The sequence below is a fragment of the Phragmites australis genome, chromosome 7, assembly GCF_958298935.1.
Source record: "Phragmites australis chromosome 7, lpPhrAust1.1, whole genome shotgun sequence".
Lineage (NCBI taxonomy): Eukaryota > Viridiplantae > Streptophyta > Magnoliopsida > Poales > Poaceae > Phragmites > Phragmites australis.
The window spans coordinates 1,306,719-1,362,635 of NC_084927.1; the positions used below are offsets into that span (position 1 = coordinate 1,306,719).

General features: G+C 44.4%; 2 protein-coding genes and 2 pseudogenes across 6 annotated transcripts; 2 read left to right on the forward strand and 2 right to left on the reverse strand.

Moving 5' to 3' along the window:
• Positions 1 to 11,588: 11,588 nt before the first annotated feature.
• On the reverse strand, positions 11,589 to 14,985 carry LOC133923838 (DNA damage-binding protein cmr1-like). 2 transcript variants are annotated; one of them, XM_062369111.1, is made up of 4 exons: positions 14,264 to 14,985; positions 13,294 to 13,700; positions 12,952 to 13,038; positions 11,589 to 12,269 (listed from the first exon to the last, which is right to left on the reverse strand). In XM_062369111.1, exons 1-4 carry the CDS (start codon positions 14,933 to 14,935, stop codon positions 12,005 to 12,007), a joined length of 1,431 nt encoding a protein of 476 aa, XP_062225095.1. In that variant the 5' UTR covers positions 14,936 to 14,985; the 3' UTR covers positions 11,589 to 12,004. The 2 variants fall into 2 exon arrangements, 1 of the variants encoding a protein (XP_062225095.1); XR_009910664.1 differs by having other exon boundaries at positions 12,131 to 12,269; positions 13,523 to 13,700.
• A 270-nt stretch (positions 14,986 to 15,255) lies between these two features.
• On the forward strand, positions 15,256 to 16,176 carry LOC133923747 (uncharacterized; annotated as a pseudogene).
• Positions 16,177 to 16,674: 498 nt separating this feature from the next.
• Positions 16,675 to 24,502, forward strand: LOC133923748 (uncharacterized; annotated as a pseudogene).
• Positions 24,503 to 24,931: 429 nt separating this feature from the next.
• LOC133923839 (uncharacterized) lies at positions 24,932 to 33,799 on the reverse strand. 4 transcript variants are annotated; one of them, XM_062369113.1, is made up of 9 exons: positions 33,667 to 33,799; positions 30,700 to 30,966; positions 30,540 to 30,614; positions 29,797 to 30,312; positions 28,950 to 29,309; positions 26,925 to 27,034; positions 26,772 to 26,821; positions 26,629 to 26,690; positions 24,932 to 25,531 (listed from the first exon to the last, which is right to left on the reverse strand). In XM_062369113.1, the coding sequence occupies exons 2-9, from the start codon at positions 30,853 to 30,855 to the stop codon at positions 25,235 to 25,237; spliced, it is 1,626 nt and encodes a 541-aa protein (XP_062225097.1). In that variant the 5' UTR covers positions 30,856 to 30,966; positions 33,667 to 33,799; the 3' UTR covers positions 24,932 to 25,234. The 4 variants fall into 4 exon arrangements, with proteins under 4 accessions (XP_062225097.1, XP_062225098.1, XP_062225099.1 ...); XM_062369114.1 differs by having other exon boundaries at positions 30,700 to 30,870; positions 33,667 to 33,793; XM_062369115.1 differs by lacking the exon at positions 33,667 to 33,799 and adding an exon at positions 31,400 to 31,645 and having other exon boundaries at positions 30,700 to 30,870.
• Positions 33,800 to 55,917: the final 22,118 nt, after the last annotated feature.

The following is a 55,917-nucleotide window of genomic DNA, read 5'->3' on the forward strand; positions in this document are numbered from 1 at the left end:
AATGGAGACCTCAGGGTGAGTGGGTCGACGAATCATGCGGCCTGATTCATGTGATGCTCTGCTCCACGCAGGCGATCCGACCAGAACCGCCGCCGATCGAGCACTCCCTGGTTGGAGTATGCTATGCCCATCAGGAAACATGGAAACTGACAGGAATAAGCCCTTTTCTGTGCCCATGCATGTTAGGTATTGATCAGCATCGAAAAGCAAAAGATAGCATTATTGTTATTTTGTTTCAAATTCGTGCTGCTGATGGATGCGTTCTTAGGCCAATCTCCAGCGGGTGCCGTATCCGGCCCCCCACCCACATCCACGTCGGATGCTGGTCGGCGTGAGGCTGGATGCGGTCTCCAGTAGATCCCGTATCAAGTGCAACAGGGTTGCGGAGCTAGTCTCGGCGACAATAATTTTGCGGAAGGATGCGGCATCCGCTTTCTTGTAGGTGATGGAAATCACTCACGGGTCGTGCCTCCCGTGGAGCCCATCAGGAAACATGGGAACTGACAGGAACCAGCCCTTTTCTGTGTCCATGCATGCTAGGTATTGATCAGCATCGAAAAGCAAAAGATAGCATTATTGTTATTTTGTTTCAAATTCGTGCTGCTGATGGATGCGTTCTTACTATTGATCTATGGGCTGGGCTATCCAGGATCTCGAGGAAGCAGAGCCATCTTTATCTAAGGTTCATTGAATCAATTGCCAGGCCACCAAGATATATCCTTGGTGAAAAGGTGCTGTCGTACTCAGTATACTTACTTTTTCCGTTCATGTGGTTTCTGAATTCCTGGGCTAAACTTAAGACTATTCCTGTGCAGATTCCAAACATGATCGTGGATCTAAGTTGCATAAGAATTACCTCGATTCTTCTCTGAGGAATGTAGTAGTGTGTTCTGTGAACCAAAATAACATGGATGATAGGACTCACATGAAGCCCTTCGATCGATACATTACAAAGCCAAAAAGTAAGAGATGTAGGAAAAATTGGCTTATTTAAACCTTGTCTGCTTCAGTGTACCAGCAAGAGATCTACATATGTTTAAATTTGAAAACTTAGCGTGCATAAATTCATGTTCACAAGAATTGTGTGAAGCTGCACCTGGCCAAAGCTAGAGAATCACTGTTTAGATCCATCAATGCTGAGCTCGGTACGTGCTTGATAATCTCCTTAGATGTAAACTAAACCTAGCTTTGTATTTATCGTGTGTACCTGTGAGCATTAAATTATTTGAGTCATTTTGTGTTCTTATTATGTATCTCGATTCATGTATCTTAGTACTTTCTTCGGTCAAAAATACATAATGTTTTTTTATTTGTTACGGTTTTCGATGTGCAAATTTGACCACTATTTTATATTAGAATATAATTATAACATCTAATAAAAATATAATATTATGAAAATATTTTTCAAGATAAATCTACATATATGATTTTTATGTTTCCAAACTAAATATTTTAGAAGTTATTAATGATCAAAGTTTTAAAAATTTGACCGGATCGTTAAATATTTACGACCGAATGGAGTATTTCTTTTGGCATGCTACACTTAAAAGGATGTAAAATCCCAGTTTTTCAAAAAAAAAAAATGAATCTCAAATTTGTTCAAAAGAATCAGTTCAAATCTATTTGCAAAACGTTTCCAAATCAAATGTTAAAATAATTTTCCTGTTCTCAGGCTAAATCCATCTCTCCCTCTCTCTCAGTCCATCATCTTTTCTTTTTAGCGGCCCATTTTCCTTTCTTTTATCCAGCCCGGCCTTTTTCCTTCTCTCAGGCCCGGCTCCCTCTCCCGACCCACTCTCCCTTCCTCTCTGTCTCTCCCGCACGTCGACCCAGAATAGCCCTGCAACACTGTCGTCTTCCTCCTCCTGTGCCCGTCGCTTGCACGTGCTCTCGCCCGAGCTCACCGGCCACTGGACCCTGCCGCCAAGCCAACCACTGCCGCCCACCTAACTTCGCCACTACCGCACCATACCGCCACTTAAGTCATCGTTCACACTGCCGTTCATCGCCCCTTTGCCAACTGGCATCGTGCACGACGACCGCGCCCGAGAGCACCGCCGGCATGAGCATGTGCACGAAGTAAAGTCGTTGCTGCCTCGACTGTCGAGCTTGACTTTCCCCACTGCATGCCGCACGAAGTCCAAACCTCTACACCGCCGACCCTATGTCACCGTTGACAATCGCACGCATCATACCGCATGTGAGTGTCACCAGACCTCACTACCGCTCTCCTCTGTCTGGTTATAAAAGCCCAGTCGACCACCCTCCGCACCTCACCGCTTTCCACCAAGCTCAGCGAGGCAAGCTTCGCCCTCCCTCTGCCCCTCTTTCTCTCTGTGTGTGTTTTCCCTCTCTGGCGACCGCCGTTGTCGATCCCCTCTCCAGAGGCCGCCAACGACCAATTAGGCCTCATGGTGAGCCTCATTGAGCTCCACTCTACCCCCTAGCCCCTCAGTCTAGTCTCCCTGTCTCCCGAGCTCCCACTGCGCAACCATGGCCGTCGTGCCCCTTTTCCGTTGCCAGTTGTCGTTGATGCATCACCGGCCAAGCCGAGCGACGATATGCATTCCCCACGCCACATACATACTCCCAGTGCTTAAAAACCCACCCCTAGCATTCTCCCGCGATTTCCCGTGTCGATCGCCGCCACCTCCAACTCTAGCGTGCGATTGGCCCTGTTCCGACCATCGCCGCCGAGGATATGCCCAACCACCACCTCCGTCATGCCTTGGGGATCACCCTAGACCGTTTCTCGGCCCAATGCGAGGCCGGGAGCCTCTGGTGGCGAGCTTTTTGGCGAACCCCACTGCGGACAGCCCCACGCCGCCATTCCAGCGTCGCCCGGTCGTGCTGCTGTCTCCCGCCGTCGCCCCTCCCTCGGGCCGGACTGGGCCACCTCGGCCCACATGCTGATGTAGAAACCATAGAGTCCGCCAAAGCCCAACACAATAGCCAAGCCCATATGCACAGTAGCTCTTCTCTTTTTCCCGAAAATCCGATTTTCTAGGAAATATTCCAGGAATATTCTCCCCTTTTCTTTTTCTTGATTTAATCTACCAGCCAACTTTCAAAGCTTATATCTCCTCCGTTTCAACTTCAATTTCGACGATTCTTCCACCAATATTAATCTAAATACAAACCCTATCTTTTCATATCAATTTCATATTTATTTAAACTTTATTCATAATTTATTTGTGTTGTTTGTGTACCGTGTTTTAGAAATCGGAGAGTTCGAGGAGGAGGAGCCAGGAATGCAAGACTTCGAGCAGGACTTCAGTGGAGGCAAGTCTCAATCCTTTTTCTTTTGCTGATCATATTGCACCCAGTTTTATCATCACAACTCGTAGCAGCTATTTTCCACCAAATATTTGCATGAAGTATTGTTTATCGGTATAGTTTGAAATATTGATCTAGTTATATCCTAATATAGATTAGCCAGGCCGATTGCTATCATCCGGTATAGAACCTTGATAACCCTAGAAGTACCATCCTGGTAATATCAAATATTCTAAGATGAATCCATTGATACTAGTATGCTTAGGGCAGTGTACTTTACTGTTATTTCATGCTTAATTATAATTAGCTTTGTGAAATGTGTGAAACTTGATGTTTTAGTGTTATGTGAGTTATTGGGATGAGAAGACTTACCAGATAATGATAACAATAGAGAACATGTTAGAGCTGGGGCAAATCAGAGTTCCCGTCGGGAATGTCTTGGGAGTTTAAGTGCTGCCTGTGTGGAGGCTTTGTGTGGAGATGTTTGACTTGGTTCGATTAAGGACCGAGTTGGTGTGACATCTTACCTAGTCTTTACCGTATAGCCACTCCATCTTGTATATGGCAGGGCTTAGTCTAAACCCCACAGCTAGTTTATTGGTCGTCCGAAGGCAGGAGTGCAGTGGGAGGCCATGGAGCAGGTGCAAGTAGGTGCAGGCTTATCGACCCGGTTGGAGGCCTATTAAAGGTCAGGAACCTCTGGTTGCTCCTGTAGGCGGCTAGCGGGATTAAGGATGGCAACGGGTTTGCCCTCGTCGGGTTTTGCTAGAACAGACCTGACCCGAAACACAATTCGTCAAACCCGACTCGACGTCGAACTCAATACCAGGTGCAAAACCACCACCGCCCCCCGACAGGGACTCGAAACCCAACAGGGTAACCCGAAACCCGACCAGCTCATCTTCCATGTGCGACCGCGTGATGGTGCAGCTCCCTCTTCGTCGGCCCATCACCCTCCCTCGTCGCGCCTTCCGCACTGTCGCCCTCCCTCGCCGCACCGTAGCCCTCCCACGCCGCACCCTCGCCTCGCCTCCCACTTTGACAGTCACGGCACAAAGGCCTGCTGGAGCACATCCGCTTCAACGGCCATGACACGAAGGAAACTCGACGGTGCGATGGCCGGAGACATCTCAACGTTGATGCAACAACTTGATGGCCGGCACTCACGGTAGAGCCCACAATCGCAGATCAATGGGGGGGGGGGGGACAACATACCTCGAGAGGGAGGGGGGGATATGGAGGATCTGAGGAGGATGATAGTGCCTCCTGATCCACCGTGGTGGCTATGCTGCCTCCAGATCCGCTGCCGTGGCTGCACCTCCTCCAGATCCCTTGTTGTGGCCACTGTGGCCGCCATGGCCACGCCGTGGAGGTGGAGGAGCCAAGGAGGTGGTCGCATCGTGGCAAGATCTGCCGCTTCATGGTGTCAATGGCGAGGAGTCGAGGAGGTGGAGGAGAAGGGGAGGAAGAGCCTAGGGATTGGGAGGAGAAGGAGGTGGAGGAGCCGTTGCTGCCTCGTGCTACCTTCCTTGTGCACGGCAAATCGTGAGGAGGTGGTTGGGGAGGGCGGTGGCGGCCGTCGGGGAGGGCTACATCGGCGGAGAAGAAGATGCAAAGGAGGAGGACAACAAAGCAAGTGGGGGTGTGGGGCTCGATGAGGAAGCGCAGTGGAGATGGAGACGGATGCCAGGATGCGGAGGTGTTGGATTTAGTAGTGTGGAGGGGGAGAATGGAAATGATGATGGGGACCTCAGGAGACGGAGACGGTCAGACGGACGATTGGCTTCTTGTTTCGGGCCTGCAGGTGCCCCCGTGGGGGAAAACGGAGACCCAACCCTAAACCCAATTCAGGTTGGGGCCCCGACCCGAGAACCCCACGATGCTATTTTTCTACCCAAACCTGCCCCCTGTCAGGTGTACCCAAATTTCCATCCTTAAGTGGGATGATGTTGTGGTGGGTAATAGCTTTGTTGAATCGCACTGCCACGACGGTGGTGTGTTTCCAAGCTCAACTTGTGGGTAAAGTGTACCACTCTGTAGAGGTAAAAATATTCAAATTGTCGTGTTCACAGTCATGGACGAACTATAGTTCGGTCACAAAAACTAGCATGGGTTGTGTGTATTTCCTTGGAGTGTGAGTGGGCAAGGTGTGCCATTTTTGGAAATAGGTTCGGCAGTTTGCCGTGGGTTGCTGTGGACAGAGTGTCCAGGCAACATTAAAACTTGGGCCCTACTGACTTTCCACCACGGCTGAACCTACTTTCATTTAATATTGATGATATGGTGTTTTCACAAAACCCACTTTATGAAAAGGAACCAGTGCATGTGAAAATTTGGCTCTTCGCAAAAGTTAAGCTTATAGTTTTAATCTTGTCAATATTGTATGCATGTATTTATACCCCTTGATGTAGGGCAAGGGTTGAGACTTGCTGAGTACGTTTGTACTCACCCGTGCTTATGATTACAAAGGAAGATCTGGACTTCACCGATGTTGACGGTGAGGCTGACGAATAGTCTTAGTCACGTCCGCACCCGAGTTGCTTGTGGAAGTGGCGTATCACCATGCTGTTTCTATTGTACTCTCTGATGATGTGGATCCTATTGATCGCATGAATCCTTTATGCATTATTGGGATGGTGGATCTATTTCACTACTCACTTCGTTGTATGGCTGTGGTATCATCTGTTGTAAGACTTGTATTTACCAGTGACTGATTTAGGAGCTGGTATAATAAAGTTTTAAGCATCGGGATGACCTGGGGCACTTCAAAGGAGCAGCAGGTGTAAGTAGCAACGAGGCACAGTGCAACAATTACGCGTACGTTTTGGGATTGGGATTTTATATAAAGTTGGTCAACAAATTATCATGATTGAATATCCCAAAGTATTTTATATATTGTAATCATTAGTCAATTACACACGGGTTGCAAGGGGCCCCGTCACCTACGCGTGGGCGTTGGGAAGCCTCCCAACACCATTTCTTCAATCTCGGTTGTCTGAACCCTTCTCCCATTGCCCCCGCCTCCGTCGCATGTGCCACCATCCATCGCAGGCGCCGGCGCCTCCTCCGGCACTGCGACTGCCCGCCGTCCTCCCTTCCCCACCGCCCACCACCCTCCTCCACCCACGGATCCAGCGGTGCCACTGCTGCCTCGCCGCACCGCCGGTCTGGCTACCGGCCCTAACCATCCCTTTAAGCCTGTCCCCTGCAACTCTAGCCCCGAACCCGAAAACCCCGAGCCCTAACCCCAGCCCCGAACTCGAAGCTCGGCGGCGTGCGACGCCGACGAGGAAGATGCGTTGCTCGGCTTCCTGCAGCGTACGTGCCAGCAAAGATTAGCGGGTTGCAACATGGGATGTGCGCTTTGAAAACCGTTGCAACGCACTAAGCACCTTACTAGTTTAGATACAATTAAGGGCAATTAATTAACTCCATGCAGATGTACTGCCTAGCATCATTGCAATTTCATAGTAACACCTATATTGGTTAAAGAAATATTTCTTCATTAAGCTAAGGGAAAGAGATACACACAGTAGTAACTGCATATCAAAAATTCATTAAGCAAGTTACCAAATGTACTGTCAGAATATCAGTTCATCAAGCTATCTGACTAGAACATTTGCATGAAACAAGTTTAGCACCATCAAATTTACAGAAACATCTCACTGGAATATTTCTACATCTCTCAAATAACATCTGTTTGTTATCTCTGAACCAAAGAGGCATTCCGTTAAACACCTTGTTGATTATTTTGGATAGGCATCGATGCATTACGAACGTATCAGGTTAGTCCGCTTCTTCAAGAGAAATGCTAAACTATACATAAACTGAAGAAAAATGTTACCTCGTGAGCTGATGTTATTACCACAGCTAGTGCTGCTGTCTCCAATCATGCCACACCATCATGTCTGTTCCGGTTGATCGGGTCAGTCGCTCTCAGTTTCCCATGTAAATAGAGATCAGGTAATCTATACTTAACTTGAGTTCAGTGTTTTTTGAGAGCCGAGAACACTCTTAAACTCTTAATTTGTTGTCATTCTTCATATAAAATACTACCTCGCTCGGACCTTTTTTTTTTACCTTTTATACATAGCTGGCTTATGGAATCCACGTCCAATATAAACTCCGCCATAGACGATCTTTATCCCCAATCGAAGACATGAGCTCGACTAAAGGATACAAGTATGATAGCCATTCACCGTGCAGCTATTGCATGAGGTTATGCTAAATCGAAGAGGCATTATCACTATTGCATACGACTCCATCAACTCTAACCAAAAGATTAAGCTAAACTCACAGATATAGAACAAGTAGGTACACTCTTCTAAATTAGTAAGTATAATCATGTGTATAATCATGTGTGCTGCATTATTATGAGTGGAGGTAGTAAAAATAATAAGTTAAAGTTATGTAATAACCGCCACGCCCATTTGCCTTTACTGATGATGAAGATAAGACATACACGTATCGACGCAACACCACCTGCTCAAGCACACATAATGAAGACAAGACATACACGCATCAACGCAACACCACCTGCTCAAGCGTCCATATATTAGCACCACAACATACCACATGAAATACGAATAGAAAATAACATAATCCTACACCCCGCAACCCATCCAACGAACAAACCGACACTCATTACATTTGTTTAACTGCAGCAATGCTGCTTCACTTTTTCGTATCTTTTTATTTACAACAGCAATGATAGGAAACAAATATATTTTTGAAAACTACAGAACAAGACCTACAATTTTTGTGTAAATACTATATTTTTATACTGCCATTAAGGTGGCCTAAACTGCAACTAAAAACAGACATCATAATCTGTCTGAAATTTCAGGCAGCAAGCTTCACTTTTTTTATATCTGCCACACCATAGATCCAAAAAATCTAAAACTTTGTGGACATGTGTATCACAACACAAGATTAAACTTTGGTATAACTTTGATCTACAGAAAACATTATTATCATAGCTTAATCAAGCTTTGAACATTCTGACACTGAAATCTATCAACAATCGATAGCAGACATTCAGAACAGCATAACCGGAACTATATCCAACAAAAAATTGCATACTTTACCACTATGGAAAACTTATGAAAAGTACTACAACTTTGGTGTTTATAGGAAAAACTAATTTGTCTTCTAAGGTGGTCCAAAACTGAATTGATAGTACTATCAGAACATCATTATTGCAAGAACAGTCAAACTGTGAAGGTGATATCTCTCAAACCATATGGCCAAAAATTGTCATCCATACGGCAAAAGAAATCTATAAGAATCCTCTACAACTTTCTAATCTATTGAAAAATTTAATTCAGCCACTAAGGCACTCTAATTGCGCGACAAGCAGAGACAACATAATCTGCAATTTAAGAACGTGCAGAAATCAATCGATTCAACAAATTCCACCGAATGCTTGCCTCTACTCGATAACCACAACATGCTACAACGCCTAAAATATGGTAGAAACTCGTTCTATAGCAAGGGAAAACCTTACCTAGGATTTTCCTTAAAAAACATCAAGGGCAACAAGCTCGACGACGATCCCCAGGACGGTTCCTCATCTCTTCCCTTCTCCTTCTCTTCCTCCTCTTCTCTCCGTGTTTGGTACTTGTAGCGCCACTACTGTAGCACGCCACTAGCGCCACTACTGTAGCACGCCACCATGAGGGGCGGCTGCAGGGGCCCTTCAGGGTTAGGGAAAATTGGGGAGTGGCTGGGTCTTAGATGGACCGGCCCAGTTGGCCTTCCAACTTGAGTTTTTTTTATTAATATTATTTATTCATTCCATTCATTTAATCTTTTATTTATTTTTCTTATTCCTTTCCTCTCCGCAACGGTGACTCGAAAGACCACAATTGAAATCAAAACGGTATATATATATTTTTGGTGTTACAGGGTACTAGCACTCATCAATACCATCTTGTACCAGGAAGGATACTCCGGTTGCTCTGCTTGCACATAATTGGCTTACTAACTTATATTATCGCTTGCACGAATAATATATGCACTTAGGAGTTATAAAATCCCAAAGCCACACATTAAGTACACATGTGTAGTGATTCTGAACTGTATGATTAACTTCTTGTACTGACCGGAAACTAATGATTACAAGTGAAAGCAAAGTGTAACATAATATCTGATACCAAAAATGTAAACATGCAGCTCATAACTGAACATTAACCGAATGTGCAAGAACTCTAAAAAATTGTGTGTCAAATGTGCAGGAGAATATGCCATAACAATGCCTGTTTGCTGCACTAGGAAACCAATCTAGATTCTAGAGCTGTGAAGATCTTCTATGGACAAGAGGAACGCCTTAATGCTCCACCAAAGCCCTCTTCTCCTCCAACAACAAAGCTGACATCCAAGAAATAGTCATATTAAAGGAATATTGCCCGCGAACAAAAAGAGGAGCCTAGTGGCTAGTGTTCTAGCAAATCAAATGCAATGAATAACTGTTCAGATTCAGGCTGTAGAACAGCTTGTATTGCAAATATTTGCATGCTTGTTGCGCATGACCATGTCTGTGCTTTCTTGTTATCGATTGCCTCGGTGCTGTGGAAATGCAATGAGCAGTAGCTGCACCCTGGGACTAGAGCACAGTGATCATCTTGATGTAATGTTTTTCTTTTCTGACTTGCGGTCAAATTAATTAGTGAACAAAGCATATACCTGTAAAAACAATTAGAGAGAGACGAATCTATGAGATTAGTTCATAGATGTGGTCGGACATAATGTTTTTGTTTAAGGATTGAAGGTGCTTAGTTTGTGACTGACACACAGGACACCAACCAACGCATATCTTAAGTAAGAAGAGGATCATCTGCTCCTATCTCCGACTGTTTCGAAACAACATAGCAAGTGCATATGCACATGTCTCTGGTGAATCTTCATCGATAAGTAATGACATTATATCAACATACAACAGTTCACTTCATCAGCTCTGATAAATGATAGCACGCTTCCTGGCTCATTTCCCCGTTTGTAAAGCCAAGAGCAGTTGTTGGTGAGGGGGATAAGGATGAGAGTAATTGTGAGTTGTAACAAGTGATAATTTAATGGATATGATCGTTCTTTTGTTTTTGTTCTCATGCTTCGGTGTATAACCAGGAATTCATTGTGAATCTTTGTTTTACTTGCAGATTTACAGCTGTGCTCGTGGTGGTCAAATTTGTCTCATGGACATGGAGGAAGAGACTTTCAGTATGATCCACTGTGTGACCATCATATGCCATCCCTTTGCCAAGCACCAGATGATGCCACTTGTTTGTATTTTGGTGAGGGGAGTGGTGATCTGAAGGCTTTTGATGAGAGAGCAGGTAAAATCTCAGGCATTTGGCAACTGCATCATGACTGCATTATCTCGATAGATTTTAATCCAGAGAATCGATCTATGTTGGCAACAAGTTCATTGGGTAGAACAGCTCGCATATGGGATATAAGAAACACGAAGATGCAGGAGTCAGAGAGGTAAGGTTCCTTAGCTTCCTTGGACACCGGACAAGGAAGCGTGCAGCAGCAGACCTCTCTAATCTTTGGATAGTATCTTGTTAAGCTCGAATGACATTTGATAGAGGTAAGGTTCCTTAGCTAAGGATCTGTTTCCAAGATTCTTAGGGTCAGGAGCCGGCCTTTGAAACGAGTTGGCAGGAGCCTGCCTTTGCCATTAGGTATAAAGAGTAGAACAGTTGAGTTCAAAACAGGACACTTAGGCTAAAGATTTGGTAAAGGATCCAGTTAAGCAGTTCCATTTCTGTCATGATAAAGAGTACAAAGTAGATGTTTATAAAGATGTTCTATTACGAGCTACATAATGGCGAATTCTCTTTCAAAGGTCGCTTGGTCTTCCATATTTATGGGAAAACCTGAGCTTCGCTACCAGAAAACTGCAGCATAAACGGGATACGACAGGGAAGTTTTCTGTTAGCCAATATTCTGTATTCTGTTAGGGGCCAGTTGATTGCTCCCTGATAACCTGTCCAGAGATTTGACCAGCATGCACAGCCAAGATTCGAGATAAAAAATGATACTTAGATTGAACATCACCTTCACCTGTTACTTGAATGACTACCCATTTTCTACATTAAACATGGGAGATTGGTCACACAAGGCCCCTAACAGAATACAGAATAAAACTAACAAAGTGGAGATAATATTGGCTAACAACTAAACTAGAGAACGTGCAGCAGCTCCCATCCTTTTGAGCGCAGGGCTATTAGAGCCATACGCCGGCAGTAATCCTTTTGTGCAAGCTAATGTGAAGATAACAGCATAGTGCATTTGATTTGATAGCCAGCACATAAGTAAAGCATGAGATGTTACAACCATTAAATCAAGGATCGTCTGGTTCTAGTCTGTCTACTGCCTAGTGCCAACCATCCTAGAGTACAATTGATAGGTGGCACGGCAAAAATAATGAGAAGTTACAATCATTAATCGAACCAAGGATCCTCTGATTCTCATATGCCTAGTGGCAACCATTGTAGAGCATTTTTTGAGAGCCAGAGCATCAAAAAATAAGAAGGTGCTATAACCATTACGGGCGTGTTTGGCAGAGGAGACGAATTAGAGTACCCTTGATTTAGGCCTTGTTTGGCCCGTGGATTTCCACCCTGGCAAGTTCTAGTCTGCCTAGTGCTAACCATTGTACAACAATTTTGATAGCTAGCACATCAAAAGATCATAAACAGCTGAACTGAAATATCAGCAAGTTTCACTAGTTAGTCAGACGGGGCACATTCCTCTGCTCAGCGTCTTGTTCCGGTGTCCAGAGGAACACCCTGTTGCTTCCCACGCAGGCAAGATAGCCAACTCGATATTGGTGCACAGCAAACTGGCGGGGGGCCTCTGTCATGTGTTCACTCTCAATACGTGCTTTGCAAGAAGTGGAGATATTGTTATCTTTGAGATCAACTGAGATGATAGCTACGTCCCTTTGGGTTCCAAGTAAAAGGTCAGAGTCATTCCATCCCCAGCTCGCCCTGAAACCATGGAATTAAACATAGCATTGCCGCTATCAAACTGGCAACATAAACTGTGCATTAGAAAAGTGAAAAGGCGAGACTGAACAGCTCTAGATTCCATTTTATTCACTTGTTTCTCAAATAGATGTTTCAGAATGTGTTCAATCAAACTTTAAGAACCTTGAACATAAGTATAAAAATGCTAGTAATACATTTTCATGAAAAAAAATACAGTTCAATCATTATAGTTTTAATAGCTTTTACACTATCTCCGTGCTCTTTTGCTTGTTGTTTTGGGCGTCAACACGGTCTTGAACACATTTATTTGACCATTAATTTTTCTAAGCATTTCTTATTGAAAGCTACTGAAAATATATTTGCTTGAAAACATTTTTCAAGGCAAATATACTAATACCATTTTCGTGTGACAAATCTTAATATCTTTGTGTATTGTAGTGATCAAAGTTTCTAAAGATTGACTGCAGGCACCCTAAATGACATCTATTTGAGAACGAAGGCAATATTTACAAAAAGAAATGATCAAATTTGGGTATTGGAGATTGTGATGCCAAAACGGCAAGTAAAACGAAGGAGGAAATATGAATTAATAAAAAGTGTGCTCTACATAAGTAAATGACAGTTCAGGACTAAGAAACAAAGTGAGAAGGATTAAGAAACAAAGTGAGAAGAGAGGACATACTTGAATGTCCTTGAAGGAGAAGTATGCTGTAGGAAGCATGAATTGTCAAAGTCACAGACACTCAAAATTCCAACAGCATTATCACGACTGCACAGATAAGTGTTAGATCAGCATATCCGTACATCTTAAAACACTTCAATTATGCAAGGGCAAGAGGAAAACCATAATTCTACCAAAGGAAGCACGCAGATAATGAATCACATACCACATGACTATTTGAACGACATTATAGCAGTAATACGTTGAACAAGTACGTACGTCTAACCAGAAAAAAATAGATACACAAATCATAGCCCACAGATGCAACATATGGAGATTGCATAATGTCTAGCAAAGTAAGACCTTGTTGTCGCAAGAAAGCTTCCGCTTGGTGAGAAATAAGCTGAATGAACTTGCATTTTATGTTTGACAACCTTCAAGCTCTCTGGCTTCAGCATATTCATGTTTCTTAAATCCCATAAGCAAGCCGTGCTGTCCAATGAACTTGTTGCCAGCATATTTGGGTTCTCTGTATTAAAATCTATTGAGCTAATGCAATCACAATGCAGTTTCCACTTGCTTAAGACTTTACCCGCTCTCTCATCGAAAGCCTTGAGCTCACCATTCCCTTCACCGAAATACAAACAAGTAGCATGTTCCGGTGCTTGGCAAAGGGAGAATGCAGGATAGTCACACAAATAGATCATATTGAAAATCTCCTTCTCCACGTCCATGAGACAAATTTCACCTTCACGGGTACAGCTGTAAATCTGCAAGTCAAAAGAATAAAAATACAAACACTCACAATACTGAATTCCTGGTTGTACACAGAAACATGAGAACGAAACAAAAGAAGTGATCCACTTCCAATAAATTATCACTTGTTATAATTTATATTTCTATCAAGTTGTTTCCAGATCCACCTTGTACAAAACCTTCCCCCCCCCCCCCCTATCTTTACCATTAAAGACTAATATCCCAACTTAGGCAGATCAAAAGTGGGATAGCAATCCCCCAACTCAATTCATTTGTATACGCTACTACATAGAGCATCATATGGATTTCAATTGTAACCACAAATATTAACATTTCAGTACCACAGCATCACTTTCAGATATTAAAAATCACATAAGCTCAACTTGTGTTCATCTTATCATTCCGAAGTATCAGGATTATTTAATGCGGAACTATGTTGAAGCTCCACGGGTAGCACTACGCGTCTACGCTACTACATTTCAGGCTATAGCCTGACTGTCATACAATCCAAGAACACATGGACAGAACAAGCGTTACACATAAGAATCGGTGCTAGTGCAAAAAAAGTCGACATCACCTTCCTTGGAGCAGAGGGGTGAGCCGTGATCCCCGCCACGGATCCTGTGTGCGGAAGGTACTTGAACACACCATCGGCAGCACCGCGCAGACTGCCCGCCCCCCGCAGCGGCCGAGCCGGCGCTGGGCGGTCCGCGTCCCAGAACACGAGATGCCCGAAACAGGTCCCCGCGGCCACAACCGTGCGGTCCGCCAGCGGCAACACCCGCGCCACCGCAATCACTGTCGGCGCCAACTTTCTGACATTCCCCGGTTTCAGCACCAGTTCCTTGCAGCAAGGATCGAAACCCTCGTCCGCACGAACCTTGCACTCCGGCGGAGGCCAGGACGCGGCGAGGATAGCGGAGGTGAGGGGCGCCGAGACATCCGTCACCTTCTCAATGACGAACGCGTCGGAGATGGGGAAGTGGGAAGGCCTGGGCTTGAGGTGCGCGGAAGGGAGCGACGCGGCGGCGGAGGACGGCGGCTGGAGGCGCGCGCGACCGGAGCGGCGCGGGGAGCCGGCGGGGGCGGTCGGGGTCGCGCGGGTCTGCTTCTTTGGGCGGCCGGCCGCGAAAGCGGCGGAGAGGTTGGCGGCGTCACGGCGGAGCTGGGCAAGGATGGCTTGGTTGCGCTGGATGTTCTCCTGCCGCCGGCGCTCGTACTCCGTCAGGGCGTCGAGGGTTTCCGCCATTTCGGGTTTTGGGGGACGAGCCAAAAGGCAGTGGCGGACATTTGAATGGGGGAAGGGGAGGCCGTCCGTGGTTTCGGCCAGTTTTCACTAAAATTTCCCTGAAATTTAGCTGAAATACACTAAAACAGTTCAAACTTTAAGCAAATTTCATATGGTTTTAGAGGTTCCGGATGTTTTGAGAAAATTTTATCGTGTTGAATCACATTTCAAATACAAGTTCCGATACAATAAATTGTTTCACAAGTTTTAGGGAAATTTCACCAACCCTGGGGAAAAAATATGGAAGATTTTGCTAATTCAAGGCAAAAAAACAGAAGCCAATGAAAATCTCAATGTATGTATTGTCAGACTCCACATAATTGCCACATAAATCTATTTTTCACTCTACTCTTACCCGCTTTTCGCTTCTCTAAAGTGGGGTCACCAGACCAAATAGAAAGGAAGAAATTGAATAGGAGTTATTTCTTTAGGAGAATAGGGATTACATAACAGAAGTTTCACAATTTGTTGCTTGAAAGATTTTTGATTGCAAGATTCCCTCATCGCGAACCATGCACCTCGCTGAGCCTTCCACGTTACCGCCGAGTCCGAGGCAACCAGGTGGTGATCTTTCGAGCTCTGCATGCCATCGTCCAAGGTGAGCTTTCGAGCTCTGCTCCGCCACCCTCCTCCCCGCGCCACAAGGCCACCGAGCTCTCCGCCTCCTTTCGGCCACTCCCTCCTCCCCTTCCCCGAAGCGGGCCAAGAAGCAGCCGCAGCCGCGTGCGACCCCCGCCAGCCCGTCGTCCTCCGCCGTTCAGTCCGCACCCGCGGCCTTCCCCACAATGACTCCGCCGACACTGTCGGGGCGACGTTCCTAGCCACGCCGCCGTCCCCTGCAAAGCCCCGCACCACCCGGTTCTCCTCCCAGCTCACCTCCTTCCCGGGCACTGCCGCCGAGACCCGCCGCTGCTGGAGGACAAGATCTGCGCGGATGGGTTCGACGCCAGAGGGAGCTGGTGCTGCGGCCCTCGGACGTAAGGAGGGTGGTTCCGGAGAGGATACTCTCGGTGCGGGTCTTGCCGCTGGCCGACCAGACTGTTGTGGCCGCCGGGAACAAGCTTGGGCATATCGGCTTTTGGGACATGGACGACGTCGCGGAGGATGGGGACAGTGCGGTGTTCGAGTATTTTTCCTACGGGAAAACTCTAAATTACCCCCTAAACTTTGTTTCGATCTTTAAATTTTACCGTAAACTATGAAACTAAATATTTTTTACCTAAATTTTACAGTACCATTCAAATAACACCTCAATCAGTTTTTATTCAAATAACACTTAATCAGTTTTGTAAGGTGGTTTTGTCTACGTGACAAATATACATATACGGTTTTGCCATGTGGGCATGCTAATATGGCTGATTTGATTCAACTCACCATCTACCTCTGCAGACGTGACAGAGTAGACCCTAACCCCACCTATCATTCTCTCTCCGGAGGATGGGGAAGCAACATGACCAAGTTAACGCATAGCAAAACTAATTGACAAAAAAGAAGAATAAAATAAGATTAAGTAACATGTTAGTCGACGTGGTAAAAATCACCCATGACGATCTACCACGTAGGTAAAATCGTCCTTCAAAACTGGTATGTGTGTTATTTGAATGGTATTGTAAAGTTTAGGTAAAAAATATCTGATTTTTCAGGGTGAAATTTGAAGATTAAGGTAAAGTTCAGAGGTGATTTAGAGTTATCCCTTTCCCATGGGGGAGATTGTGGCGCACCCAGCAGCGCCGTTGAAGGTGATGGTTTCCTATTCTCGTGCTCTTGTGATCCTTCGGTGAACATTTATTTAAAATTTAAAACTCTTCTATAAATCTGAAGTGTTTGATTGGGTAGGTTGGTGGTTTAACTGAAGGGATAAGGATTTTGTGATACTAAATTGCATAGAAGTTTCATCGAGCTCTCTCAAATATCCTTATTGGTTTGGCTTATCTAAGGTTTACCCTGTCAGTCAAATTTGCTTCTGTTGATAAAAAGTTGAAGATGTGGATAATACTGGAAGTGACTTTTATGACTTCAATTTTTGTTCGTGGGGATGATAATGTTTAGTAATAAGTATTGTTTACGTCAATATTAGATTTCTTAGGTTTACAGGATGATACTTGTCGGGTAAATGAAGGAAAATACTGCTACTGTTTTACTATTGAGCACCGTGCATCACAATAATCTTGTTTGCCTCATATATATATATACATATGTATATATATATATATATATATATGTGTATATGTGTATATATGTGTATATATATGTATATATATGTATATATATGTGTATATATATATGTGTGTGTATATATATATATGTATATATATATATGTGTATATATATATATGTATATGTATGTATGTACATGTACATGTACATGTATGTGTATATACATGTACATGTACATGTACATGTATATATATATATATATATATATATATATATATATATATATATATATATATATATATGTGTGTGTGTGTGTGTGTGCGTGTGCGTGTGCGTGTGGGTGTGCGTGTGCGTGTGCGTGTGCGTTGTGTGTGTGTGTGTGAAAGGACGGCAAAAGAGATGCCGAAATATATTATAGGAGAGAAAAAAAAAAGATAAGGAGTTCGACTTGTCCATACAAGGGAGCACGCCAACCGAAGCTAAAACGACATGAGCTCCTAACACCACTAAAAGGTCAAAACCTTAAGACCAGAGAAACCAAAAAACTAGAAAATACCTGCACTGCAAGCAAAAGCACACACGCATTGACCTTTGCTACACAGACAAATCCCCTATTGGACACTTCTAGGAAAACAGAGTCTTTAGATTATCCAATACAGAGGATGATTGGCTAGTAACAGTTATTCGCCCGCCCCAAGTCCATGTTGTACGGTCAACACCAATGCTGAAGCATGTACACCATCATATTCGCCTGCCCAAGCACCCCTTTCAGAACATGATATAGCTTGAGGCGATGAAACCCTTATTATCCACTAGCTATATCAGGCAAACAATTGCAGGGCACAATTGCAAGGAAAATAAAACAGGATATTGATCAAAGGAACCGGACATGACTAAGGACCTCAATGGAATCACCAATTTCTGGCTTGTGTAATGTTGACCATCATAGGTGGCTTCTCACAAAGCAGATGACAGGTTGGGCAAATAATATTGGCATGATTGTAGGACATTATTGTTTTGCTGGATGGTATTTTTTTAATGTCTAATATTTCCTTATTCAATTGGGGTTCTGACTCTCTGTTATGTTGATATATTGGACTTGCAGATTTATAGCTGTAGTTATCAGGGCGAAATTTGTCATACGGATGTTGAGAACGAGAACTTTAATATGATCCAGTTGTGTGACTATCCTGTTTTCTCACTTTGTCAAGCACCAAATAGTCCCAGCTGCCTTTATTTCGGCGAGTGTTAGGGTCATTATTAAGGACCCCGATGTCCTTAGTCTCATCAGTCTACGACTGTAGATCACGGATCTCCGAAAACTCTTCAGGTCTCCAGGCCTCCGGGTGTCCTCCGAGCTTAGGCAGGTTCTCTGGAGCCCCTGTCCTCCGAAGTTTGGGCAGGCTCTTCGGAGCCCTAGTCCTCCGAAGGATAGGGTAGCCTCTCCGAAGCCCGAAGGGTAAGCCATCAGGTCTTGGCAAAAGATCAGCTAGAAGGGGCCCGTCGGACGTTCTCCGCCTGCAAGGAAGTGACCGGTATTTAATGCTGGTGCAAGTGGTGGCTATCCTGATATCCTAGTGCAAGTGGAGGTTATCCTGACATTCGGGATAGTGCGGCGCCGTGCTGCAATTGACGACCGGCCAAGTATCGCACCCTCTGGGTTATCTATGCCACTGTATTTGCCATAGTAGATAATATCTTCTAGTTAGAGGTAAATTTATTCTGCCTGAACCCAGGCTATGTAATTCAACTAGCCCCAAGTCCCTGTAGCACAGCAGTAACTTGCGTCGCTATCTCTGTAAGGACATATTTGTATACTTACACTCCGAATGGTATTATAAATACAGACCTATGGTCATCAGGCCAGAGACCAATCTTTTTTACCATTAAGATATTTGGTATTCTTCCCTCTCCACTTCTTCTCCAAGCTTGAGTCTCCTCTCTAGAAGAGGCTCTCGCCGTACTTGTTCGTGGAAAACATTTTCTTCCTCCAACAGCGTGCTGTTCGTGGGATACGAACGTAGAAGTACTAGAGAGGTAGGATGCCACCCAAAAAGAAGAACACCAAGGCCGCAACACAGGTGGCCGACTCCTCGGCCACGCTTGTGCAAAGGTCCACACGACCATTGCAACCGAGCTTGCGATACGCCAACAACAGCCCCAAACTAGGGGGAATGGGCGCCCTGTGGCCACCATAGGCCCAGCATCGACCTTGGTCGTGCCTGACACTAAGGGGGCCACCGTCTCAGAGTCCCTCCAAGAGCAGCACAACGAGACCCCTGTTGTGTCCCTAGGGGCTGCAACCAGAACTGTCGCCACGAACGCCGCCATGGCCGGCCAACAATCGCACGTGATGGCCATTCAGGCTCAGTTGGAGGAGCTGTAGGCAGCCCTATGGGCCTTACAGCAACCCGCGGGCTTGACCGCGGCTGCCCCCGTAACAGCCAGCATTATGTTGGCCAGGGCTCCAGGGGCTGGTGGGAACTTCGGCATCCCAGCCCCTCATCACCACCAGCACCACTGGCAGCTGGTACATAGGATTCGTAGCCTCGGGCCCATCGGCGCGAGACTCCGTTACTAGACCATGATTCTCCCCTGCAACCAAACCTGCAAGCCATACCCTTTTTGGAGGGGTTCCGAACCCCCCAAGCTACCCAAGTCTAGGGGTGATTTAGATTCAGAGGAATTTGTTCGCTCATATGCCCTCGCCATAAAGGCCAACGGAGGTGGGCAGGTCACCATGGCCAAATGCTTCCCTCTAGCCTTGGAGGGAGTAGCCCTCCGATGGTTCTGGGCGCTGGATCCGGGGACCATTGACGCCTGGGCTCAGCTCTAAGATGCCTTCTACAACAATTATTAGGGCGCGTTTGTTGAACCAATGACCTCCGAGAGCCTGTTCACCATCAGGCAACAGCCAGGTGAGACCCTCCGTGATTACTTCCGGAGGTTTTCCCAAACCAAGGCCCAGATCAGAGGCATATCGGAGTCGTCGGTCATCGATGCAGCAACTCAGGGGCTTGGCCAAAGGGCCCCTCTACAATCGATTGAACCAATGCCCTATGCGCTTGGTGGAGGCCCTCATGTGCAAATTCAAGGAATACGCATGGGGGGGGGGGGGAGGAAGAAAAGCTCCGCCAGAGGCTCGCGCAGGCTATCTTAGGATTTAAAATATTTAATTCAATTATTATTTTTAAGTCTTAATCGTGTTGTTATCAATAAAAAAAGGGAGATTGAAAGTGCATCTAGGCCCACTATGTGAGTTTTGGATAATTGATGACAAGCGATCAAGTGACTAATGAAGCTTAATGAGTATATGGACAGGTATTAGTCTCATAGAGAAGTTAAAAGATGCTATGGACCCTTAAAAAGGAAAAGAGAAGTGGCATGTGGTTACTCAATAGTTTTAAATTTATTTTATTTTTGAAATTAAGTATAGGTATGTCGTACTATCAAGAGATATGCGTATAGATTAACTTGAAGATGTCTTAGTACTCAAAGTACCCATTTTATCTAAAGATGAGAGACGCAAAACACCCTATGAATACTGGGAAGTTCTAAGTTGCTAGCTGATCCGGAAGTTCCAGGTTGATCCAAAAGTTTCGGGTAGCCGGAACCTCAGGATTAATTCCGGTCTAGGGGTTCTCGGGTGCTTTTCTTGTTTGGACCCGAAAGTTTCGGATGGGTTCAGAACTTTCAGATTATGGCATTTTTATCTGGACCCGCCGGATAGAGTTTCAGGTTGGGGTCCTCTGTTGCTTAGGTCTCGTGCTAATCGGAAGTTCTGGGTTTAGCCAGATTGGACTGTAAGTTTTGGGGGGTTGGGTATAAATAACCCCTCACCCCCTCCACTCTTTGGCTGTTGACCTACCACGAGACAAAAAAAAAAAAAACTCTTAGCCATTTGATAGCTCTCTCCCACTCTCTTTGGCTTCAATTCTTGTAAGGATTGAGAGTTGGGTTAAGAGATTAAGATTGAGTGCTAGTGAGCTTCATTCCCACCTTTGAGCACTTGAGTTCATCGTCAAGCCGCATCGATATCGCATTATTACTCTTGGAGCTTGGAGCTCCTAGACGGCTATGCGTCGCCCAGCGAGTACCCAATCTTGTGGAGTGTCGCGGCACGTTTGTGAAGATTCCTCCTTGTCTCTGCAAGGAAAAAGGACATTGAGTAAGCCTCGAGCTCGATCTTCGTGGTCGCTCAGTGAGGGAAACGATTGAAAGAGGCCCGACTCTTTGTGAGCTCTTCAACGAAGATGTAGGATCCTTGGATTCGAACTTCGGAAAACAAATCACTTATCTCCTTTGCTTACTTGTGTCATTCTTGTGATCGTCTTGTACCTATTGCCTTTTGGACAATTTACCCTGATCTACTTGTTGGTAAGTTTGTAGCTGCATGTGTTTTGTTAAAAGGCTTGGAAACATCATTGGTGATCTGTGGTAACACTTGAATTCAAATAGAATTGCAAAAGCATAGTTTAATCTTAGTTTCGTGCTATGTGACCAGAATATTCGGGTTGAGCCCGGAACTTCCGGATAAGGCCAGAAGTTCCAGATTCTGTTTAATCTGTTGCGATGTTTTAAGTTTTCAAGAATGCCTATTCACCTCTTCAGGTGACATCTTGATCCTTCACCTCCCCTCAGAAATTCTAGTACACCAAACTGCTTATATCCAGAAAATATTAAAAAAATTTATTAAACAAATAATATCTATCTAAAACATCTATGATTGTTCGATCTTTAGATATAAAAAAAGATCTATTTAGACCACGAGATAATGAAAAAAAGATACTAGAATCCGAAGTTCCATATCTCAATACTATTAGAACATTCATATATGTTGCAAATTGCACCCGCTGCTGCCGGTGGTTATTCTTCACGTCCGTTCTATCCCGCGCCCTACCGCTGCCCGTGGCTGCCGCCCCATCCATGCATTGCTGCAATCAACACGGCCGCTGTTCTCGTCGGTGCGTGCTAGTCTGTATTTTGGCGCTGTGTGCTGCGGTTACGGTTGGGGCTGTCTGCCCGCCTATAGCCCAAAGGTTGCCTGCAACTGCAACCTGTAGGCACTGGCATATCCTCTTCGAGCTCCACTTCTTGCTGCACCATCTTATTGGCCACTAATCTTGATATTAGAGAGGTAAATGTCCCACGTTAGCTTCATCTTTGCCTTACGTTGCTTAATCGGGTTATGCAACTCCTCGCGGCGAGTTCCTTTGTTCTCAGTTTAGCACACTGATTAGTTTACTCTGCACTCAGTGTGTGATCCTGTTTAGTGTTGAGAAAGAGTTGCTAGATGCGCAGATGAATAGCAAAATCTAATCCATTATGTAGCTCTGATATTTCAGAACGTGCTAATTTTAAACAGAGTGCTCCATTGAGATATGTTAATACTTTCAAAAGTGCCAAAACATGTATATGATTATGGTTGATGCTACTCATATCACTGATGGTTCTATATTTATTCCTCTCTTCTATGAAATTTTTAAAAAGTTCTGTATGATTTCAGAATATATTATCGCATCCACCTCCTCGTGCACCCACCTCCTGTTAAAGGCTCCAAGGAAGCCTCCGGGTAAAAGGGGGGCCTGATAGTAAAAAAATAAAAATAAAAGAATATATTATCGCCTTTTGAGTTCCATTTGTACCTGCCTAGAGTTCGGTCTTCCAGTGTTATATTCCAACTATGTGCCATGCTTTTCATTCAAGTGGCTAAAGTACAGCCTACCGGCTACCGAACAAAATTAATAGGGTATTGCTTCTGCGCAGCTTAAGTGAGCAGCTCATTGCTTAAATTTCGAGTTCTCCTTCCATTCATATAATATGTTCAGCAAAAATGGCTGAATCATTTCAGTGGTCACATTCCATTTCAGTATTGAAACAATAGGAACATCCATTAATATCTGCCTGCATGACAAAGTTTTCATGTTAGTGGAGACAGTTCAATAAAGAAAACTTAAATTGGATTGTAGTAATGTCGTTCTCTTATAACGTTATGTGTTCCTCTCATCAAGAAACTCATTGTTGGTGCAACAAAAAGGATGATTTTTTTTCCCATTGCTTGCCATTTGTTTTACATTAAGTTCAACCCTAAGTTATATGATAAGCTAAATGTACAGATTGCTGAAGTGCTGCCTGGATCACAGTGGTAAACTCTTTCTGCAGTACATATCTAAGACTGCCTGGGTCTGGTCGTCGTCGGCATCACCTCCAGGTGCAGCGCAGCTCCATCCTCACCTGTAGCAGCCAGAGTTCATCTCTTTTCTTCGTATTCTTCTTATTTCTCTCCCATATTTTCTGATCTGTCAGAATTTTGATATGAAAATTTCATTATCTTGTTCAATTGGTCTAATCAATTCCTTGTTCTCTCTGTTTTTATATGGTGGTACTTCTTTATGGCTGATTAATGTTCTTGGGGATCATTCTACAAATTGCATGGCATTTGTTTCACTGATTTCATGGCATTGTATTTCACTGCTTATAGGCATAGCCATGGCTAGGAAAAACCATCCCAATCTTATCTAAACGGCCTCGTCATTTGCCCCGTCCTCCAGATCATTCATTGTCTGGTGAATCAGTCGAGGAATCCTGAAATCAAGCAGCAGCGGCAGTGTAACCCATATGTTGCTGGAAGATCAACCTCTGCCGAGAGCAAATTTTGGGATAACTCTCAGGAAAAGCTATTCAATCAGGTCTACCGTTCCATGGGTGTGTTCGAGCATAAATTTGTGGACTGGTCTGACATAGCTAATCCAGAAATTTGTGCTTTTGATGTGTCCATCAAGTACAAGAATCTTGGGCTGAAAGGTCTAGCTAGCTTGAACGCGACTTGGGTTTGGAACGAAGAATTTGTTAAGCAATTATATGCCACTGTTTTTATCAACCCTGATCGCACTCATGGTTTGGTGTCTCAACGGAATTCATGATAGGCTGTAGCTGTCATGCTGCCACCAAGGAGGATTGAAAAGGCTCTATCTACTAATTAAACCTAGAGCTAGCAGCATTGTTTTGCAGACACCAGGTCGTTTGAATTCTACTGATGCTTTGTCTCTGTGTTGTGCCAAGAAAGTTCGGCAAAACCTTAAACCTGAGGTTGACCTTACTGTCAAGATAAACGAACATACCATTTTTCCTAGATCAGGGAATCGCGGTGACTGCACGACTGTTCCTCTCAAGCTTGCTCATGCCATTTACCATCAAAAGCATTTCGATATTGCCCATTTCCTCAGCGAGATGTGTGCAGTCATTGAGACACCAAACCATGCGTTACCTTATGCACCTCATATCATTCGTCTTCTGCGTCATCTTAAAGTTATCCCCGAGAACAATTATCTCCCATGTGTTCCCAAGAAGTACTCCCATTTGCCGCTCTGAACCTGGTAGGTAGAGCTACATGGAGAAAAGTAGCAACATGCTCTTGTACGGAGCAGTGGATGCTATCTCGCAGCAAGTTCCTTTCTCTAAAAAAATTCGCTGGGAATGCAGCAAGTCTGTGAGCATCACAGTTGAAAATATTATATTAATTAGGTTGGGAATGCCTAAGCTTAGAATTCGGCACATGCCCGTTGCTAATCCTTTCTTCAGTAGTACTAACATTGACCTCCATCCTCTCCTCCCTGGATGCTTCGCGGTCGCCATCTTTCCTCTCCCTCACTTGACTCGCACCAACTGGTTAACATTCGACCAGCGTTTGCATTCCATAATAAAATAAAATGCGATTCCGGTGACACTGCAAGGCCAAGCTCTTTCCAGTTCCCTTCTAAGTTTAATCTCTATGCAATATCTGTTAGCCAAATTGACAACTTACATCCAGGAAATGATTATCAGATATTCCTACGGTTCTAGGTATTCTGTCCAAGTGAACATTAGTTGATTTTACACAAAGGCATCTGCGTATTTGCCTCAAAATGCAGTGAGCAAAGGAACTAGGAAGAATGAGATACAATATAATTTCTCTCTAACAGCTTTATAAACCTTAATAAATCCAAGTGACAGAAGTTTCTAAAAGTTCTTAAGCGCGTCAGCAAGTTACTGTCCCTCCATGCTATTTTTGTTGGTAATAAATAAGCTTGGACAAGAAAACATAACTTATGGCGTACCTCCAGCTCATGCATTCCTCAACACCTTCAACAGTGGAAATGCAGCACTACAAAACGTCCTTTTGTGCTGATTACTTAACTGCTTAAACCTTTCGACCAGACCAAGATTGAGATCTGGAATTGGGGAAGATCCTTGGCCCGCTGATTTATTCCTTGAGTTTTCGAGCTCTTCAAGACTAGGCATATCCCATCCTGGGATCACCTTCACAGGCAACTTGGATTTTAGCACTGATCTCCAATATGGGAAAAAACTTCTCCGTGCATATTTGAGTTTCCATGCTCTAGGTGTTGCGTTTCTCACAACCTGCCTCAGTTAAAAAAAAGATCTAAATGTTAGAAATCCCAAAACATCAGATATTTCAGCATGATCTGCCCGGCAGCATTTACATGATATACTACATGTTATCTGCATTGTTATGGAAAATGCACTATCACTAAAGCAACTCAAAATATTTTTCTGCAGTAGGATATTCTGTGACTAAAGTAACTCTCGCCAGTGCTTTGACCAGTCACAAAGGTTAAGGAAGTTTCAAGTGGAAAGATAGAAGCTGGTCAAGAGAATATAGAAGATAGGGGCAAAGAAAGACTAGCATTAAATCTACAAGCATGCCTCTTACCAAACCAAGGCATTTTGGCAGTGAAAGAGCCACAAGTTTTATGTAGTTATAGATTGACATGCGTATCAATTTTTCCCTTTCAGTTTTCACCTAGATGAGTTGGCGGTCCAACAAGGGTTGGTGCAGTGGGTTATGTCTAGATAAGCTTGGGGTCAGCCCCTTCCAAGCAAAAGAAATAAAATCTATCTTGCGAGACATAGAACAAACTACACCGACCCCCACTGGACTGCCAAACTCAGTGCCAGCAACATGTTTAAGCAATACGTTAAGCAGAGCTCAACCAGTTATCATCTGGAGGCATGATCTTGAGACTGCCGCTATGAATAGCATGTGAGACATGATTTGCCATTAGCTCTAGAGATTAGTTTATGGCACAATTTCCTTTGTTTCACAAATATTTCCTCAATGCAGAGAGTTATTTCACCAGAAACCCCAAAGGATGGCGGTGCAATATGGTAAAATTACAAAAGATCATACAAGTTGTTAAATAGCAATAGTATCAGTAACAAAGACCTCGCCCTAGTTTTAGGATGGTACCCCGCTGTAGAAAATTTGGACACCACCCATTTAAACAAATGTTTTCAAGCAGGTAAAGAAAATCACTCAATTGAGGGCATTTGGCAGAATGTCATGGCAGATTCCAGTTCCCCAACACAAACTTTTTTTTGACCGAATTCCCCAACACAAACTTGAAAGCGGAAAGCAGTGGAAAATTGGGGATATCAACTTTGTCATGCATATGGACCAACATAGAAATACAACAGCACCAAATGGATATCTTTACCTTTTCTGCTTTAGAATGCTGACAAGGCATTCCTGTAACTGCCTCGATTGCAAAAATACCCCCTGTTTTCCATCACAAAAAACTGGGGCTTATTTTCTCAAATCTTGAAAGAGAAATATCAAACAACACAAGTACTAACATACCATGTTTGTTAGGTAACTCTTCTTCGGACAATACACGCTCATAGCGGCAGCTTCACGAACAAGTAGAAGAAATAAATGAACGAACATACTGATCATGTAGTTGTATGTCAAATTATAGTAATTAAAGCTACTAAAAAGGTGTAAAAATAGTACAGGTTTCCAATGTCGATGTCTTCTCCAGTAGGACAGAAACCTTTATCTTTGAGAATCGATGAGACATGATCAAGTACCTCGTTATGGGGCATCTGCATGTTATAGGGCACCTGCATGCCATGTTCAACTTTTTTGAGACACGATTTTTTTAGGGGGGGCGGGGGATGGGAAGTGATGTTGGTGATGAACAAACAATTGATGGAGCTGTAATAAAACACCAAACAATTGATGGAGCTGTAATAAAACACCACCACCACATAACAAATGACAACTGAGAGATGACAGAATTAATATGTAAAAGAAAAGCTTGCAGAAGCTTTCAAATAAAGGAAGTCACATTGTCAACAAAACAGTTCAGCTAAAACCTATCCTTGTACCATGTCAGGACAAGTCCCAAAAATATATTGGGCACTTAAGGTTATTGTAAATTAATGAGAACATATATTTGTGGTACAAGTACTGGAAATCATGTAAAATTGAATTGTATTACATGTTTGAAATTTTCAAGTTCTAACACAAACTTTAACATGGCTAGTAATCGTCCGACAGATTCAACAGTTTTTCATATATTGACATGTTCGTTAATAAACAAATATTCTGTAATGAAGCTGTAGCATAGAGGCTGTCAGTGCTACAGAGAATGTTTTCATCTTTATGGTATGCACATCTACTAATAAATTACCAAACATACATATTTAGAATTGCAATAGTTCTATAACACAGATCTCAAGATCCCTAGTAACTACCAACATAGTTATGTACTAAAGTATTTCATAAATTGACACGTTCATTTATATAACAAATATTGCCGACAAAGGCTATCAATGCACATGTAATCAATTACCAAATATAATAAAAAAATTAACCAGATGGACCCCATGTTAATGCTTTTGTTGTGCGGACTTACAATAGCAATTATAGAGGTATACTGTCTCTCTCATACATATGACTTGATAAAAGCAAATTCAGAATTTCAGTAAAGCTACTGACTACTGTAGATAATCAATACAGACGAAGTGTCAGTTAAAACAAAAAAAAATTGATCACACTATCAAATACGATGTTGAATGAACTATTAACCATTCAGTACTCCGCCACGTGTAGATATCCGCCACATTCTTATAAAAAGGGTGGTGCAGTTTATTTTGGTAGGGATAAAATACCCAACTCCAAGAATGCGCTTCTAGCGCAGCAGTAGTGCGTCCAGTTGAGACGCCGTCGGCCAGGGCTCGAACCCCGACTCTCGCAAAAAATTCCCCCCTCGCATGTGCACCTGGTTGTGCGCGCTCCCCATCGTGGTTGAGCGCGTAGGTAGAGGTGCCGCGTTCGGGGAGTTTCTCAACTTAAAAAGAAATGCCTCGGGGACGTCTCTCCCCGCAGGGTCAAGTTTTTTTTTTAAAAAATACTCAACTCCGTGTAATTAAAATGTAACATAACACATCAACATGCCATGGAAAAGGAATGCACATCCAACAACTGTTTGTTAAACTTTAATTTAGTATGCCAAACATGACACTAGATTACCAACACTTTCCCATAGCAGCTTTTCAAATAAGCGTGCAGCAACCAGAATCTGGCCCTATGTACTCAGGTAGCTTAAGCAGATAAGTTTAATCAAGAAGCCAGAGAATCAGTGTCCCTTTTGGCAGAACTCAATATTCTGGTGGCATTGACCTGAATCTGAAATTCCTCAAACAAGGCCTAAATAAACAAGTTTATGCAAGTTATGGCTATCCCATTGAAATCAGTTTTATACTAGCTGCCAAACAAATCTTAAATCTCTGGCTCAAACTATAACAAGAGTCTCTAGATTAGATATTTTGTTCTTTCTCTCAACTGATTCGAGAAGTTTCAGCATTTATATTGATCAGGTTAATGCAGGAACCCCAGAGTAGAAGGGGGAAGACGTTCTTGAACCCAGGGAAGGATGTCTGAGCTATGTTTTTCTAAGAAGTCACTTCTTGCAAGGGACACATTTAGCAAACAGACTATAATTGTAACAGCAACTAATCAACAATTCAGTACCTCTGGATGTGATCGGATATATGCATCAAGAGTTTCACCAGCTTGGGAAATTGCATGAACAAGAAGTAATGCAGCTCTAGTAAGCTTTTTCTCCACCTCCAGTTGTTTATTTTCCTTTCCATTTTGACCTCTCTCCAAGCTAACAGTGTGGTCCAGAATACGATTTATGATAACAGAAAACCCATCTGGCTTGCTTTTGCCGTTTTTGTTGCAGGATGACCCCCCACGGATGTGCTTTTGAGTTGCCAGGAGCAAAATTGCACTCTGGACAAGTTTTCCATCCTTTATGTAATTCCAGAGTTCATCGATAAGATTATTTGTGCGTTCCCCAAGCACTCTAGTCGTATCCAAGAAGATCTTCTGCAAAGACAACCAATAAGGAACAAAACCCAAGAGCTTTTAGATTTATACACAAGCACATAGAACTGATTAACTTCCAACAGTGCTGCCACATCCAAGCAAAACAAAATATTCAAAATTTGCTGACATCAATGATCTTCTGCAAAGATAACCAATAGGGAACAAAACTCAAGAGCTTTTAGAATTTATACACAAGCACATAGAACTGATTAACTTCCAATAATGTTGCCACATCCAAGCAAAACATAATTGAATATTCAAAATTTGCTGACATCAACTTGAAATTGCTAACTCCTCAACTAGTAACTAAAAACATGTCTCAACACGTGAACACATACAAAAAATGACATATTCTGCATTCAACAAATGGGTGTGTAAGAATATTCAATCCTTAAGTTACGGCATTAGTGGTTTGAGATAAGAGCTTGATAACTTTTGTCTATTATGCAGCAAAAGTATCTATTCGAGGAGGATGGATGTGACAAACCATTTCGGGCAGGCACAGAAGATGGATGAGCTTGCAGACATAGTTTACATTTGCCTGGTTGTTATCCACATCCTCCTGGTTAAGAAATGCATTGTCCTCCAGATACTTATGCAGGCAAGTGTTCTCAACTGCAACATGGAGTGGGAGTAGGCCCTCAATGACCTCAGCACCAGCCGTGCGTACATTTGCAGACGCACCATAGCGGAGGAGCAACTTGATCATGTCAACAGAGAACATTTCAGCAGCTTCGTGGAGGGGGAAATATCCATATCGGTTCATGCAGTTGGGATTGGCACGTAACCCAGAAAGCTCAGGTGCCTTGCCCTCCAAGGCAACTTTAGCGCATCGCAGCGCATTTTGCTTGACCATCTGGGTGAAGGTTAGTGGGGTGATTATGAAACCCCATGCCAAGCCACAATCTTGATGATCGAATAAGTCAAGGAAGCGCCGCACGCTATCCTGTTCCAGTATGGGCACCAACCGGGGAAGTAGATCCCATAAGGCGTCATCCACCGACTAGATTGATCCGTTCACAATTGAAAAGGGTGAAACACAATCAGTAATCAATTTGAAAAGGCATAACAAAATAAACAAGGCCATGCTCCGATGCATCATAGGGCAACAAAACACAAAAGCCAAAATAGACAAGTTAAATACTAAAAAATGCTGCAGGATAAAGTATCCATATAATATAGCCAAAAGATTTATCCACCAAATTCTATAAATAAAGAATAACAAGGAACCTCAGGAGTACGATCTGGAGTGATTATGTTGGTCCTTCTTGAGGTAGCGATCACTTCATTTACTTCATCATACCACTGGGATAGAAAATGTGTCAGCAGCCGAAGCTAAGGAAAGAAAACAGAAAAGGAGGAATATCATATGGGTGGTTAGTTACTGTACCTCACTGATCAATTTGGCATGGGACTTCAAGTCAAGATCTGGAGGAGCAGGACGGCATGGAGGACGGGGAGGATTCCACGGATCCCATTCATCCATGGTTGGTCCATGAACTTCATGAGAAGCGGATTTCACTTCCTCATCGTGTGTTGTCTCCATTTCTGCAGAAGTGCTCTGGAAAACGCTCCAAGCCAATTTCACCTCTTTTCGATTTTACATATGCTTAGAGCATTTGTGCTAGGCAATATGAAACTGGAATGCTGGATTTCTCTGAAGTACATAAAAAACATTACAAGATAACCAACCCATCTATATTTCAGGTACCATAACATGAACTCTGACCAATAATTACAAAGTGACCCCTCCATTTCAAACTACCAAGGTCCATAAATACAGTCAATATCACAAAACTTTAACAATAATTGCATAACCTTTATGTTGCCCTTGTTCCAATAAATATAATACCACCAGATTCACTTTGAAAATAATTTTGACAAAGGAACAATATTTGCAATAATTTTGACAAAGGAACATTGACTCATGGTTATTAGATTCGAATGTCTAATTATAATAGATGTCCGTAAAATTCAAAAACGGTATTTTGCTTCCAAAGAAAATGGTTGTATATTTACACGTATATGTCACACATGCACTATTACTTGTCACTACCAATAAATGATTAGTAGGGTAGAGAACTGTCTACCTTATAAAATGGAAACGGGTGGAAAATATCTTCCCTTGTTTCCTCTCCTCCGCTCAACCGCAACGGGCTGGGAATACTGCTAGAAAACTACAATACTAGCTAAGTAGAAGTAGATATGTACAAGGGAGGGTCCCTCACCCTAATCCACACCACCAGCAAGCCGGAGACGGCAGGGGAGGGGCCAGATCCGATTGGAATTGGCGGCCTTACTTTTTTGAGGCGGACGGTTGAGCGGAGGAGAGGAAACAAGGGAAGATATTTTCCACCCGTTTCCATTTTATAAGGTAGACCGTTCTCTACCCTACTAATCATTTATTGGTAGTGACCAATAATAGTGCACATGTGACATATACGCGTAAATATACAACCATTTTCTTTGGAAGCAAACTACCGTTTTCGAATTTTACGGATACCTATTATAATTAGACATAACTCAAATCTAGTAACCATGAGTCGATGTATATCGTAACAGGAGCCGAAATTTGATACAAGATAAAACAGCAGATACATCATTGTTAGTTCAACCAAAATTCGCTTCCTTCATAGCCATCCATTATGTGCATTACATATCAGTATATGCTAACTAGAGCAACTATTGTGCGATGGAGAAAACTTACTCTAGAAATTACCAGTTCTAGTCTTCTACCATTTCAAACGCACATGACCTGGAGAATGAACTTACTTCCATGGCAAGCCGAAAGTTTCCGGCAATATTTTAAAATTTAAACATACAGTTCATAACTAGAGAAGCTTTGAACCGTGCCGGTGCAAAAACAGAATGTATCTATCAAGGAGAGCATGTGTGAATAGAATCTACAAAAATTAGCAAAGTGTAAACCACGACTCTGATGCACAAGGGAAGTTTATATCAAAAGATTTTGCCAACCTTCCAACATCAAGCCTTCCATAAAGCGATAACATATGCATTTATATCAATGTCGTAATATAATATAGAGCCACTCAACTACAAGCTCCTGTATATCGATATCATACTATAGTGCACTTTATTGCCAGCTTCTATTTGCAAACACTATCCAACATTCCGGCTCTCTAAAAACCAACCATGGAAAAAACGCAAGAAGCATCATCTCCTCTCCACGTTGTGGTGTTCCATGGCAATGGTTTGATCATATGATGCCATTCCTCGACCTCTCCAAGCGGTGCGCCACGCCGCCACCTGCCTACCACCTAGTTGCTAGCCGCTTTATCGTTAATCATCACCACGATGGCTAGAGAGACGTCATCGGCTACTCGGTCTCCATCAACTGCGGCGACCAGGGTGCCAAGATCCTCCATGTTGTCATAGACGAGGTTGCCATCGCCGACGTGATACCTCCTGACGCTAATGTCCCAAGTGTCGTCCACTCTGTCTTCCCGCTCAACAACAGTGTCAACTACGACGGCCATGAGCTTCCGCTCTTCAAAGTCCAGGTCGCTTCTAGATGGCATCTTCCTCGGGTTCATGTGCAACCTAGCACCGCCTTTTGGGAATTCCTCAACGTGTGGGCAGGGATTGTGCATGCGCCTAGGGATGGCAATTGGGCACGGGTAGTGCTCCCCCATACCCGTACCTACCAATTTTTTCTCGCCCGCGGGCATACCCGTGAGCACCCACGGGCGAAGAGCCGAGAACAGACCCATCACCCACAGGTACCCGTCACCCGCGGGCGTACCCGTTTACCCGCCAGATCATTATAGTAACCCCTAGCATTTTACACTTCTTCGGTCTTCTGTAGCAAGCGAAACCCGCAGCACATGCTGAAAGAATATCCATCCATTTTTCACATGTAGCAAACCACTGCAGCAAATTCACTCACAGCTAAACAAATCCTGCACCATTCATTTCAAATAACACAAAATCACATAAAAGAAAGAGAGATCAAAGAAGCGTAGACAAAAAAAAAACCTTAAAATTTAGACTAGATCCACTCGGTAGAAGGCGCTGGGGTCAACACTAGAATCTAAATTATCTACTTGGAACAAGGTCCTCTCAAGATCGCAAGTTTGAGCTGGAAATGCTAGAAGCCTGGAACAGAACAATTTCCACCAGAAATGATCCAAATCTACGAAACAAACTGCTTCTGAATCGCATTTGTCCTATAGACACGCAATACATGCAAAGCAAAGCTCCCAAATTTCAAGATTTTGCAGCAACGGAGCACCCTCCCACCCCGCAGATCCAAAACTCCACCCCAACAGATGGCAGTCAGCCGAGGCCCGCCCACCCAACAGCCCAAGGGGGACGAGCACGCGCGGGGGCAACACACCTTCTGCTTGATCTCGACGACGGTGCTCTCGGCGTCCTCGACGTTGGGCACAAAGTCCGGTCGGCGGGGCTCTTAGGCCATCGGGCGGCTGGGCGCTGGGCGGGTCGGCCGGTAGGGGCTGGGGGCTTGGGGGTTTTATATTTTTATAAAAATATAAAAAAATAGATAAAAAATAGCTACAAAATTAAATATATATATAAAAAATAGAAAATAACCGGACATTTACGTGCAGGCCGGATCGTGCCGGGCGCTCGGCCCAGGTATGACCCGTAGCCTCGTGCCGTGCCTACAGTGCCGTGCCTCGGGCCAGCCCAATAGACACGGTCAATTTGTATATCTTTATATATATATATATATACACTGATAAACAGTGCTACAGATATGAGTATGTCTTACCTGTATTTGTATTTGTATATTTGTCTAACACTTTTTGCTCACAAATGTAGCCGTGAGCAGTAAATATGAAACTTATATAATCCTATTAGAGTATTTACCCGTAAGTAAACGGATAAAACTGCCATCCCTATATGTGTCAAGCTCGCTCCTCTGGATCCAGAAGCTCTAGGCGCGTATATATAGTGCCCGCACTTGTTCAGGCATTTGTTGTCCAACCAATTATGAATCTCTTCTTTAATTTGGATAAAATTTATTGTTAATTAGTAATGTCATATTTTACACGAGATCTATCGAGAAACAGGCATGTGTGGTCCTTGATAATTTTTTAAGACATGTGTTACATGTGTACACTTATTTTTTTTGTCTTATTCTAAATATTACTGATTTTGCGTGTTTGTAACACATTTGCAATGGTTAGTTTTCATATACATAGCCAAAGATTAAAGTTGTACTTGCTTACATTCCTGTAGAACGCCATTTATGTTTTTACCGAGCCTTACCAACGACCGTGCATGTGTTCCAATAGACCTTTGTGACACCTCTCGCAACGCATAATGCATGAATTGGTATAGATTTCTCCAAAGCTTACTGGAGCTTTCAACAACACGTATATGCATCCACAATACTTTGGCTTTTAAGCTGTAATTGTTCGATTGGTTTGGTGAATTAGCAACAGTCAGTCTGATAAGTATAGTTCTTTTTTTTTCTAAATTTTATGTGTTCTATGAAGCTTGCTAGCAAATTGGCAAGCACTTCTCCATCTCCGTACGACATAATGCAAACATTTTCCTTGCATATGCAATCTAGCCTCTTCTCTGTAATAGTGTAATGGCGTATCTACAGCTTAAGCTATATGTTGCATCCCATCAGTTTTTGAATTGATATGTATACTACTACATGCAGGTTTCACAAAATTTGGTGTCTATCACTGCAAAATCAAGCAGCAGATCAGCGGAGGTGAAATTCAAACTTATTAATGATGGTATTTAGTGCTAATAACATAGGAGTTGTGCGTTCGCTCTGTACAATTAATCAACTTCAACGTTTGGCAAACCAAACTTTGGAGTTATGACCGCACATAATGTGCATCTGATAATCTAGATATGTCCAGTTCTTGTTACTCATATATCCAACATTGCCATCCAGAATGTCTCTCATGCTTGCCTGATCTTTGTCGAGGAAGGCTGTTCATTTGGGCCTTTTCAGTTGTTGAGATGATCAAATACTGGTGTGCAGAGTGCTCTCACAAAGAGAAAAACTAAAAAAGATTAGCCGGAGCGTATGCTGAAATTTTGAGTGGCACTTTCCTATTTCATAAACACTAGCTCCCTCCGGATATATGTTCTTACAGGAGTGAACAACTAATGTGTGTGGGAGTGCCAGGCATGAACTCGGTATGCAAATCACTGTCCAGACGAGGATTGAAATTCCTTCTTCTAGTTGTCTATGTGGCGACTCAGGGGCGACAAAACGGCACGGCACCCGCACCCCGTCAAGCTTCACGGCGGCGGCGCCAAGTGGCAGTTGTCACGTATCCCGTCCCCTCCCTCTCCTCCTCTGCGCTTCCTCCACTCTGGCATTTGCTTCAGCAGGTCGGCGGGTTCCTGGGCTACGCGCGAGGTCGGCCAGCTTGGTGGTGGCCGGATATGCTCGTCCCCGCCGGGATCGGGCCGGATCTACTCGTCTCCATAAGGATCCGCAGGGCTAGGTGCGCTCGTGGGTGGCCGATTCTGTCGGTGTAATAAGTAAGGGGTGCCCCACCAGACGGGCCTCACGCTGCCAAATGTCAGCCAACGGTTGATATCCTCGAGACCACGGCTTCACCACACGACCAGGGTGGGGCTCAGTCGATCAACCCCCCTAGTCAAAGGAGAAGACCATACAGTGGCTGAGTAGGTACTCACATAACCAGTCAAATCGTATTAAATATTGTCCACTCAAGTTTTTTCCTTTCACAGGCATCTCCTTTCCGCAGGCATGGTCATGGGCAGACGTAAAGTTAGAGTGTCCCGTCCCATAGTATTTAATGCTACGGGACAAACTCGCATGCGAATGTGACAGCGCTCGGCGGACATGATAGGGATCTGCGAGGTGATCAGAGCAGGATGGACATGCATGCCCCCCCGTAATGATGACCTAGGAGTAGTTGGCTTCGTCAGGAGTAGATCTATTGCAGGGCTTGACTCGGTCCGTTTGTTTGTTCTCTTTTCCCCCTGTTATATAAAGGGGGAGGACCCGGCTTGTAAGGGGAGAGAACGAGTTCATCCATTCCATAAGAAAATACACATGACATAGGGCTATTATCCCACGGGAGGTCTGAACCTAGATAAAATCCCTGTGTTCTTGAGTCCATTCGATCCAACTACAAGAAACGTAGATCAACACGCCCACCGTTCGGAGCACCCTGGATTCATTGTCAGGGATCATCCCCCGACAGTTGGCGCGCCAGGTAGGGGCACATTTTTCGTGTTTCTTCAGGTTTTGAGACTATGGTTGGGCTACCCATGTCCGGATCTGTGACGGCCGCGGAGTCCCATTTCGAGGACTCCGATCATCGCGAGGTTTTCATCATGGAGTACGACCCAGACGAGCTCGGTGTGCTCCGAGCATGGGACACTGTGACAGAGTTCGAAGATTCGGAGGCCGAACATGAAGTTTGTATGGTGGGGCAGCAGAGATGCTCGTGTCTCAGGAACCGGAGGTGAGCCCCAGACCATTGGTCAAGAGGGAAACCAGCCCAGCGCCAGGCATGGAGGCGGTCCTATACTTCCCTAGCAACTGCAACGCCACTCGAAGGAGCGCCCACCTGAGGTTGAGCCCTTGGTGGTGGCATCTTCAAGGCCGTCACGCCGCACCACGGACTCGTGTCGTACGCGGAACATGAGCACCGGGGGCTCCCCCCTCACGATGTCTCACCTCTCTGCGGTCAACGGCTCGACTACAAGACCATGACCCTCGCACAGAACCTACAGAGTGTGCGAGTGCTTCTTAGCCACCCGCTGGTGACGGTACCAGAGAGTTCACCACTAGCGTCATGGATGCACAACCTCACCCTCTTGGTAGAAACCGCATGGCGCCAGACCGTGGCGGCAACCATCTCGTCCATCCCAAGGATTGATCGAGATCGTGGTTGCCAGGGTTCGCAGCGGACCCCGTGGCAGGAGAATCCACGCTCCCTTAGTAACAGGGAGTACACAGAGACCCCCACCAAGCTAGGACAATCAACCCACTAACCTGTGCGACTCTCTTCGTCACCATGACCTCTGCGACGTAATCCGAGGCCAGAGGGCCACCCGAAAATAGGAAGGCCATGCTCGGCGAGAGCAGTAAAAAGGTAAGAGGATCTGCCACTCACCTTCTCCTCACAGGGGCATGTCGGACTCCTCCACCCCATCGCCAGGGCCGCGAGACTGTCGGCTCTCTCCCTGGTCGCGTGAAGCTGTCCATCAGTGAGCGGCTCCCCGTTACGAGACAGGGTGCAACGCTTTCTCTGCTTAACTGCGGGAGGTGCGCTGGCCAGACAAGTTTTGACCGGTCTTAGCTGAAAAGTATGACGGTCCGACCAACCCGGAGGAGTTCCTGCAAATCTACACTACCATGGTGCAAGCTATGGGTGGTGATGGGAATGTCATGATGAACTACTCCCCGACCGCCCTGATCGGTTCGCCTCGGTCCTAGCTCATGAACCTCCCCCACAGGCCAGGTCATTCTTGGGAAGACTTATACGACCGGTTCGTCGCTAACTTCCAGAGAATCTACGCTCGACCGGGCGTCGAGGATGACCTATACCAGGTCAGGTAGCGACATGAAAAGTCACTGCGAGATTACATCAGGCGTTTCACTAAATGCCGGAATACCATTCTGAAGATCACAGGCGAGTCTGTGGTCATCGCGTTCCGGAGGGGGTCAGAAACTAGAAGATGGTAGAACAGCTGACCACCAAAGAGGTCTGGAGCACCACCGAGCTCTTCGTGCTCGTGGACAAGTGTGCATAGGCCACTGAGTCCCGAGAGCAGCAGATCGGTGCGAAGCAGTAGCTGACCTCCGACCAACCCGTTCCTTCCAAAGCCATCGACCAGATGAGGTCCCTGACCAGGTTGAAGGAAGTCCATAAGCTGGCGGGGTGCGTGACAGCATTGAGCAGGTTCATCTCGAGGATGAGAGAGAAGGGGCTGGCACTTTTCAAGCTCCTGAAGAAAAGTGACAGCTTCCTGTGGATGCCAGAAGCGGAGGCGGATTTTCGAGATCTCAAAAGGTACCTCTCTTCCTCCTATACTGACTGCTCCTCGACCAGACAATGAGCTCTTGCTCTATATTGCAGCTAGCTCGTAGGTCACGAGTGCGGTCCTAGTCGTCGAGCATGAAGGTATTCAGTGACCAGTCTACTACGTCAGCGAGGTCCTACACGACACGAAGGCTCAATACCCACATGCACATAAGCTGCTGTACGCCGTGCTGATGGCCTCTCGTAAGCTCAGGCACTACTTCCAGGCCCACAAAATAAAGGTAGTCTCCTCGCTCCTGATTAGGGAGATCCTCCATAACAGGGATGTAGTAGGGAGAACAACGAAGTTGGCAGTGGAGCTCGGGGAGTTCGATGTTTAGTTCGTCCCCTGGACGGCTATCCAGCCCTAGGCGTTGTTCAATTTTTTAGCCGAGTGGTCATCCTTTGAGCAAGAGCAGGAACAACAACCAGAGGTGGAAGAGTACTAGACCATGCACTCCGACGGGTTGTTCACCCTGAAGGGAGCGGGGGCTGGAGTGGTCTTAACCTCACCAACCGGCGACACCCTCAGGTACGTAGTTCAATTATGTTTTTCTGGTACTAACAATGTTGTAGAATATGATGGTCTCTTGTCCGAAAGTAGAGCAGCCTCCGCACTTGGTATAAAATGCCTGCTAGTGAAAGGGGACTCGCTACTAGTCATAAACCAAGTACAAAAGAATTTTCAGTGCTCGGACTGGACAATGGTGGTGTACCTCACCGAAGTGAGAAAGTTGGAGTGACGTTTTATCAGTTTTGAGGTTAAGCATGTCCTACGCAAGGAGAACTTTCTCACCGATGAGCTGGCCCGTCTAGCTTCTTCTCGCGCACCTATCCTGGATGGAGTCTTTTAATAAAGACTCACACAACCATCCACCGCGGCCTCAGGCCAAGGTGAAGGGGATGCTCTACTCAGAAACAGAGCACCTGAGGTAACACCTTTGGAGGCAACGCCTCCTTTGGTGAATTCCTCGGGTGACCACGATGTGGTCGCCCAGCTTGATTCGAGTACGACCTGGATGGATAAGATCTTGACATACATTTAGAATCGAGTGATCCCTGACGATGATGCGTCAGCAGAAAAGGTCACACGACAAGCCCACAGATACTCCTTTGTAGAGGGACGCCTCTATCGTTAGGGGAGCAACGGTCTTTTACTGAAATGCATCACTCAGGAAGAGGGGAGCACCCTGCTCTCTGATATCCACGGAGGCATATGTTGCAGCCACGCTTCATACCGCATTCTGGTCAGAAATGCGTTCTAGCAAGGACTCTATTAGCCCACGGTTCTCCAGGTTTCTTGCGAGTTGGTGAAACGATGTGAGACGCGTTATTACCATGGCTGACAGACCAACCTACCAGCCTAAGCACTGCAAACCACTCTCTTGGCCTTTCGCTATTTGAGGGCTCGATATTGTGGGACCATTCCCTAAGGCCCCTGGTGGTTTCGAATTCTTGTTCGTGGTAGTCGACAAATTCACTAAGTGGATTGAGGTCGAGCCGGTTAGGAGGATCATCATCACAGCAGCAATCAAGTTCATATGGGGGGCTGGTAGTACGGTTTGACATTCCAAACCACATAATTATGGACAATGGGACTCAGCTTGTCAGCAGCGCTTTTAAAGACTATTGCGAAGAGATCGGGACCAAAGTATACTATGTTTCGATGGCACACCCCCAGAGTAATTGTCAGGTAGAAAGGGCAAATGACATGATACTACAGGGGTCAAAACCCAGGTCTTTGATCGACTTTAGAGATATTCGAGATGTTGGGTGGATGAACTCGCCACAATACTAGTCGCTGCGAACAACCCCAGCAAGGCCATAGCCAAAACTCCATTCTTCCTGGTCTTTGGCGCTAAAGCAATGCCCCCCTCTGAGATCGCCCTCCAGTCTCCTCGAGTAACCAGCTACTCGGACGATGACCAGGTGGCTCGACGAGAGGATGACATAAACTTGATCGAAGAGTTCCGCGATCACGCTCTAATTTGAGCAGCCCGATACCAGCAAAGCCCCAGGCATTATCATGACCGTAGGGTGCGGGAGTGAGGCGACCTTGTACTAAGGAAAATCTAGAATAAGATAGGCCGAAACAAGCTGTTGTCTAGGTGGGAAGGGCCCTACGTAGTGGTCGAGGTTACCCGACCTGGTGCGGTCAAGGTAGCCATGGGGGGCGGTTGTGTATTACACAACTCATGGAGCATAGACCAGTTGCGTAAGTTCTATGTGTAGGGCTGCTCAAGCACGAGCCCATTTTCTCTGTTTTGCAGGATCTTCCGGACAAGAGCGAACTACCTTTGGCTTGTAAGTTTTTTTCCGATTCAAAGGTTAGACCGCCTGATCAACAACTGTTCTGTTGATCAGGCGGTTGGTGGCTAGAGTAATATTAATTTGTGTTTTTTTTTCATGCTCCTAGATTACCTTTTTTGTGCTCCTAGATTATTTTGGCCCCCTTTGGATCGGCTTTTTTCTGGCTTTTACCTGAAAAAACCAGAAGCTATCCAAGGGGCTGGCTTTTGGCCCTGGCTTCTAGTGGTTTTTGGCTGGTTGAGGAAGCGGTTGTAACTAAAATGAACTAGAAGCTGAGAAGCAGGTTGAGAGAAGATTTTCTAGCTTTTGGTGTGTTGAGATGCTAAAAATTTATTCTAAAACACAACAACCAAAATTCAACAGTTACAGTCGCTTCCTTAGCCAGCCAGAAGATATAAAGCCACAGGCTATCCAAACGAGGGGGTTTGCCTGTTCACCCATATTGCGAGTACCAAATTACTTGGGGGGGGGGGTAAGAAAATTGCCACTCGCGCAATGTCAGGGAGTTGGGTGGCTAAAGGAAAACAACAAAGGTGCCGCACTTCCCATTTTGGGTCAGACGCTGGTCGCCACTGAAGGGCTTGCTGTGCTAAAAGCTGTCCTAGGCACCACAAACCTAACTAGTGAGCGGTACAGAAAATCTTAGCTCCCTCTAGGTATAACGGGCAATCAGATCCTACTCACCACATGGGCGCAGGCAAAATCTATTAAGGAGCAAGTCCTTAGATTACAAAATGACCTCCCAGGCAGTGCCCGGGGGCCAGTTCTAAAAATCTGTTCAGTGTCCCCAAGACCCGAAGACGCTTCTCAACGGTCTGAACCAGACAGTCCAAAGAAGGGAGTGAGCGGCAAAAAGAAATGAGTTTGCAAGGTCGTGAATCTCCTTCGCGGTCTTTTGGGCACCAGCGAAGCCTTCAGAGACTGTTGGAGCAAGGTCGAGGTCGGGGAAGTGCTCGCTGATGCAGACAAGGACAAGGCAGGCGCCGTAGACTCTGACCTCAAACAGGTGGTCACCAACAGCCTCGCGAAGCCCCTACTCGAGTACTCCTTCCTCCTAGGAGGCCGCTAAGAGCCAGTCGATATGACCAGTCACATGCCCCCAGGAGTTGGCGAACTTGAACACCGGTGAACCGAAGCAGTGAGTCGAAGGGGGAAAACATCCGATTAAGGTAATCATAGAAATATGCCCGCTGCTGGTCGTTTTCCCTCGTCATCTGCTCCAAGTCCCTTCGCACCACTCGCAACTCCTCCTGACAAGCTAGTCGAAGAAACATGTCGCAAATCACGCAGGATTCAGCTGGTCGAGTCTTACTCAGCTAGCCTAAACTACATGTGGCTTAGTCTGTGATAAGGCCGGCGCATCTCAAAGATCGCTCTGCAGGGTCTCTTGCTCGACTGCAAACCTAAGTTCACACTCAGCCACTGCTCCCCGGCTACGCTAGTTGATGGAGTCATCAATGAAGGTGGTCGGGGGCATAGAGTGAACAGGGGGGCTAGTCGACACAGAAGCTCTACGACCACAGTAGCAATACAAGCCCATCAAAGAAATGAAAAGCTTCATTCAAATATGCTATGAGCCTAAGGTATAGTGCGGTGTTTACTCTTCGGTGGTTACCACTCGGAAGAGAGACCCTACATACTCCATCGGTCCTTGGCACTCTGCCTGCAGCCTCGCCTCAGCTTCAGGACCAGCGGTCACAAACCCCTCCCGAACAAGCTTGAGGTTGAAGTCAGGGTTGCGACAGTGGTAGCACTAGAGAACGTACCCCACCACGGTTTTTGCCACCTTCACCACGTCCTCCACAGTCCTTGCAGCCAGGATGCTCGGGAGCTGGGTGAACTTTTCTACCAAGATGCTGATGGTATAGACCCAACCCTGTTTGGACTCTTCCTTTGACTCGGTGACTTCCAGACCGACACTCCTCAGGGGCCCCGCATTGCCAGGAAGGCATCCCTCAGAAAGTCGCAGGTCTATCAACTCTTTCTCCGTGATCAGTTTGCTGATGGAATCAGAGAGGCTGGTGACCAGAGAGAGCGGGTCGGAGACAGGAGCAGGCATCGCGAGCAATGTTGTAGATGGCTCTGCAGCTGTGGAGGCCACAACAATTGGTGTCGGCATCGTGATAGCGACTGTTCTGAGGGCTAAAGCGTCTACCCGGGGCGGCGGAGGAGTTACGGCTAGAGTTATTAAGGGGGTCAAGGACCTGCAGCGATAACAAATTATGAAGTCAGGGAATGAATGCGAAGTGTTTGGGCGTAACCAGAGAGCTTAGTGCATGGTCGGAGAGGTGAGCACAACGCTCGTCCTCGTGAAGCCGCTAAGAATAGGCATGGGGTGTCATAGCTGGCAGAAAACTGCCGGTGGTCGATTCCTCACATGCGCGTTTGGATGTTGTTGGGGAAGTCGGGTCCGTAGCCAGTCTGTTCCCCCCTTGTCCAGAGGCTTGACGAGCGGCAGCCTGGGCGCCCTCGGCTAGTTCGGTGCGAGGGTGGCGAATGTACTAGATGTCGCCTAGGGGGTGAATAGGTGATTCATGAAAAATAAAACTTCACAGCGGATTAATAGAATCCGGATACTTTGGGTTCAATCCAGAACTTCCAGGTTCCGGAAGTTCTGAGCTCAACCCGGATAGTCTGGCTGGAACACAAAATTGAAAACTAAGAACACCTAAACAAGTATAGTTGGTTCTAAGCGATACCATAGGTTCCAAAGGTTGCCTAGAGACTTTTCCATCAAATACCTACAGCCACAAACTCACAAACACATAGATCAGGGCAAATCGCCCAAAATACGAACTAGGACAATAAAGAACACAAGAAAGTAAAGGAGAGACAAATTTATTTCCTGAAGTTCGGATCCAATGATCCTACGTCTCCGTTGAGGTGGTCACAAAGAGTCAGTTCTCTTTTAACTCTTATCCTCACCAAGCGACCACAAAGATTGAGCTTGGGCTAACTCAATTCTCCTCTTCCCTTGCGAAGGCAAGGATGACCTTCATAAACTTCTCAGGGTACTCCACAAGCTTGGATGCTCTCTAGGTGATGCCTAGCTGTCTAGGAGGATAAACCTCCAAGAGTAACAAACACGGAAGATCGACTTGACGATGAAATCAAGTGCTCAAGATTTGAATGTGGCTCACTTGCACTCAAACTGTTGCTCTCACACCTAACTCTCAAATCCTTGCAAGAATTAATGCACTAGAGGAGTGGGGAAAGCTATTGAATGACTATGAATATTTTTGTCTCTAGGTTTTTCAGCAACAAAAGAAGGGGGGTGATGGGGTATTTATACCATTCCCTCCAAAAACTAGCCGTTACAGGCTTTTCTAGCCTAATCCGGATACCCCGGGTTCAACTCAGAACCTCCGAGTTGACGCTTGAATGCGTAACCGAGAACCTTTGCTTGGAGCAAAGTCCAAAGACTCCAGCAACCCAGAACATCCGGGTCAACCCAGAGCATCCAGGTTGGCTTAAAAACCAAAACCGAGCACCCCTACTGGAGCTAAACTCGGAGACTCCGGCAACCCGGAGTATCCGGGTTAGCCCGAAACATCCGGGTACAGACAAAGACTTAGAACTTTTCAGTGTTCATTGGGTGATTTGTGTCTCTCATCTTTAGTCTAAATGGGCACTTTGAGCACTGAGACATCTTCAAGTCAATTTAAACGGATCCCTCTTTATAGTACGGCATACCTATACTCAAATTCAAAGATAAAACGAATTTAAATCTATTGAGTAACTACATGTTGCTTCTCTTTTCTTTTTGAGGGACACCAATGCCTTTTAACACCTTCATTGGGACTAATACATGTTCATATTCTCGTTAAACTCATTAGTCCCTGAATCATTTGTCATTAATTATCCAAAACCCACTTAGGGGGTCTATATGCACTTTCAATCTCTCCCTTTTTGATAATTGATGACAACACAATTAAAGCTTACAAAAAATAATTGAATTAGAGATCTTGAATTCTAAGATCTATGGTGAGCTTCCTCTAAATATGTGCATTGATTGAATTTTGATGTTGAGATCAAATACATATATTTAAAAGAATTTTGCAAGAGCTCCCTCTATATCTTAGCATCTGTGGGGTGCAACAAGTGTGAGTGAGCATATAGAAACGTGATGCATATGGCATGGTATCTTTCACAAAGAAAGAGAGAAACAAACATTACACCATAGAATGTCATGAAGATCTCACACTAACATAATTAAGTCATACAAATTTAAAGTTCAACATTAAGCACACCACACATAGTTGATAACACATTACAATAGGTCTTACATGTGCCAACATCGGAAATGATAAAGATAAAAGGAGACAGACTTTGCCTACAAAACCAGGAACTTCCGGATCAACCCAGAGACTCTGGGTTCAGGCAGAACAGACAGCCAAACAAAAAGATACATTCTCTCCCCCTTTGGTGTCAAATCACCAAAAAGAAAGAGAAGGTGAAAGAGAGAACTCAGTCGCTGCCCACGTAGTCCTCATTTCCATCTCCATTGCCATCACTTCCATTATCATCATCATCCTGAGAGCTTTCCTCAGCACCACCCAAGTGTTCTTCTTCTTCCTTGGTCTCTTCATCAATGTCTTGAGCATGAGTGGATGGTCCGGTACCCCTTGCAGCAACTTAGGCTTCATCATACCAAGCCCAAGGATTCTCAAAAGCTTTGGGACTCACTCATTTCTTCTTCGGAGGCAATCAGAGAACATAGATGCTCAATTCCCAATTGAGTATGAATTTCTTTTTGCCTCTCCTCAATCTTCCTCAATCTCAAATTTGTCTTGTCCTTGTGCTCCTTTATCTTCACAGCATTGTGAGTGCATACATTGAATATTGCCTTGAGAGCACTCTTGATAAAGGAAGGTGAGTCACGAAAGGAAGAACTTCGCCTCGGTGCTGCTCTTTGTGCTGCGCTAGGTGCTGTCCTTGGAGGGGAAGGTGGCATAGAAGAAGTTGATTCTGAGCTTACCAACCATACCCTATAAGACTCATGCTTTACTTCTTTGAAGAAATTCTTTTTTGTGACTTTCTCAATCATAAACATAATATATGGAGCATATGCACAACTTTTGCTAGGTGTGTGAGATGTAGTGTGTATTTCTTCCTAAAGAAAATCCACAACGCTAAAAGGATCACTCTCATTGGACATCTTAGCAAGCAAGTTCCTTATGTTCCCGTGAATAGTAGTGGAATCGCCACTTTTGGGAGCTAAGGTAGCACGGAACAAGAAGTTGAGGCATTTGTAGAATGGCCTCATGCCTTTAGTTGTGCCAAAAAGTCACTTCACCACGATTCTTATACATAAAGTCCATTTCTTCAGAGGAGAGTTATTGCTCAATATGGATCTTGGTCTTGCTAGTGTCACGGACATCGAGTCCAAACAAGCGACCAAAATTTCTATACTTGATCTTGTATCTTTCTCCTTCAATCATCCAGTGTATTATTTGGTTTTCCTCATGATCATAGTGTAGTGTGGCATAGAATTAGGCTATCATCTCATCACTCTAATCACATTTCAAACCCATGATATTCTTGATTCTTTTGTCCTCACAAGCTGCTATGACCACATTGAAGGTAGGATCATTTTTGTTGGCCATATAGTCCCAATCGTTGCATTGCATAGGAGTGACCGGCTTCTTCTTCTTGAGGATCACGCTTTCATATAAATATGCTTGAAAATCATTCCAAAAGCGATGATCCGCTATATTTTTCTCATATTCAAAAGGATCTTCATATCTTTCCTTTTTGATCTTGATGGACTTGTTCATGTAAACTATCACTCTTCTGCCCAATTCACCAAATCTCGTGCCATTGTAGAGCTTGTTAAGCTTCAAAGGTTGCACACAAGTTCTTCTTCTTGACCCACATCCTCATCATCATGTGCTCTTGATCTGGATGCCACAACCTTGCCTTTGCCTCTGCATTCTACCACCTTTGTTCTTCTAGGTGGCGAAGTAGTTCCGCAGGGCACATTAGTAGTTTGACATGTCTCATCAATTCGAATGCCACCCGGTCGAGATAAGGGAACCATGCGAACAACCATGCGAACAACCATGCGACTGTGACCACCACTGCCATTGTCGTTGCCCTCAAATTCAACCTGCTACGAAGGAACATCGCTTTAAGCCTGCGGATCAAATCGAGCCTTCGTCCTCCTTTGGTAGGTTTGAGTGTCACCCTTCTCACGAACCATCTCAAAAAGTCCTGAGAAAACATGGATGATATGATTGAGATGCGAGAAAGATTGTGCAAGAATTTGAAAGGAGGAGCATGATTTGAAAAACTAGTACTGGATAACCCAGACCTTTCAGGTTACCTGATCCTGGGCAAGAACTCTAGAGTATGAAATATTTATCCAATGCATTTGCAAACCCATATTAGATATGATTCTAGGAGGGATATAGATCATCTTCACCAAAGGGAATCGACTCTAGAGGTAGGCATTGAGAGATCGGGAAGAAACGGTCTTAAGGTATACCTTGAGATCAACAGAAGCACCTAGAGTAGATTCAGAGGGATGGCTGGAGAATCCGACCAAGGGATGAGTTCACTTAGTGAGGAACTTGGAAATCTAACGGTGAATCCTCTAGATCGCCGGAGGGGAGTCTTCACGGTGAGAGAATGAGAGAGGAGATTGGAATGAAGGGGTAACTCATCGGGTTGAGGTATAAGACTAGATAACCTGGAACATCCTGGTGGAACCCGGAGACTTTGGGTTCAGGCATAAATCGAAACTGAGAGGGGTCACTCGGAGGGAAAATCGGAACCTCCGGGTTGAGTGACAGAATTCGGAACATCCGGGTGGACCCGGAGACTCCGGGTTCTGTCAACTTGACAGAGACAGCCAGGGTCTGAGGACTTCCAGAATCCAGAATCTTCGGGTTAGGCTGGACCTTCTGAGTTCTGGAGGATGGCAGAACTTAGGTCTGGAGATGAGATTTGATTTGGATCCAATAGAGATTGGAAAGTTGGACATGTAAGACATTTTTACAATTTGTGATAAGCCAACAAACAACAATACATAACAATGGTCATAAGTAGCAAAATATGATCATAAGATCAAAGAATCAAATCTTTTGGAAAATAACACTAAAAGAAATTTTCGCAAACTTCTAGCTACCAAAGCTATAAGACTAGAACAATCAATTGTATACAACATATCAAGCCACGTTGTGAGAATCTAGGATATTTAGCTCACTTCTCAACTCACAAAATCTTTGCTCGTCTAGTGGTTTGGTGAGGATATCGGCTAGTTGTTTTGCAGTTCTCACATGGCGAATATTGATATCCCCTTGGGTTAAGTGGTCTCTCAAGAAATGGCGAGAGATATCTATATGTTTGGTTCTTGAGTGTTGCACGGGATTGTTGGCTATTTTGATGGCACTCTCATTACCACATAGAAGTAACATTTTGGTCATGTTGTGGTTATAGTCTCTCAAGGTTTGCCTCATCCAAAGTAGTTGAGCACAACAAGCGTCAGCGGCAACATACTCATCTTCGGTGGTGGATAGGGCTATGAAATTTTATTTTTTTTGAGGACCAAGACACCAAGGACCTACCTAAGAATTGGCAAGTCCCCGAGGTACTCTTCCTATCCACTTTGCAACCGGTATAATCGGAGTTCGAATAGCCGATAAGGTCAAAGGTTGAACCTTTAGGATACCATAAGCCAAGGTAAGGGGTATGAACCAAATATCTAAGAATTCTCTTAATGGCCACTAAATGACACTCTTTTTGAGTGGCTTAAAATCTTATACACATGCATACACTAAACATTATATCAAGCCTAGATGCACAAAGATAAAGTAAAGATCCAATTATGGAGCGATATACCTTCTGATCCACGGCCTTTCCATCTTTGTTGAGGTCGAGATGTCCATTTGCTTGCATTGGAGTCTTGATAGGCTTGATATTTTTCATGTCAAACAACTTGAGCATATCTTTGATGTACTTGGTTTGACATATGAATATCCCATTGTTTGATTTGAAATCCTAGGAAGAACTTCCACTCCCCCATCACTAATATTTCAAACCTCTTGGTCATAATCCTACTAAATTCTTCACAAAAAAGCATTGATATATATTTGGCAAATAAATAAATCATTATCAACTTTCTTAGTGAAAAGAGTAGTATCGGCTTTGCCTATTTCAAATCCCTTTTTAACGAGAAAATCCATAAGGTATTCATACCATGCTCTAGGTGCTTGCTTAAGCCCATAGAGCGTCTTATGGAGCTTGTACACATGATGAGGATATTTAGAAGGTATTCATACCATGCTCTAGGTGCTTGCTTAAGCCCATAGAGCGTCTTATGGAGCTTGTACACATGATGAGGATATTTAGGATCTTCAAACTCGGGTGGTTGCTCCACAAATATCAATTCAGAAATTTGTCCATTTATAAATGCGCTCTTCACGTCCATTTGATATAGCTTGAAATCATGGTGAATGGCATAGGCAAATAATATACGAATTGACTCAAGCCTAGCTACGGGAGTATAAGTCTCATCAAAATCCAAACATTCTATACGTAAAGCCTTGAGCAACCAACCTTGCCTTTTTTCTCATCATGATCCCGTTCTCATCTTGTTTGTTGCGGAAGACCCATTTTGTGCCAATCACATTTTGATTGGGTCTTTCCACCAAGGACCAGACCTCATTCCTTTTGAAGTTGTTGAGCTCTTCTTGCATGGCCATCACCCAATCCAGATCTCCAGGTGCATCATCTACCTTCAAAGGTTCTTAAGAGGAAACAAAAGAGTAATATTCACAAAAATTTGTAATTCTAGAACAAGTGGTTACCCCTTTTGTATATCATCAAGGATATTGTCAACTTGGTGATATATTAAGATGCTTTGATGAACCCTTGGATGTGACACTTGAGATTGGGGTTGAATGTCTTCCACTTCATCATCAAGAGCTTGATATTGATCATGAGCTTGATATTGATCTTGACTTTGGTCTTGATCTTGATTTGATGTAGGTGGCTCCACTTGAGTGGATGAAGATGGATGAACTTGATCATTATTGGCCACTTGTAGCTCTTAGGGCTCTTGAGGCTTGATTTCACCTACTGTCATCTTCTTTATCGTCTCACTTGGAATCTCTTCATCACCTAAAATATTAGGATCAACTTGCTCCACTTGGGAGCTGTTATATCCATCAAATGTCACGTCACGCGTAATTTCAATATAATCGGTGGTTTTGTTGAAAATATAGTAGGCGTAGGCATATGATCCATAACCAAGCAAGAAACTTTAATCTACTTTTGGTGAAAACTTAGAACTTCTGGCTTTCTTATTTAGAATGTAACACTTATTACCAAAAACTGTAAAGTAAGACACATTTGGCTTGTTACCGGTTAGGAGCTCGTATGCGGTCTTCTTCAAGATCTTATAGAGATATAACCGGTTGATAGCATGACATACAGTGTTGACGGCCTCTGCCCAAAATTGATTCATAATCTTGTACTCATCAAGTATGGTCCTTGCTAACTCTATGAGAGTCCTATTCTTCCTCTCGACAATCCCATTTTGTTGAGGGGAGTAGGGTGCTGAGAATTCATGCTTGATCCCTTCTTCATCAAGAAACTCTTCAACTTATGTATCCTTGAATTCTCTTTCATTGTCGCTTCTCACCCTTTTGATCTTCACATCGAGTTCAATTTGAGCTCTTCTAACAAATTTCTTGAATATGGCTTGTGTTTCACTCTTACCATGCAAAAAGAATATACAAATGAAATGAGAATAATCATCAATAATAACCAAACCATATTTGTTACCATCAATACTTTTGTAGGCGATTGGTCCAAATAAATCCATGTGACAAAGTTTCAATGGACTTGTGGTTGTTATAACATTCTTGGCAGGGTGAGGAGCTTCAATTTTCTTTCCCGCTTGACATGCACTACAAATTCTATCTTTCTCAAAAGAAACATTTGTTAGTCCTAGAGTGTGCTCCTCTTTAGAAGTTTGGACAAATTCCTTATGCCAACATAGGCTAGTCAGTGGTGCCATAGCCAACTCATTCTAGACTTAGCAATCAAACAAGTCTTAGGTCTCGCTTCATCTGTTGAAAAATCAACAAGATAAAGCTTGTCCTTCAACCGACCGGTGAAAGCTATAGAAGAGTCCTCCTTTTTAGAGACGGTCACCCCGTCATTAGTAAAAAGACAATGGTAGCCCATCTCATAAAGTTGTGATAAAAAAACAAATTGTAGCTAAGAGATTTGACTAACAATACATTTGATATAGAATGGTCATTGAAGATGTCAATTTTACCTAAACCAATTACATCTCCTTTCCCATCATCACCAAATATAATATTTTCATGAGATCCTCCATTTTCTTCAAATAATGAGAACATGCTCTTCTCTCTGGTCATATGATTGGTGCATCCACTATCAAGCACCCAACTTGACCCACCGGAGGAGTATGTCTACAAAACAAGTTAAGCTTTTGTTTTAGGTACTCAAATTTGTTTGGGTCCTTTCATGTTAGCCACAAGCACTTTTGGCACATACACATTCTTTTTCACAACTCGGTCTTTTGTGCAGGCACCAATATATAGAGCAACCACTTTACCACGGTGGTTTCTCTTAAGCACATAAGAAGCATAAAAAGTTGATTGCGGTGCATGGCCTTGAGGTTGCTTGGCTTGTGTGGTGGGATCAACCTGCTTGCCTCCTTTGATGAACTTGAGATACTCCTTGCCATTTATTACCACACGTTCACTTGGCTTGCCTGTATGCATATCAAAATCAAGACCTATCTTTTGCGTGTTGTTCTTGATCTCGATGGTCTTGTATAGTGCATCCTTGTATTTGTATATCTTCAAGCACCCATACTTAACCAAGGTATTTAGCCTCTCATTCTCTTTTTGTAATGCTTGCATAGATTGAGTATTAGTAGCACTAAGCATTTATATCAATATTGTAACAACAAGAGTAACCATTACAAGTGGAAGCATTAGAGAGTAAGTTTGCATCATTAGAGGTGGAAGTGTTATTTCTTAAGGGCATCAAATTGCACTTCAAGATCTTTATGAGATTCATCCAAACATTTGATATTCTCTTGAAGTGTGACATTGCTACCCTCAAGACTAGCAACAAATTCATTGGCCAAGCTTAATTGCTTGGTCAACTCCTCAACCTTCTCCCTCTCTTTAGCAAGAAGCTCCTCGAGTTCAAGGTTTCTCTCCTTTTCAAGGATGAGCAAGTCTTCTTGCTTCTTGAGAATATCCTCTTGACTCTCTATTGTTTCCATTAGCTCTTTCATTTTGGACATGGTATTTTTACTTAGACCTTTAAGCATGCTTTCACAACCACTATCACTATCGCTATGACTATCTAGGAGCTTGGGTTGTGATCTTACCTTGCGCCCTTTTGCCATGAGACACTTGAGAGTGTCGTCGTCGCTCATGTCACCAAAAAGTGACTTTGTCGGTAGAGAGGAGCGGATGGAGATGGTGGTGACCCCTTCATCATTGGAGTTAGAGTCGGAGTTGGAGTCCCACTCCTCGCCGATATGAGCTTGACCCGAATAGATCTTCTTCTTGTGGGTCTTGTTCTTCTTCTCTTTCTTGTACTTGTTCTTCTTGTTACGACACTCGACGATGAAATGATCAACTTCGCCGCTCTCATAGCAAGCTTTCTTGGATGTTCTTCTTTTGGGATTATCTCTCTTGTACTTGCTATAGCCACCTTTTTCATAAATTTCTTGAATTTTCTCACAAAGAAGGCAATTTCTTCATCATCTGAGCTATCTTCTTCACTTGAGCTCAATTCTTCTTCTTGCTTGCTCTTGCTTATCTTGAATGTCACTTCTTTGTTCTTGGAGGTTGAGTTTTGCTTTACAAGATTCTTGATTTCATTGACTTCCTCCTCCATGAGCTCATGAGCAAGAATTCTACCAAGCCCATCACTTAATGTGACCCTCTTTTAGCCTCTTCTTTCTCGGATGAGAGTGACCAATATGGGATTTCTTGGTGCAAAATCTCTTAGCAATCTTCTCACCACTTTGTGATCATCTAGCTCTTCACTTCCAAGCCCTCTAATCTTGTTTACTGGCACCACCATGCGGTCATACATTGTTTGAGGGGTTTCATTATCTTCCATCACAAATCTTCATAATTTCCCTTCAAACAACTCTATCTTGGATTCTCTCACGCTTGTGGTGCCTTCATGTGCCGTTTGGAGTATGTCCCATATCACTTTGGCCTCCTCAAGCTCATCCACCTTGTTGAACTCTTCAGGGATCAGGGCGCCAATCAATACACTTGCAGCTTATGCATTGTGGTGGAGATTTTCTCTTGTTCGGGAGTGAGCTCTTTGTCTTCATCCGGTAGCTCAAAATCTGTTCCGAGCTCAACCCGAATAGTCCGGCTGGAATACGAAATTGAAAACTAAGAACACCTAAGCAAGTCTAGTTGGTTCTAAGCGATACCACAGGTTCCAAAGGTTGCCTAGAGACTTTTCCATCAAATACCTACAGCCACAAACTTACAAACACATATATCGGGTCAAATAGCCCAAAATACCAATTAGGACAATAAAGAACACAAGAAAGTAAAGGAGACCCAAATTTATTTCCCAAAGATCGAATCCAACGATCCTACGTCTCCGTTGAGGTGCTCACAAAGAGACAGGTCTCTTTCAACCCTTATCCTCACCAAACGACCATGAAGATCAAGCTTGGGCTAACTCAATTCTCCTCTTCCCTTGCGGAGGCAAGGATGAACTTTACAAACTTCTTGGGGCACTCCACAAGCTTGGGTGCTCTCCGGGTGACGCCTAGCCATCTAGGAGAATGAACCTCCAAGAGTAAAAAAACGCGGAAGATCGGCTTGACGATGAACTCAAGTGCTCAAGATTTGAATGTGGCTCACTTGCACTCAAACTCTTTCTCTCACACCCAACTCTCAAATCCTTTCAAGAATTAATGCACTAGAGGAGTGAGGAGAGCTATTGAATGGCTATGAATGCTTTTGTCTCTAGGTTGTTCAATAGCAAAAGAAAGGGGGTGAAGGGGTATTTATACCCTTGCCCCCCAAAACTAGCCGTTATAGGCTTTTCTGGCCTAACCCGAATACTCTGGGTTCAACCCGGAACCTCCGGATTGGCACTTGAACGCGTCATCGAGAACCTCTGCTCGGAGCAAAGTTCGGAGACTCCGGCAACTTGGAACATCTGGGTCAACCCGGAGCATTCGGGTTGGCTTAAAAACCAAAACCGAGCACCCCTGCCGGAGCTAAACTCGGAGACTCCGGCAACCCGGAGTATCCGGGTCAGCTCGGAACATCTGGGTACAGACAAAGACTTAGAACTCCCCGGTGTTCGCGAGGTGATTTGTGTCTCTCATCTTTGGTCTAAATGGGTACTTTGAGTACTAAGACATCTTCAAGTCAATCTAAACGCATCCCTCTTTATAGTTTGGCACACCTATACTCAAATTCAAAGATAAAACGAATTTAAATCTATTGAGTAACTACATATCGCTTCTCTTTTCTTTTTTAGGGACACCAACACCTTTTAACATCTTCAATGAGACTAATACCTGTTCATATTCTCATTAAACTTAATAGTCCCTGAATCGTTTATCATCAATTATCTAAAACCCACTTAGGGGGCCTAGATGCACTTTCAGCTGGTCGCTCCTCGTAAAGCCCTCGCTGAGGATAAATGGTTGACTCCGGCCCTCACTGAGGATAAATGGTTGACTCCGAGCAGACTGGTCATCACGCGACCAGATGGGTTGGTACCGCGACCAGGATGGTTATCGGTTAGGCCAGTATTGGGCGGGGTAGAGATCTATTGGGCATCAGGATGGATGTGTCGCCGAGCCTCTCCTTGAGGCGGCCTCGGAGGCCTTCATGACCTTGTTGATTATCGGGCGTAGGACATGGACCTCAGGAAGACCCTGCGGTGGCGCAAACCATGAAACCCTAACCCATGAAATGGCTGGGGGCGGGAATTTTGGAAATGTCAAACTTACCCTCTTGAGTCATGCTCTTTCCAACGAGGGAAGGTCGCACAGCGGAAGGGCGCCGGCCGGAGGACCATCTTTCCTCAGGGCTACCGACATTAGGCTTCGGACCCGCAAGTAGATGGCCTTGTTAGTAAGATCTAGATAATAGGGAAGATGTGAGAAGTCTCACACCTAACAAAAAACAATAGGGAAATGACTGCGGTATATTACCTGAGGAGCTCTCCTAGGTGATGTTGTCTGGCCCGACGTAAAGGAACGTCAGATGTGCTTGCCTCCACAAGGGGCACAACCAACACTTGATGAAGTCGTGAATGACATCCAACCCCATTAGCCCGGCCTCTCGGAGCTAACTGATCTGTTTGGCGAGAGTCGGCAGCTCCAGAGTTGTCGAGGGAACACTCCCCCAGTCCTCCATGACTTGCGCCGGTGCGCTCGGCACATGGAGGTTGTCTGCCGCGAGGTAGAACCACTTCTCCCTCCAGCCCGATCGCGATGACTTGAGGCCCACCTCAACGTAGGAGTCCGCAGCGACATCGCGGAGATGGAACCTGCAGCTTTCGGTGGTCGGCTCGTGAAGGTGATATGCCCTAGAGGCAATCATAGAGATGATTGTGTCACACGTCTATATTCATGTACTACTAAATAATATGTTATTCCAAAAAATGACTATCGTTTACTTTGATTGACAAGTATGTAACTTGTTCATGAAACTCTTTGTTTATATCATGATGTTATTCTTAGTCGATCCCTGGTCGCATATCATTGTGATGATACATAAGATCAGCACATGTATTGATTGATGATCATGTTTCATGGATCATAGATATAGAGATACCAGATCGATAATGTGGGAAATTATGTTGGAGAACATTAATGTTGGATAGACCCACCTTGAGATACTGCTAGGATTGTTATTATGATGTGCCATCAGTTATTATCTCAAATGGTGTACCAGCAGGATCTTTAGACCTAAGATCGTCATTGATTCCCAGAATGTGTAGTGACATACTTTGAGGCTGCCAAACGCTATTTCGTAACTGGTTTGTCATGAAACATGTCATGGGGTGTGAGCAATCAAGATGGAATTTGCCACTCCTTGATAACGGGAGAGATATTTCTGGACCCCTCGAGGTAGTTGGATTGAGAAAGTGCATGACCATGCCAATATGATTAAAAAGTTAATAATGATGAATCCACTGCTTGATCAAGTGAATGGTAGAGCTATCACAAGGGTGGCACGTATCTCGCCTTGAGCTCGACTGGTATCGTGAGGCAATGGGGTCGGTGC

Bases quoted from the DNA above. Each gene is read 5' to 3' on its own strand.
- LOC133923838 (XM_062369111.1), bottom strand. From the start codon at position 14,935: ATGGCGGAAACCCTCGACGCCCTGACGGAGTACGAGCGCCGGCGGCAG. The intron at 13,701-14,263 runs GTGATGTCGACT...TTTGACTTGCAG, and splicing joins ACCCCTCTGCTCCAAGGAAG to ATTTACAGCTGTACCCGTGA. The intron at 13,039-13,293 runs GTCTTACTTTGC...TTATCTGTGCAG, and splicing joins AGCTTTCTTGCGACAACAAG to TCGTGATAATGCTGTTGGAA.
- LOC133923839 (XM_062369113.1), bottom strand. From the start codon at position 30,855: ATGGAGACAACACACGATGAGGAAGTGAAATCCGCTTCTCATGAAGTT. The intron at 30,313-30,539 runs GTTCCTTGTTAT...GGATCAATCTAG, and splicing joins CTCCAGATCGTACTCCTGAG to TCGGTGGATGACGCCTTATG. The intron at 25,532-26,628 runs GTAAAGATATCC...TAACTGAGGCAG, and splicing joins AGCATTCTAAAGCAGAAAAG to GTTGTGAGAAACGCAACACC.